At 36.5% G+C, this 60,948-nt stretch overlaps 4 protein-coding genes across 7 annotated transcripts; 1 reads left to right on the forward strand and 3 right to left on the reverse strand.

The window, feature by feature from the left end:
- Positions 1 to 5,897: 5,897 nt before the first annotated feature.
- On the reverse strand, positions 5,898 to 32,276 carry ccar1 (cell division cycle and apoptosis regulator 1). Of its 2 annotated transcripts, XM_079855347.1 has the most exons (26): positions 32,208 to 32,276; positions 30,965 to 31,122; positions 30,514 to 30,686; positions 29,266 to 29,415; positions 27,711 to 27,743; positions 27,353 to 27,549; positions 26,271 to 26,397; positions 26,037 to 26,150; positions 22,414 to 22,600; positions 22,185 to 22,326; positions 21,388 to 21,543; positions 18,400 to 18,625; positions 18,197 to 18,310; positions 16,448 to 16,614; positions 15,515 to 15,725; positions 14,440 to 14,523; positions 13,411 to 13,599; positions 13,134 to 13,325; positions 12,524 to 12,742; positions 12,010 to 12,145; positions 11,837 to 11,925; positions 11,601 to 11,747; positions 10,533 to 10,656; positions 10,243 to 10,428; positions 7,169 to 7,374; positions 5,898 to 7,055 (listed from the first exon to the last, which is right to left on the reverse strand). In XM_079855347.1, exons 2-26 carry the CDS (start codon positions 31,074 to 31,076, stop codon positions 6,999 to 7,001), a joined length of 3,738 nt encoding a protein of 1,245 aa, XP_079711473.1. In that variant the 5' UTR covers positions 31,077 to 31,122; positions 32,208 to 32,276; the 3' UTR covers positions 5,898 to 6,998. The 2 variants fall into 2 exon arrangements, with proteins under 2 accessions (XP_079711473.1, XP_079711474.1); XM_079855348.1 differs by lacking the exon at positions 26,037 to 26,150.
- A 636-nt stretch (positions 32,277 to 32,912) lies between these two features.
- Positions 32,913 to 36,532, reverse strand: LOC307149321 (NFU1 iron-sulfur cluster scaffold homolog, mitochondrial). Its single transcript, XM_079855581.1, has 8 exons — positions 36,248 to 36,532; positions 35,798 to 35,886; positions 35,491 to 35,626; positions 35,240 to 35,306; positions 35,035 to 35,146; positions 34,873 to 34,936; positions 33,983 to 34,157; positions 32,913 to 33,865 (listed from the first exon to the last, which is right to left on the reverse strand). The coding sequence occupies exons 1-8, from the start codon at positions 36,301 to 36,303 to the stop codon at positions 33,794 to 33,796; spliced, it is 771 nt and encodes a 256-aa protein (XP_079711707.1). The 5' UTR covers positions 36,304 to 36,532; the 3' UTR covers positions 32,913 to 33,793.
- Positions 36,533 to 39,196: 2,664 nt separating this feature from the next.
- On the forward strand, positions 39,197 to 50,778 carry LOC307149544 (transmembrane protein 150A). The gene is made up of 8 exons (XM_079855902.1): positions 39,197 to 39,493; positions 39,882 to 40,108; positions 41,201 to 41,248; positions 41,330 to 41,401; positions 41,491 to 41,558; positions 41,877 to 42,007; positions 44,437 to 44,614; positions 46,174 to 50,778. Exons 2-8 carry the CDS (start codon positions 40,044 to 40,046, stop codon positions 46,359 to 46,361), a joined length of 750 nt encoding a protein of 249 aa, XP_079712028.1. The 5' UTR covers positions 39,197 to 39,493; positions 39,882 to 40,043; the 3' UTR covers positions 46,362 to 50,778.
- On the reverse strand, positions 50,582 to 57,046 carry eif4e1c (eukaryotic translation initiation factor 4E family member 1c). Of its 3 annotated transcripts, XM_079855905.1 has the most exons (7): positions 56,956 to 57,046; positions 55,508 to 55,611; positions 53,008 to 53,103; positions 52,838 to 52,901; positions 52,510 to 52,623; positions 52,289 to 52,428; positions 50,582 to 50,999 (listed from the first exon to the last, which is right to left on the reverse strand). In XM_079855905.1, exons 1-7 carry the CDS (start codon positions 56,971 to 56,973, stop codon positions 50,885 to 50,887), a joined length of 651 nt encoding a protein of 216 aa, XP_079712031.1. In that variant the 5' UTR covers positions 56,974 to 57,046; the 3' UTR covers positions 50,582 to 50,884. The 3 variants fall into 3 exon arrangements, with proteins under 3 accessions (XP_079712031.1, XP_079712029.1, XP_079712030.1); XM_079855903.1 differs by having other exon boundaries at positions 52,289 to 52,623; XM_079855904.1 differs by lacking the exon at positions 56,956 to 57,046 and adding an exon at positions 56,904 to 56,949 and having other exon boundaries at positions 52,289 to 52,623.
- Between the last annotated feature and the right edge of the window lie 3,902 nt (positions 57,047 to 60,948).

Below are 60,948 nucleotides of genomic sequence, written 5' to 3' on the forward strand. Positions count from 1 at the left end.
ACAGTATGTGTATATCTAGTTGATGTTGGGGTTTATGTTGTACAAGATGGCTTCCTTCAGACTGTTTAGACTGAGAAATGGTCATGGCGCTCAGAATCAGTCTAGTGACTATAGCAGCAAAGGAATTGTGTTTTCCTGTGTTTGTTTCCATTGTTGCTTGGTGTATAGACTGAAACATGCATGCCGGAAGAGTTACTGTAAATAACACAGGGTGGTTGGTTCCCCACAGTGTGTTTATACAATCCATTTACCATATTAATGCATCAGACCATAATGATAAATATAAAACATACTTAAAATAATAAACCTAAGGACTATTTACTAATGCAGTTACCTGCATAAAGCCATATAGAGAGCAGGGGTGTGGTGTTCCCACTGGGAGATGCCAAAGAGCCAGTCACACACAACCACACAGGTTTCTCACACTGTAACCCAGTATTCCCTTGCCTTAGAGCCAGGAAAAAGGATAATTTCCTCAACAACTGCTCCACTTTGCTTGTCCCTGGGGTTGTCCAGCTGACTAAGAACTGCATATAAGTGCCTCTCAAACACTGCAGAGCCGAGCAGTTGATAATAATGCCACTGGCACAGATGCCCATCAGTGGTCTCTCTCATGTATCACAGACTCAAAGCATCATAAGTGGGTGGTTTTCTTGTTTTTGACTGTTATGTGAAGGAATGACGAGAAGCTGACTCTATGCTGGCGTAGCGGTATTCAAAGGTGTGACAATAGTGGTGCGTTCATGCCACGTCAGAAATATTAAAAAAAAATCTCATATTGTGACTGTCTGTCTACAACTCTGCATAGCCTTTTGGAAAGCACTGATGGTGTGGGATGTCTGCGCGAGCATGCAGGGTGTGCGGAGCGGAGGCATGGAAATACATACGTGGACAGGCAGGTAGGACATCCTATTATTGCAATCGGACCGAATGCAATGATTGGATGAAAATTTTTTGGTCCTGAGACTTCCACAGATGATATATGTACATGTTTAGAAGAGAAGACCACTTCTATTATTGATTGCTATCAGGATGTGAAGAGAGTTTCAACCAGAATAACAAAAAGAATTTATAAAAAATTGCATACCCTACATTTAAGTCAAGTTTGCATTACTTGTATTTACATATTTCTCACATGAGGTTTTATTATAATGCAGAAGTTAAAAAATTTGGGGTCGATAATAATTTTTTAATGTTTTAGATTTTTTTTAAAGTCTCTTATGCTGCATTTATTTGACCATATACACAAATATTAAATTCAAGCATTTATTTAAAATCTTTAGTGTGACTTTTGATTATATAATTTGATGCATCCTTACTGTAAAAGTACTAATTTCTTGCTGACCCCACAGTATTTTACATGTCAGCAAACACTACTCGTATACTTTCTTCTTTCAGAATTTCTGAGGCCACAAAGTCAATTCCATTTCCAAGAAGTCAAGCAAATAACAACAAAAACAGAGAAGCACGACATGTTATGAAAAGCTGTCACGAAGTCTCCAGAGGCCGCATTCCATTGTCATGATAATTACACCTTTGCACAAGTGACTTGTTGAAGGCGGTGAGACTCACAGCAGGAGCAATGAAAAGAGTGATATAGTGTGAGGAGGAGGAGGAGCAGCGGAGGGGCTTGGACAAAGTGTGGGGTCTTCTGAAACAAAGCTATGTGCGAAAACAGGGGGAGGGGATGGCGAATGTAAGCGCAGACACACACAACTCAGACAGAGATGAGGGGATAATGGGTCTGACCCCAGACAAAGGGGAAACATTAGCCTCTATATGCCACCCAGGAACGACAGACAACAGGAGCCTTCCAGAAACAAAAGGAGAAATGGTGAAACACTGAACGATCAACACCTTTGGTGATTGTTTAAAAACTGCAGGACAACATTTGCTGTAAGAAAGTAGCAGGTTTGTCCTGAAATAAGGAAAATGAGAAGGCTTGGCTATTTAGAGTTGATTGTTAGATGAGGGGAGAGTTGTAACATAATCTCCCCTCTAATGCTGCTATAACAGATGCAACCAAACTCTCCACCCAGAAAAGAAAAGAAAAAAACACAGCAGCTTGAATTCAAATAAGCCGACTGTTCGTGGGTTCGGTGTGAGAGTGTTGCCCAGCCCTCTGAAGCAAAGAGAAGCTGATTGTCCCATGGCTCTCTAGTGAATGAGTGTTACCCAGACTGCAGGGGGAAGGTGGGGGGCACAAAGGCCCTCTGTCTTACCTGCAGCGACTCTGATTTCACAACACCACCCGCTCCTCCTGCTGCAGCTGGCCCGCCGAGTGACATCGGGACATAAACAGTGTCTTTTCAATGTTGCAGAGCAAAGCGGAGATCATAAGGAAGATGGAAGCTAAACCTCTGTGACTGGTGCATATGTCCTAATACAGTGGTCTCAAACTGCAGAGTTTAGCTCCAACTCACCTGGGGCCTCATTTATAACTGTTGCGTACGCACAAAGCAAGCCCTAAAAGAGGCGTACGCCACTTCCGACACAGAAGTTGTGATTTATAAAAACAAACTTGATGGTGAAAATGTGCGCACCTGCACGCAAACTCTGACCCATGCGTACGAACATTCTGGAGACGGAGCAGTTTGGCGACACCGATGGTGAGTGAGCTGAACTGACGGTAGACGAAGGAAAACCACTTTAAATCTTCATTATGAGTCCTAATCATAAATACAGTGCATGTTCACAATAACAGTTTAAATAAATAAAAGAATGATTTAACATCTGATATACACATTTAGATTAAATATGCCATTCTCATTAATGGAGTTAAGCACTTAAATTACATCAAATCATTAAGTTACAACATTTTTTATATTATAATAAATAGAAATATTTGTAGTGGATGCGATGCTTTTGAACACTTTTCCTGTGGCATGCTGTGTTTTAATGTTTTAACCACAGCGAGGATTGCTTAGCCATGATAATAGCAGAACTCATGGTCTGAGGAAATATTTTTGTGGAAATAATGATCAATAATGCACAATAAGGCCTATCTGTTTCCATTAAAAATATAAAGAAATAAAAAATACTATTTGGCCAGTGGAAAAGATTGAGAAAAACTTTGATTTATTATTCATAATCAAGGCAAGGATAGGCTACTAAATGATTTTTAGCAATGTAATGTGACAGCACATCCATATCTCATGTTTTCCAGATGTCTTGTACCGTTAAACATGTTATCACGTGGATGAATATGCATATGCAAATGATATGCAGATGAGGATATGCATAGTAAAACTAGGCTTTGTATGCTCCACATATGGTTATTTCGGGGTGGAGACAATCTTTCGCTGACTGGGATTTATAAAGGGAATTTTGCACATGGTTCTGCCATTTTTGGCTTTTGGACACACGTACACTTTTAGATCTTACGCACAGTTTTATAAATGAGACCCCTGCTTGGAAGTTTCTACTGAAGAACTTGATGAAATTAAGTGTGTTTAATTAGTGTTGGAGCTAAACTCTGCAGGGCTGTGGCCCTCCAGGAACTTAGGCCTAATCCACACTAATACGTTTTCATTTGAAAACGCTTCTTTTTCTTTCCGTTTTGGCCTTCCAGCGTTTTTACAGCCTTCCTGATAATGTTCATTCATAATTCATGAATAATTCATTAATTCATATAATGCATCACCTAACCTTATACAGTTATATCAGATCAAATGCACATGATTATCCTTGATTAATGTTATGAACAGCAGCTACGCTAATTATTTTCTATTTGCTTCTGTTTTATCTTGGGATGCCCATCCTGAGGTAACTAGAGAGTATGTCAGCTCCAGTTTGGATCCAGCCTCTTATGAAGACTTCAGATGACCAACACCTATGAAGAGACGGTGCAACCCCCGCAAAGACTTCAGATGACGCAAACTCTGAATCAACATGCACCAATGCTATATTTTCTAAATGTCATAATCATTTGTTAACAAACAAGTATTCATTACTTCAATGAGCTCATTGTATCTGCATTAAATTACTACATTGTTTAAATATTTTTTTTGGCTAACTGTGATTTTGTATTATGTACATTTCTGAAATACATAACTTAGACAGTTACCTGATAACATAACACTCTAAATTGTAATATGGACTCATGCACTTTCTGTAAAGCTGTTTTGAAATTATGTGTATTGCAAAAAAGTGCTATACAAATAAACGTGAATTGAATTGAATTGAACGTGAATTGAAACTCTCTTCCACACTGAGACTGTTTTTGTCCTGCAAAAGCTGAGCGTTTTGAAAACGCTTTCCCAAGTGAATAAATTTGAAAACTCCGTTTTCGCATTGTAGTGTGGACTGTGAAAACAGAGGTATTTGAAAACGATGACGCATATTGAACCAATAGATATGTATGTTTATACCACTATTGTGCCAGTTATGTGCTATTCACTTTCACAGTTGCTAAACATAACAGATGTCATGCGATATGATATTTTAGATCAGGTTTGTTGTTAAATTGTTGGACCCTACATAGAAATCTACGTATACAATCTACGTAGCCGCAGACCAGTCAGAGTGCCCATGATGACCCGTTTACACTGCCGAAAGCACCTACAATGGGGATGTGAGACTCATGGACAACTGGATTATGGAGCAATGGAAGAAGTTGCCTGGTCTGATGAATCACCCTTTCTTTTATATCAGGTGGATGGCCGGGTGCATGCGCATCGTTTACCTGGGGAAGAGATTGCAGCAGGATGCATGGGAAGAAAGCAGGCTGACGGAGGCAGTGTTATGCTCATATTTTGACATGTACCACCTACTTAAAGATTGTTGCAGACCACGTACACCCCTTCATGGCAATGGTGTTCCCTGATGGTGTTCCCGTGGCCTCTTTCAGCAGGACACTGCACCCTGCAAAAATTGTTCAGGAATGGTTTGAGGAACACAACAATAAGTTTAAGCCATGATGTTGCCATGGCCTCCAAATTCCCAGTGGAATATGTAATCAGTTCTATTAAGCATCTATGGGACGTGCTGGACCAACACATCTGATTCATGGAGGCCCCACCTCATAACTTGCAGGACCTGCTGGGGATCTGCTGCTAATGTCTTGGTGCCAGAGGTCTTGTGGAGTCCCTCGGAGAATCAGAGCTGTTTTGGCAGCACAAAGAGGACCTACACCATAGGCATGTGGTTTTAAAGTTGTGGCTCATCAGTGTGTTATGATTTGTTGGGTCTTTTCATTCCCATTCATCTCAATAAATGAACTTGGCAGTCTTTGTTGCAATCTGGAGATGCAGGATAACACCGATTCCTGGCCCTTGAGGTCCTTCTCAGAGTCCACACTTTGGTGCCGTAAAGACATTTAAGTTGTAGTCTGCTTGCTTCTTTTTAGCTTTAAAGAAATGTCTGCTTTTTTTTTTTTCATTCACTTTACTGTGTATCTTGCTTTTAAATGCTGTGTTGACGGCTCCTATAGTGCTTTCTGTCCATATTATATATTTTACAATAATGTTTATGTATAATACATTATTTTATTATAATATTTAACATCATTTGTTTGAATGTCATTTCAAACCCTAACCCTAACCCATTTTGTTGAGCATAAATTCCCTGCTAACAGCAAACCTTATCCCCTTTCAATTCGTTGTTGTTGTTCATTAGCCTCTCTGCTGCCCTCAACAGCTCTGGAGCACCTATGACAATTATGTGATTTCACTGCTGGATGATACAAGCAATTCAGAGACAAACATCCTGCAGTCAACAAACTAAAACAATTTACATATTATCATAATAAAGTATAATTGTAGATTTCCCTCATAAAAAGAGCATGCACGATTCCTCCAGTCCAGATCAAACAAATGTTGCCATCTACTGGGATAAAACGGCATTGCAAAGTTCCCAAAACCCATGCAAATCCAAAACAAATGGAGAAACCCAAAATTCAACAGTGAAATGTTAAAATGAAGCACTTTATTTATTTTCATTTACTGGGACAACCATAAAGTACATCCAGAATAGAAAAATAATATGCACTTGGTTGCTTTGGGCTCATTTCCACTCAGCAGAAACCACCCACTGCAATCATTCTGCTCTTTAGTGGGCCAACAACAGGAAAAACATAAAAAACTAGAGAATTCACCGCCTTCCAAACAATCCCAGATAACACACTACTGGAAAAACACACAGTATCCAACTCACACTATTCTGACACATTACAATCACTCTGATATAAAGTACCCAGGACTTATGGACAGGACCTCAGTCAGTGCATCTTTAACAGGGTAACTGCCTTGGTTTTGTTTGCAACAACAAAGAACATGGCCCCATTCACACAACGCTACCCTGGTAGGATTACACAGAGATCATAGAACGAAGCATCAAGATCAAATCAAATCAAAAAAAAAAAAAAAAAAAAAAAAGTCTGAAAGAATATTATTCAGGAATTAAACTGATATGCATGCGCTAATTTAGATGCATGCGCAGATGAGACCAAAACAAAAAGGTATATTTAACAAAACATATCACTGTTTGTCATGGGAACAATGAAAAGGAATCAAAAAGCAGCTCCTTGTGGATCCCTATAAAATCCTAATTGCAGTTTGATTTAAACATAAATAACACTTTTATTGCTAAATAAACTCTGCTAATAATTCACGTACTGGCACAAGTTATGCATTATTTCAACAAGGAAATATGCTGATAAAGCAAGACATGTTAAAATTACTAGCAACTGTTGAAAAAGGCCAAAAAGCTTAAGTAGATTAACAAGTAACCAAAAACTTTTACATAATTCAAACACATTATTTAAACATAAGCTTGTGAAATGTAATCATTTGATTCTGAACAAATTAACTTGTCAAATAAGTATTTTTAAATACAGAATTATGAGGAAAAGGAGAGTTCACCTCCACTGTCATTAAAACTCTGTACACAAAACCCCCCCCAAAAAAATCTAAATTAAATTAACTTCAGTATTGTGTTAGTTTTAAGCTTATTTACATATTCGAAGGGAGATCATATGTGGATGAGCAGGAGAGGAAAGTTCATTCATCTGAGCCATTAGCTTGAGTTTTTTGGTCGCAGTCTTCTGAAGGGTCACCCTGCATCAAAAAAACAAAACACTTATACATTATTTATTTAAAAATGCAGAACAGTTTCAAAAGTCCTTCTCTCCATTTACTACATTTCCCCATGGTAAATAAAAGGTTCATACGTTTGATAAAACCCCCTGTATCTCCTTCATGAGGGTGTCGAGGCTGGACACTGTGCTGTGGAGCTGCTGTTCAAAGCTGCCTTTCTGCTGGTCTGATGATCTCAGGTTGTTCTCCGTCTCTCTGAGATTGTTCTTCACTTCGTCCAGCTCCCTCTGAAGGCTGCGGTTAGCCGTTTCTAGCTCTGACGTGTGCTTTGAAACCTCCTCTACAAAACAAAAAGTTTCGATTAACACAGGTTACAAAAATGTATTGTTTATCAGTTTATGGAATTAAATCATAGTTGATTAATTTCCACCAAATGTTCTTTTTGTAAAGAAAATAAATGACAAAAACAATACTTTTCAAATAACACTGTGTTGTCAAGTTTACATTGAGGCTATATACAGTGCTATGCATAAGTTTAGACACCCATGCTAAAGTTGACTAAAAAGAGGAATAAAAAATCATCTTTTGGAAATTGAACTTAATGCCTTCATTTAAAAAATTAGGAAAATTCCAACCTTTAAGGACACCAATTTTCTTTGTGAATGAATAATGTATCGTAAATAAATAAATGTTCTTCCTTAAAATACAGGGTGCATAAGTTTGGACACCCCTATGTTAAATTCCCATAGAGGCAGGCAGATTTTTATTTTTAAGTATTTTTATTTTTATTTTTTTTAGGATACTATGCATCCTGATAAAGTTCCCTTGGCCTTTGGAATTAAAATAGCCCCACATCATCACTTAGCCTTCACCATACCTAGAGATTGGCATGGAGTACTTTCCATAAGATCATCTCTCAATGCAAATCAAACTAGCTATTAGGCTAACTGAAATAAAACCATGCCAATCTCTAGGTATGGTGAAGGCTATGTGATGATGTGGGGCTATTTTAATTCCAAAGGCCAAGGGAACTTTATCAGGATGCATAGTATCCTGGATCCATGAAGTAACTGGCCTTTAAAAATAAAAATCTGCCTGCCTCTATGGGAATTTAACATAGGGGTGTCCAAACTTATGCACCCTGTATTTTAAGGAAGAACATTTATTTATTTACGATACATTATTCATTCACAAAGAAAATTGGTGTCCTTAAAGGTTGGATTTTTCCTAATTTTTTAAATTAAGGCATTAAGTTCAGTTTCCAAAAGATGATTTTTTATTCCTCTTTTTAGTCAACTTTAGTATGGGTGTCTAAACTTATGCATAGCACTGTATATATATGGTCAGACACTTGCATGACATTATTATATTAAAGTCCAACTGAAATCAAAATTGACCCTATTTACTTTGTTAGCGCATATTACTAGTCTTGTGGTGAAAAATTAATCCGTGCAAGTTAACACACAGAAAAAAATTGTTTGCCGTCGTAATCTTTAATCGAAGTCTGAAAAGTTACTTCCGGTCTGAAATGGCGTTCCTTCTCTGATGATGTAGGTTTGACGGCTTGGGTTGAGAAACGCTTAACCGCTCCCCTCAAACCGTTAGTCTGCTATGAGTGAGAGATGGAGAGGAGGAGCGCTAGAGTAAAACCCTACCCTCTGTTCAATATTCCTTTTCACTGGGAAATACGTCACAACACTGGAGAAAAGTCGTTTGCAACTTCCGGTTCACGCGGACTTTAACATTATACCCAAATCAAGAGTTTTTTGTCCAATGAATTTCAGACATACGTGTTCTGTCTGTCATTAGAACGGCCGCATCTGAGGCAGTTTTTCGTCAACTTTCAGGTTCTAAAGTTTATTGCAGCTACAAAGGGGCTTAGTTTTGTCTGTCTTTTGGCCAAAATAGCATGTTATTAAAGATGAAGTGCTTCACACAGGCTGTTTAAGACAGTATTGGCTATGACTCAATGACAAATGCTAGACTAAGACACTCTTCTCTGCTGAAAGCTACTTTTAAAAGTAATGCATTACAATACTGCATTAGTCCCTAAAAAGTAACTAATTGCGTAACTAATGTTACTTTTGCGTTACTTTTCTCACCTGGGCTGGGCTTGCTTGATTGTTATTTAATAATAAAAAAGTTATATTTCCGGAAAATGTAAAGGCCATTTCACACCAAAAGTGAAATGATTAAGCCTCAGGCTGAAGGAAACACAAATTCACGCCTGTATAGTAGAGGACATTCGTATGGTTGAACTGGATCGTCAGAGGTCAGCAGCAAAGACATTGGTTAATAAAGTGAGATTAAATACATAAAGTATATTTGTGTTATTTAGCATATTTAATTATTGCAGGTTTGCATTTCATTGTTTTTATTCATTTTGAGGAATACTGAGTCTGTTTTTGTGCAAGTGAGATGAGTAAATGCATGCTCACATTTACTCTAGAACTACAATAATCATCATGTTTTCACAGCGCACACAACGCCTCTGCCTCTTACTCCTGATTTCTCTCAACATGGGGACAGGAGAGCAGTCCGTCAATAAATTGGAATAGAAAGTAACTTACATGACTTATTTTTTAAAAAAAGTAACAGATATTACTTCACTAGTCACTTGAAAAAAGTAATTTGATAAAAGTAATTTCCCCCCGAACATTGTTTATATAGTGTATATATATTCTTGAGTAACAAAAACACTGTACATATTCAAAACCAGTTCTTTATTTATACTTGCATTGCAAACAAACAGAGATCCAAAATGTGTGTGGGTATTAATTCAAGATTGAGGAGGAGTGGAGTTATGAGGTTTTACCCACAGTTTGTGGGTCCAATGAAGTTACGAGGTTTAGTCACAAATTCTCTTAATACTTTCATTGGTTAAATATTTGCAAAACCCACAGACTGGTGTAAAGGGTGACCAATGTAATGATTTATGAAAAAAATTAAAATGGCGAAATATGGATAGGAGGTTTGCGCCCGACAGCAACGAAAAAGTAATTTTAGTGGGAAAAAAGTAAAGAAAACCTAATTAAAAAAAAACGCTAAAAAAAAAACCCGTAAAAGACGTAAAAAACGTGAATTGTAAAAGCACAACTTGAGTTTTGATATTGACTAAAGTCTCAGTGACCCAAATCAACACCTCTTCATAACAATCAGACACACTTTTTAAAACACACAATGAAAACGAGACAAGTGAGATTGTTACCCATTTTAGTGTCCTGCTGCATGAGCTTCTGCTCAATTTCCTCTCGGGTTTTCTCACTCTTCTCCAGCTTTTGCATCATGCTTCCCACGTCCACCATGGCTCCCTTGTAGTCGATCAGGCTACCTGACCCACCACTCTCCTCCGATTCCCGCTTGATCTTCTGACCAGGCAGCAAGATTTGGTTACCTGTGGGTGCACACAGAGGGTTTCAGTCTACAGTAAACTCATGGACATATGCTCTAGTGTTACAAATAAGCTTGTCTGTTCCAGCCATCATCCTCTTTGCACACCTAAAAGGTTGTCTATTTGCACATCAGAGGTCAATGTGGGGCTAGGCTCATCCTTAGGCCTGTCCGTCAGCTTGCGATAATGGCAGGACTCTTTAACCAATGGTTTGTTTAACAATTTCTTCACCTGAAAAAGAATACAAACAAGAAACGTAGTATCAGATTAGTCTGGTGATAAATATTGTATATATATCTTGCAAATACGAAATTGAAGGTCATCATTGCTTACATTATATCTTATTCTCTTACTAATATAATAGTTAAACTGAATAAACAAGAAAATAATAATACTAATAATAGTAAAAATAATAACACTTTACAGTAAGGTTTTATTTGTTAACATTATTTAAAATGAACTAACATGTACAATACTTTGTCATGTAGAATTTATTCATCTCAGCTAAACTCACTAATGTTAACAAACGAGACCTTATTGGAAAGTGTTACCAATGATTAATAACACTTATTTTTATTATTAAAAACAATATTAAAAACAATAATATATTTGTTACATTACATTATTATTATTACTATAATAAAAATGTTACATCGAATAAACAAAATAACAATAAGTGTTATTAATAAGATTAGAATTAATTAACAATATTAAAAACAATAATTAGTTAATATTACTAATATATATATATATATATATATATATATATATATATATATATATATATATATTTATTTATTTATTTATTTATGTATATATATATATATATATATATATATTCAGATTATTATATATTATTATTATTATCCACTATAAATTGAATTTTAAAAAAGCTAAAAGAAGACTGCTGTTAATACAAGCAATTTAGATAAGATATGGAATGTGAAAAAATTCGGTGTTTTTCCAATGAAAACATTCAAATCCACTCAATATTTCTCTTCATTTTCCCCAGGGAAATGAATGAGCAAGTTGGGCAGATTTTAAGAAATATATAAGCATTATAATGAGTTAATAACTGGAACTTTCCAAAGTTCCAAAACTTGGAACTGGAACTTTACAAACTTTCCAAAGTTCCTCCTCAAACCTAAATGTGAAATACTGCACAGAAGCGGCACCTGAGCTCTGGAGAGATGCAAGCCCAGTGTGTACATGATCTCCTCCAAGTCCTTCTCCAGCAGGTAGCCGCAGTGACTCTGGTCGAAGTACACAAAGGCCATCAGCAGATCCTTGTTAAACGTCACCATCTGCTTTTTCTTCTCATCCTACAGACAGAATGAAATATTAAAGCATAGCACTCCTCTCTCTATTAGAAATATTTTGTGCTGTAAAAGGAGATCTGTTGTTAACTCACTTTATCTTTAGATGATCTCTCTTTGGATTTTCGGTCATCCCGACGATCGTCTCTTCTGTCCCTGCCATTGGAGTCTTCGTCATCTTTATCTGAGGAGCACAAAGGATTAGTTTGAATATTTTCATGTCATGAGGATCCAGGTGCATTTGCTTATGAAACAGTGTGACCTTTACCATCGTCATCATAGTCATCTGCTTCTTCTGCCTCCAAGGGGTCATATTCATCAGCGTTGTTGTTGCTGCTGCCATCTTCGTTATCATCGTCATCTTTGGATTCTTCTCTCTTAATACCTCTCTCTTTCTCCTCATCCTTTACCAGGGAGACACAAATTGAGGGGCATAATGATTTATTCATATAATGCTTGAAAATGCAATACATTTGAATAAATCACAACGCCAAAGCGTTTAAGGAACATTTGAATGAATCCCAGAACCAATCCAAACAGGGTCCCCACACTGACAAATCTGTGTGAATTTTTTCCATGTCTTTTCCAGTTGTTCATGATGCCCAAAAAAAAGTATGAAAAAAAGTCTAGGTGATGAAAGAACTTTTGGAGTCAAGTGTAACTGGCTCAATGCTGATCAATATCCACTACAGACATTTTTATTACTTTTTAAGATCTTAATAAATTTACACGACTCTTCCAGGAAACTGCTTTAAAAAAAAATCATGGTCGTTGGAACCCACCTTTCTCTTCTCATCCTCCTCTCTCATTCTCTTTGTGACCGGCTCTCCATTTTCTTCATCCTTCTCCTTCTTTACATCCCTCCGTTCTGCCTCTTTTTTAGCTTTCTCTTTTTTATCTTTCCTCTCATCCTTGCTAGGAAGAGAAGCGAATGCTTTGTAGATCCTATAGCCGAAGTCTCGTTGAAGCATCTCGTTGAACAGTTCAGCAAACAAAGACACCTGAAACAGATGCCAATTATTTATTTTTAGTATCATTGACATTCTATTATACTTTTTTTATATTTTGAATTAGATTTTATTTTTACATTTAGTTAATGTTTTAATCATTTTGCTAGTTGATTTTTATGTTTTTTTTAGTACATCAAGTTAAACTAAATGGCAATGAGAAAATCTGCCTTGGGAACTGTTTATTTTATTTCAAGTTACAATTTTTTAATTTTAGTGTAGTTTTAATTGTGGATGAATATTTTCTGAAGGTTACGTGCCTCCTTTCCCTGATTTACAAAAGCATAGCTGAAAGTCAAGCGAAATGTCCTAAAACCTGTTTGTAGTTTATAGGTAATAATTATTTTAAAGCAATAATATGCAGCAATTACGCAGTGATCCTCACCTCAAAGGAGTGCTCTTTGTTATCCTCCAGTCTGTAGTCCAGGAGCACACTTAAGGACATGATGCTGCAGTCAAATTTGCCATTCTTGGCAGCCCAGTTGGGGTGGACGATAATGGTGGGCTCATCTGGAAGAACATAACGTCTCTCCCTGCGCTGACGTTCCTGCTCCTCCTGACGCTTTCGCTCCTCTTCCTGAAAAGATTTTTTTTTTCATGTTTGCATGCAGTTGATTTAGACAGGCTCTCAATGATAGCAGGATCCTCTGGTCTTCTCTCACCTCTCGGTCATCCTCCAGTCTGCAGGACTCATCCTCCTCCACGCTAGGAGGTTCAGGTTTCTCCGGCTCCTTGGACTCCTCCACCTGCTCCTCCACCTTCAGTTGTTTAGTGAGGCGAGCGATCAGCTGTGACTTCAGCCCTTTAGAGCTCAGTGTACGGCTCTCCAACTCTTTACGCAAGTCATTGACCTGTGTGCAATTAAGTTTCATCATCAAATATCAAATTTTCTTGGTTTATATCAAATATACTACCATTCAAAGTTGAGGTCGCTGAGTTTTTTTTTTATGTTTTCTTTTGTACTCACCAAGGCTGCATTTATTTGATCAAAAATACAGTCAAAACAGTAATATTTAGAAATTGTATTTTACATAAGTGTTTTAAATATTCATTTAAATTTGAAAGATAATTTAAAATTTCATTTATTTCTTTGATGGCAAAACGGACTTTTCGGCATCATTTCAGCATCTTCAGTGTCACATGATCCTTCAAGAAATCATTCTAATATGATGATTTGCAGCTCAAGAAAATTCTTACTATTATCAATGCTGTGTTATTATTATCCAATTTTTTGTGGAAACCATGATACGTTTTTTTAGGATCCTTTGATGAATAGTTCAAAAGAAATAGAAATCTTTTGCAACATTATAAATGCCTTCAGTGTAATTTTTGATTAATTTAATGCATCCTTGTTTGCTAATAAAGTATTAATTTATAAAATGTTCAGACCTCAATCTTTTAAAAAATGTACTGTATATAGTTTGCAGGGGTGTATATATTGTCCAATAAAATGCTCAACCATAAAATGTCCACAACAATTACTTTTGCGGGACTGTGACTAAACGAAAAACTATTGCTTGTTTTAAAAAACAAGCCTTTCTGCTGAAATTTATAAAGAATGTTTTATGGTGTCTGTCTATAAAGTACATAAAGACCCCATGAAATGGAATTTAGAGAATATAGATGTACAAGATGACAAGACGATGAAAAGTTTGGACTGTAGCAGATAAGCTGCTTGTGGAAAATCTCACCTTCATGGATTTCGGATCAAGCTTCGTCCAGTGAGTGGGCGTAGTGACTTCTTTTGAATCATCTTCGTCCTTATCCTCCTCCTCCTATGCACGTTAAGAGAGAGGGAGAGAGAAAGGACAACAGTGTTAACACACCACTCTTGGACAAAGGAGTTTTCTGAAACAAAAGTTGATCCGTGCAAGAAGCAAGGTCACAACTGTCTCTCATTGTCTCCTCCTACTGAGCTCTTGATTGGGTAAAAAAAAATTCCCACTGCTAGGAAGCTCTATAGCTTTCAGAAACAGATCCATATCCCACTCATCAGCCAATCAATGCCAGTTCTGTGGAATACAAAAAGATAATCAATGACAGTGGGTTTGAGAGATGGACATGGGACAGATGCACTCAGAGAAGGTCTCCAAACCCTATGTCTACGTTAATTTGGCCCATATATACTCTTTTTAGCTTGTTTTCTTAAACACCTAACCAGAACTGTCCTCGGGTAAACAATCTCCCTGGAAAAATCACATCCACAAAGGGTCTAGACACAGTCCAATCAGAGAAAAGTGTAAATAAAATTAAAAGAGAGACAGACAAGAGACAGAACTCAGAGAGTTCGGCAGATATCGAATTTCGAACAGGAAACAAAACAATCTAAAAAACACACAAACATCATAAACACAACTGGCTCTCCAGATTCCAGCATTATTTTATCAATTGTTCTCATTGATTAATGTATCAAATTTCAGATCAGATTTGTTTCAAGTTTGTTGGAAGTTTAGAGTCATGTCAATCAGGCCATCAATGGTGTAATCGGCAGAGCTGGAAGCTGTTTTACCAGTTGATGCAGGTGTCATAAAGTAGAATCTAAGCTCTTCCGCTGTGTGTGAGACTGCGTGACAGAGGGAGAGCAGGAGGAAATGGGGTGGAGGGTCAGGGATGAGACAGGGATGAGAGGAAGGGATGGTAAAAGTGGGATCTGTATGATGCCTGTGATACTTGTCTGTTTCTTTCTGTGTTTTTTGAGTGTTTTGTTTGTCTATTCCTGTGCCTGTGAGAAGCGGAAATGAGAAGAGAGGGATTAGCGTTCAGTGCCTGTTCTCCATCAGCCTCCTTCCGTTCAGCCAAGAGTTTCTCTGCCAGCTGCTCCTTGAGTCCACGGGACAGCCCCTCCCACTCTGAGCGGGTAGGAAGACAATGCCAAACATCCGGGAGAAATAAAACCACTGTCTCCACATGTGCGGGGACTGTCCGCCCTTTGTGAGTCTCCTCAGGGCGGTGATAGCGTATCTCTGCAAAACGATACCTGTCGCAAAGGAAGAAGCGCGTTGGAAAGAAACATTCTGTGAGACATCACCCATTTCCCCCAACACACACACACACACAGAAAGCTGCGATCCCCTCGACCCCCCGAATGAGACGCATATGAAAATACAGTCTGCGGAACTCCACGGGGGGTTTCTCAAGATGAACGGCAGCCACGCATCAGGGAGGTCGACAGACAATATCGACAGCTAAACAAAAACTACAATGACCCCTCCTCCCTTGCGGCAGGCCCCTCCCATCGGCACCCGTGAATCTGAACCGGTTGCTCGTGAAAGATAGCTTATGAACCCCCGGGGGTGTGAGAGAAGGACAGATTCAGACACAGTGAAAGCAAGTTAAATATGTAAGATATTTAACACAAGGCAAAGGTCAGAGAGAACAGAAAGTAACGATGGCGGCGACGACTCCTCTGGCTCTGCTCTCGGAGCAAAAGAATCAATGCATTCACCACATATATAGATATAGAGGCAGGACTGCCACACACATTAGCATAAACATTGCAAAACAAAATTTGAGAAATAAAAAAAAAATCAAAATTTATGAACACAAAAGCATCAAACATGTCAGGAGATACACTGCTGTATCAAAACCATGCAGCGTGTCACAGACTTTAGGACGTTGTCTGCTGGGCCTTTTTTTTTTATATTAAAGATGCACACATGGAGATGCGTCGGCACAAATCGAGAAAGGAGCTGTACTTACCACTGGGTACATAAACTCAGATCAATGCCTGTCAGAGCCTTACAACAACGAATGGCTGTCTTTATAAGGACAGAGGCATCTTTTTCCGGGTCGGCCCCGTCCAAAGAGGGAGACCAATGACCCCCGATGGCCATGGCCTCGTCCTTGCCCCGCATCCCCACCAGGAACTGAAAACAGAGGAGTTCAAATGGGTTACGCAAAACTGGGAAGATGCTGAGCGCTCTGAAGGTGGCGCTTGTGGCGGACACAGGGAGAGACAACATCAGATACGCTTATTCCACACAGCAAAGCATTCAGCAATGGAATAGGACAGACATCACAGTCAGCTCCCCAACACCATTTGAAACAGCCAACATCAAACACAGGAATGGACAAACATCTTTCAGTGTCCAGGGGAACAAGAAATTTAATGGATTGCAAGTAAAAATCCCATTCAACATTTGATATTTAGCAAACATTTCAGACAGAGCTAATATGAGCTGAGAGGTCAGTAAATGATGGTATACACACTAATGTTTGAAAATCTGGGGTCAGTTTATTTTTAGATTTTTTTTTTATTCAGCAAGGTTGCTAGTAGAGACATTTAAGTTACAAAAGATTTTTATTTCAAATAAATGCTGCTCATATTACAGCACAACTGTTTTCAACATTGATAAGAAATGTTTATTGAACAGCAAATCAGCATATTAGAATGATCTTAAGTGACACTGAAGACTCCTTGGTGAGCATACGAGACTTCCTTCAAAAACATTTTAAAAATCGTACCAACTCGAAACTTTTGAAGAGTAGTGTATGCAGTCTGTGGCCTTTTATTGTTACTGACACTGAACTTTTTTCAAGAATGTATAAATACTAAATAATACATACCAATGTTTTTATCAATCATTTATTTATACTTATTCTTTCTAATATAATAATTTATTATATAATTAAAAATTATTAGCATTAAAATGCAACTTTAAAATAGTTAAATTGGTAAAAGGAGTGATAAAAGGGGTGTTAAAAGTGGTGTTAAAATTGGTAAAAGGAGCTTTTGCAGTGGTATTAAAATTAAACTATGTACTGAAACTACAAAAATGTTAGTATTATGACAACACGTATGACATGTGCGTCATTATGGACAGAATAAACTGGATGTGTTGAACAATTTCAAATTTCTTTCTTTTTCAGTGCCTGACAATACAGGAAGCTTTAGTGCAAGCAAAGAAATGTAAAGAGATCTTAAACACATATGAACCAGCAGACCTGTCAGGAGTCTTAGTTTCCCTTCTCTTTTGTGCAAAAAAATATGCGATATTGAAATATTATACTATGCATTTCATCATTATGAATCTGCTCCAAATGATAGGAAATGTAGATGTTGCTCATTAACTGGTAAAAAGAGTAGTATCTTCTGGCACTCTTGGTCACTGTTCTTCATCAACACCACACAAAATGTGAACTAAATAAACTATACAGTTAACATTCATAACCTATTATGATCAATAGATATTTGATTATCGGTTTTTGCAAGAGGCTAGATGATGATTTCTGGTACAGATACAGACATAAAAGACAAAGTGATTAAATTACATAATTTGCAGTATTAGAAAAGCTACAGTCCCCGACACTGTAATGATGTCCATCCCTGTGAAATATTACAGTATAAGTGCAAAATAATTTACAATAAATAGCACATAAGTAAGCGATTACATAATGCAAGCTGATTACACAAACCTAGTTTGTTTGTTGCAGTTAGTAATGTAATACCTTGATGAGCCGGGCAGGGTGCTGGAAGGTGTCTCTCAGCTCTGCTGGATCTTCTGCCAGAGCACAGGACTTATGATACAGCTCATCTAGACTAGGGTTGGCCAACAGCATCACCTATAACATCAATATTAATCATGACTGTCAAAAACCACTGAATCAAACCTGGAAAAAAGTATTAAATTATTAAATAAAAGATGCCTTACCTTTGCGCTGTAGGTGTGATTGGCGTCAGGTGGGTCCAGCACGGCCGTGTTCTTCACAAGAGAGTCCACCTCTTTATGCATGATGTGAAAGTTACAGTAGTTTCCAAAGTTGAAAGGTCGTGTTAAGGGGAAGGCATCCACCCAGGTAAACACAGCATCAAAAAAGTCACTGGGGATGTAGAGGCTCTGATACCTCCGCCGTAGCTCCATCACATCACAGTTAAAACTGCAGAGAACAGAAACATGCAGTCACACACCAAACATACACTTACATACTTAAACATTCATCTGAACAACTCATCTCAAACTTCTGTAAAAAACCATGTCACAATAGTTAACTTCTAAAAGAATGTCTCAAGACCTTCCCTATTTTGTTTCAGTCTGTTGTGCTCTGAATGAAAGTTTAGTGTCCATGCAAGACACATTAAACTTTATTTGTACTTTTTTTATTTTTGCTGCTTTTCTAAAAATCTTTCTTTTCGCCATTACCACAAACAAGCTACGTAGCTGCTTGAATCTGATTGCAGGAGCTCTAGGTTACCATAAACGTAAGTGGTGTGCCATTGATTGCTGTTGAACGGCACTGAACATGCACTTTGGCCAAAACAACTTGAAATATATCATTATTCTTAACTTTTCATTAACTTCAGTAGGCTGCAGTGATGCGCGGGTTGATCCAAAATGAGCGGGTGCCTACGGTCACCCGCGGTTACCCGTGGTTACGAGTCATCCAAAAATATTTTAAATGAAATTAGGGTCGCGGTCGGTCGGGTCGTTTGAAATAAAGATGCCAATTAAACCTTTGTAATTTATATAGTACTAGACACAATTTTCATTTATTTTTCATTTATTAATTTTCAATTTTGAAATACATAGGCCTACACTTTATTGGCTGAATAATTGGCGCGAAGATGACGCACAAGCTCAGTCTGCAGGTAGAGATGGAGACGGCAAGAGTAAAGGTGAAGACTGGGGAGTGGAAGCTCCGCAAATACACAAATAGAAAGAGCAAAGTGTGGGAGACATTTGCCGAAATAATGAAAGATGATGACCAAAGTGCTGGGTTTGTCATGTGTACTTCTTGCGATGCTATTTACACATTTGATAACCACAAAACTGGCACGACCAACCAGGCACGGCGCCAGGATTCCAGTTTTGGATGGGCCAGTGGGTGGGCCTTAAATTAAAAACATTAAATTTAAAAAAATGTTATCCAATCACTGCTTAACCTAATAAAAAAATATTGACTAATATAGCCTACTGTTATATTATCTGTGCGTATACATAATATAGATTTTAATAGCTTGATGCTCTTTAAATATTTTGTTGCATTGTTAAAAGTAAATCTGCGATCGCTCTCCATGGTTCTGACCAAAGAAGAGCGCTTTGGAATCTCCATTACTTATCATACCTGGGCTGCATTTTCCGATAACGTTGTCTCTTAGCGAGCTACGAAGACTCTTAAGGTATAACTTAACTAAAGGTATACTACCACTAAAGGTATATCATTGCTAGGCGTCTTCAGGGCTATCATCCACTCGCGAGGCAGAGGCGCTGAAAGGCAGAGGCGCTGGCGCCCTCCTAGCAACGGCGCTGTTTTTGGTAAAACATGATTTTGACCACTTCATTAAGTTTTGTTTTATAGAAAACTCTTTTTAAAAGATTTTCGTTTGTATAAATTGTATCTTAATTTTGATCAATGTTTTATCAATCAATTGCCCGTATTTAATAAATAAGAAGCAAATATATAGCAGACAATGTAATAAGGCGCCGGCACGATCACTTGCATTGCATGTGAACTGGAGGGCGCCGAAACTCAGTTTGTGCCTCACAGATTTGAGAAATATAGGCTATATATTACAGAAAGCTTGAAATGTCTACTTTTAAACGAAAATATTCAAACCAAAATAAATAGGCTATGATTACGTAATCCGAAATGTGCATTTCTCTCTGGCGTTCATGGCGAGTCCGCATCGCCAACTTCATCTTTGCAGCGACACAGAAAACACCAGTTAATTACTAAACAATTAAATGTCTCCTTGCTAATTTAGACACATTCATAATCATTACTTTAACCGGTTCTTTGTGGCAAGCTTTATGCGTGCGGTCATAACGCTTATTATAATGTAGGCTATAGCCTATTTAAGTAATTAAATTAATAGAAAGGGGCGATTTGTCCACGAATGGCTTAAATGAACAACTACTAGTCGACTAGAAAAAAAAAATTAGTCGGAGGCAGCCCTTATTCCACATATTTTCGAACCAGCAGGCCATTCTGGGTTGAGCGAGCGACCCTACGGAATGAGTGAGCGGAGCAGAATATTCAGAAATGCGCTCTCCGCTCACGAGCTCTGATCGGAACAAACCCGAACCTCACTGTCTGCTGAACTTGCGCAGAAACATCAAAATAGACATAGCCAGCTTTTTAAAATTGTTTTTAAAACTAAACATTTAGACTATTTTAGTACAAATTATGAGCTTATTGACGATTTTTTATAATTCTTGACAAAATTAGAATATATTAAGTTATATTAAGACGCTACGATGAGCATTTACTACTTTTAAAAAATGCGGGTCAGGAAGCGGGTCGGGTACAATATTTTCTTTTTTTGCGGTCCGAGTTGCGGGCGGGTTAGTTGAAAACATCGGTCGGGTGCGGTTTGTTTATACATTGACCCGTGCATCACTGGTAGGCTGTACAACAAAGGAATTGTAATTGGCTGATTTTTCTGAATTTTCTGGATTATTGTCTTTGTACTACTTATACTAAATTGCTGATATTTGGTAAAAAAAAAATGACCTTTCTATATATTTTTGACATGGTAACATTAATGTTAAATTATTGCCAGGACCTGTAGAGAAACAATTTCATTCTCCCATGTCTGAGCTGAACTCAAGTGAACAAAACAAAACAAAACTAAATAAATTGTGCCTCATTTGCAACTCAAGATATCTGTCAAGATACTTCCTCTAAAACAATTAACTTACCCATCGAGAGAGAATTTGGAGAACTGCACAGTATATCTTGGGACAACTCTCCGTGGCCGTCTTGGAGAACGTTCTCTGCGAGGAGACCGGTCTCTCGAACGTTTTCTTGTGGGTGAACGTTCTCTTGATCTTCTTCGCTCTCTATCTCTTTCCCGACTACACAAACAGAGGGAAAATAAAGAATGAGCATGTAGAGCAAAAAAAATAAAAATATTAATACCCCTTTTTTTTTGGGTTGCACCTCAGAAAAAGCTATTCTAATCTCAGTAGGGATGTAACAGTGAGGAACTTTTCACACCAGTAAATTGACAACACCGGTATTACAGATAATACCGGGCAAGGTGGGGGGGTTATTGAATTTGTGATCACGTGTTCTCGGTATGGGGAACGGCGGTACTGACTGCACATTTTACACGATTAGATATTTGTCAATGACGCTCAGGATCTGTTCTGCACCAAATCTTCCGCCATCGTCTTATCAGTCATCTCTCCTTACGACATTCACATGATAAGAGAAATCTGTCTCCTGCTGAACTGCACTGTATGGAGCAGAGCTGAAGCTTTCAGTTTATAACTGTAGCGTCCATTGTCCAACTAAATGGTTTTTATTTCTAATTTTATTTCTATTTGACTCGCTTAATCTAGTCCTAACTTGTAAGTCGCTTTGGATAAAAGCGTCTGCTAAATGACTAAATGTAAATGTAAATGTATTTCTATAAAAAGAAGGTGGTTGGCAAGTAATGTAACACAGACTACAGCAGCCAGCCTAACTCTTAGTTGTATGTTTGAGTGCTGACCTGCGGTCGTCCTTTCTCAGGATGAGTTCTGGTCGGTCATTGCGGCTGGGGAAGCGGGGTGAGGGGTCCACGCGCCTCATTTGTTGTGGCTGAGGCATCATCCGCACCGGGGGCTGTAGCAAACCTCCTGAGAACACAGAGTCTACATATGGCAAAAACAGAGAAACGGGAGATCAGATTTGATTCTGTAAAAGCGTGACTCTGCAGAAGGTCGAGGGGGTTGATGTACCTTTAGGTGGTGGCTGGGGAAGCAGTGGCTGTGGTGGGTTCTGCAGCAGTGGGGCCAGAGAGGCAGCTGAGAGCTGGGCCTGCAGAAGAGATGGAGGAGGTCCCTGGGCCGGGACGCTGAACGTGGTGGGCGGGGGTAGAGACTGCATCATGGTGGGACCTGGTTTCATCATGTTCGGCGGCTGGCTCTGAGAAGAAGAGACGGAGCAAAAGAGATGGGTTTGCTGGTATGTATAACCATCAAGATTATAGTGCAGTAAAATCCCAATATCATTTTAATGAACTAGTGCTTGACTAGAGCTGGGCGATACAGTTAAATCTATATCGCGATTTTCCAACATTAACGATATTTTGACCTCAAAAATCATGTATTTAACCTGACATGTCTCAATGTATAATTTAAGGTAGTAAATTTCAACCAAACTGACATTGTTTTTGTAGAAATTAATTACATTTACTAATTTATTAAGATTAAATAAATCGACTAGCTCTAGTTCAGACAACAAATCAACATATCAACGTATATTAATTCATCAAAAAAAACATCAAAATGTTTATGACAGCTTTAAACTCGGGGCTATAAAACAAGCCTTTAAATAAATAACATTAATCCGTCTCCAATACAAAGTTTAGATAACCTGTTTTAAAGGATGAGAGGAAAAGGAGCCTAAATGAGTAAGAAGCACTAAACCCAGTACAAAGAAAATAAATGGTTAGAAATAGCTGGAGACTGAGGAAGTAGAAGCACTGCTGTTACCATTTAACACTTTTGGCCCCTGTTGAAAGAAAAAAAAAAGTTTCTTTCAAGAGAAAATGCAAGGCAAGCATTCTGGGCTTTTCAAAAGAGTCTCAAAATTATTGTTAGTTACATAAAACAAAACAGACAGGAATCTGCATTTGCTTTATTATAATGCACCAGCTCAGTGTGACGTTTGTGTCCAGGTGTAGAGAAGTATAGGTAATTCATGATCATGTTTAAAAATAAATAAATAAAAATAGCAGTAGTAACAATACCAGACTTTGTTTTTTTGTTTTTTTTTTATAAACAGTGTTTGTTTGATAAATATTTGCATGCCATTATTAGGGCCCGAGCACCGATGGTGTGAGGACCCTCTTGGAATTGCTCTGTTTATTATTATTATTATTATTCTTCTCCGCATTGAATTGCATTTTTGAGGGCCTAAACATGCTCGAAAACTCACGAAACTTTGCACACGCGTCAGAACTGGCGAAAATTTACATCTGATATAGGTTTCAGAATTGGGCGGGGCAAAATGGCTCGATAGCGCCACCTATAAAAGTTCAACGGAGTGCGCCTCCCGCAACGTTCCACGTACGTGCACGAAATTCGGTACATACATGTAATGACCTAATACCTACAAAAAAGTCTCTTGGAGCATAGCCCTAAACACAACAGGAAGTCAGCCATTTTGAACTTCCTCTCAGATTTTTGTGCAGTTTTTGCCATTTTCAGGCCTCGTACTTTAACGAACTCCTCCTACAGTTTTAATCTGATCATCTTCAAATTTGGTGAGTGTAATCTTAAGGCCTTTGTGACGTTAAATTGCGAAGATCTTGAGTTTTCGTCAAAGGGCGGGTCCTCGGCGGCCTGACAAATTTCGATGTTTCGCCATGAAACAGGAAGTTGCTGTAACTCAGGCATGGAATGTCCAATCTGCCCCAAACTTCACACGTTTGATAAGAGTTCTGTCCTGAACACATGACCATGCTCATATTCAGTTACAGTCATAGCGCCACCTGCTGGCAACAGGAAGTGACGTTTAACACTGTTCTTGACTCCTAATAACATATAAAAAAATGCCAGTAGGTGCTAAACATCCTACCAACATACTAGAGACATGCTAAAACATGCTAGCAAACTCTTAGCTAAGTGCTAAAGCATGCTATTATTGCAATTAAATAGGAATTTGCTGTAACCCAGGCATGGAATGTCCAATCTGCCCCAAACTTCACACTTTTGATAAGAGTCATGGCCTGAATACATCTACATGAGAATGTTCATTTATAGTAATAGCGCCACCTACTGGCAACAGGAAGTGACATGTTTAACACGTTGATGCCGTTTTAGCAACATGTTAAAAATGCCATTGAGTTCTAAACATGCTAGAAACATGTTAAAACATGCTAACAATGCTTAGCTAAGTGCTAAAGAATGCTAATTCACTGAAACAGGATGTTGTTGTTACTCAAGAAGGCAATGTCCAATCTGCGCCAAACTTCACACTTTTGATAAGCGTTCTGTCCTGAACACATGACCATGCTCATATTCAGTTACAGTCATAGTGCCACCTGCTGGCAACAGGAAGTGACATGTTAAAAACTGTTGTGGACATATAAAAACATATAAAAAAAGTGCCAGCAAGTGCTAAACATGCTAACAACATACTAGAAACATGTTAAAACATGCTAGCAAACACTTAGCTAAGTGCTAAAGCATGCTATTGCTGCAATTAAATTGGAATTTGCTGTAACACAGGCATGGAATGTCCAATCTGCCCCAAACTTCACACGTTTGATAAGAGTCATGGCCTGAACACATCTACATGAGAATATTCAGTTATAGTAATAGCGCCACCTGCTGGCAACAGGAAGTGACATGTTTAACACGTTGATGCCGTTCTAGACGTTCAATGGTTAAAAATGCCATTGAGTTCTAAACATGCTAGAAACATGTTAAAACATGCTAACAATGCTTAGCTAAGTGCTAAAGAATGCTAATTCAATGAAACATGACTTTGTTGTTACTCAAGAAGGCAATTTCCAATTTGCACCAAACTTCACACGTTTGATAAGAGTTCTGTCCTGAACACACATCCATGCTCATATTCAGTTATAGTCATAACGCCACCTACTGGCAACAGAAACTGACATGGTTAACACAGTAATGAAGTACTAACCACATAATTATTGTGTACTAAGCATGCTAGAAACAGACTAAACATGTTAGCAACACTTAGCTGAGTCATGAAGCATGCTATTATCACCATTATACAAAACATTTTGTAACTGACTTTGACATACTCTTACTATATATACCTCCTTAAATGTACATTTCCCAACCATGCTCTGTCTTCCTAAAGCCACCGAGTGTTGATGGCACGGGTGCGAGGGCCCTTTCATCGCTGCTTGCAGCTTTAATTTTAATTAAATTTATTAACATTTAAATATATTTTGTTTTGTAATTAGATTAATTAGGGTAAGTAGTGTTGATCATTATAAAAGGCAAAATTTCACTGTCTGGTATTTTTACAACTAATATTTTGGTATGAAACTCAGTATGAAATTTAAAGAAAAAAAAAATAGATTTAATAATTAGTTTGGGTAACAAAGAAATTACACTAAAAACAGCATCTACTACAGCATCCCCCCATAAATACAAAATTCTTTAAGAGAAAAATGTTTAATTACAAATCCAACAGTTTGACAACAGCTGTGAGCTGTAATACAGGGAAGGGTGAGAAAGCAGCAATAGAAACCCAAGGACATGTGACTAAAGCCTGTTTGTGAGACAGGAGAGTGGAGGAGCGGATCAAGCAGAAGATAGAGGGGAGGAGGAGGACAGATTGGGGATTTGGGGCACAGGGGTCAAGTGGCGTGGGTTACATTTTGTCTTGAATCCACCGCAGAATGCATGTCAGAGTAGCGTGGCATTCCTGCATCAGAGTAAAAGCTGGACAGCTGTGGGGAAACCTGAGGTAAGGGCTGAGGCGGCTGGTGCTACATGGAGATTGAGAACACAGGAATCAACAGCAGCATCATGACATCATGACTGTGGACGCAGAGCCATATCAGATTGTATCTGCCAGGGATCCATTCGGACCACGTGGGTTTGCTTACCGTTTGGTTGTGCAGCTGAGGTAAAGTTTGAATGCGCTGGGCATTCCATTTGAAAGGCATGTTGGGATTGTAGACCGCTTCCACCAGAACACGATCACCGACTTGGGGCGTTTTTCCCTTAACAGCACTACAAAAACACACACAGAAATTACACACCTCATCTTTAGGCTGCGTTTACACAGGCACAAAAGATCCGATTTTTTACTGACGTCTGATACAGATCGGAATTTGTTGCACATGTGTAAACGAAAAAAATCCACAAGACAAGAGATCCATTTTTTGTTTTGTTTTAAATCAGATACATATCCAATATCTGGACATCTGTACTACGTCTAAACCCATATATATCCGACACATTTGGCCAGAAAGATGAAGCAAACATGCCTGTATGTGCACGCACAGCTTTTTTTATTGAGGTGGAAACTTTTTATATATGTAAGAAATGGCACACAGAAACATTCAAGAGCATAGAAACCGGTTCTCATCCTCTGCCCTGTGAATTTTATAAATAAAAAAGCTTCGCAACTGAAAGCTACATTACATTTCTTAGCAACGAAGTGATAACTTTGCTGTTTTTGTATAAACTCACAGCTTCACCATTGCATTAAGTAATTCTCACGTAATTCACAGGTAATTCTCTCTCGTTAATTAATTCGAAATCTTACCACACTAACTCCAGAATTCTAGATCTAACGAACCGTAGATTAAAAAATAACAAACTAATATCTTCTAGTTTATATCCGTTCAGTCAAATTTGCGCTACAAATATAACAGCAAGTAATCATAGTACCACCTGTCGTGAATTGTAAATAAATTATATTGGCTATATAAAGCACGGACATTCAAAACCCAAGGGTCAACCATGTCGCATAGCAAGCGAACACCAACAGACTCATTTTGGGCGGGGATTAATGTAAACACAGATATCGGATAACAGTCGTGTCTGAAGTGCATGCAAATAGGCAAGACATAAAAATTGGATATGGTCAAAAGATCAGATCTGTGCATTAAGACTTGCAGTGTAAACACAGCCTTTAAAAGACTGATTCACAACTCAAACCTGCACATTTACTATAAAGCACCTGAGCTGAAAGAAGACATCCTCATCGACAAAGCCGAAAGTGTCATGTAGCTTGCTGACGACCCCGGTGAAAACACGCTGTTTTTGGGGTTGGGTCTGCTGCTGGTGGCTGGAGCGGGGGGTCGGGTAGGACACGGTTATCTGCGCCGTCTGCTGTGGGTTTGACAGGCTCAGGCTGGTGGGCAAGGCAACAGGGGGCTGCAAAATACACACAGCACCACTGTTAGGACATAAACTCGTCATATCTGGCAATATTAGGGGATCTCTTGCTTCGTTTTACACATTTAAAAATGGAGAGATGGGCTTTTCCAGAAAAATTCAACTGTGATGCAAATGCAGAAGTTGGAAACAAGGTGTACCTGTGATAGCAGGGCTTGTTGGGGCTGTGGAAGCTGTCAGAGATAAAGAAAAATCAATATTCAGAGTCAGTATAGATTTTTTGGTAGCACTTTATTTTACAGCACGTGCACTTACGTGTACTTACCCAAGAAACAACTGGGTAATATAAGGTAATAACATGGGTTAAGTTTAGGTTTAGGAGTAGGTTCAGGGTTAGTATGTAGTTATTACCCAGTTATTGCAATTACTATAATAAGTAAGTACATAATATGTACATGGGGAACAGGACTTTAAAATAAAGTGCTACCGATTTTTAAATGTTTTTGTAAGACGTCCACCAATGCTGCATTTATTTGATCAAGAATGCATTTAAAACTGTAATATTGTGAAATACTATTACAATTTAATAGCTGTTTTCTATATATTTCAAAATGCAATTTATTCTTGTGAAAGTAAAGCTGAATTTTCAGCATTATTATTCCAGTCGTCAGTATCACATGATCCTTCAGAAATCATTCTAATATACTGATTTACTGCTCAAGAAACATTTCTTTAATATTATCAATGTTGAAAACAGTTGTGCTGCATAATGTATATATGTGCAGCAAATACTTTTTTCAGGATTCTTTGATGAATAGAAAATTCAAAAGAATAGCATTTATTTGAAATGGACATCATTATTTATTTGTAAAAAAATCTTACTGATCCCATCAGCTTTTTTAAAACCACAATTAAATGAAGGCACTACAGATCAGAAATAATATGATCTGAAAAGTACATGGTATTTGGATTCACAATCAGAACCGACTACAACTACCAAGAGTGAGACAGGAAGTCAGTCCTGAGAACTAAATGCAGAAAGACACCGCAGCACTTTCTCGATTAAATGCTCTGCTGACTGCAGTCCTTTTAGTTCTTCTGTCATGGTGTATACAAATAATGCACCTGACAGGAGCTTTTATCCAAAGAGACTAACAGTGCATTCAAGCAAATTGAATTTACCAGTACATAAATTCACTGGGAATCAAATCAATGACCTTCTGATTTCACAACGAACAATACTGACAATCTTCATGATAAAACTAGGGCATCAACTAGCTTTAGAAAAGCTAAAAGGTGATGTGAAAGAGGAGGTGTGGATGAGAGTGAGCTAGGGATGCACCGATATGAACATTTTGGCCGACACCGATAATTCTTTATATTTGAAAGCCGATAACCGATATATTGGCCGATAAAGCTTAATCAAAATTTTTATATAATTTTGAGAGCCTGATTACAAAAACAAAAGTCTGTCTCACCATTAAAATCCATGTCCCAAGCACACAATTCTAATGTTCTCATTATAATTTCATGTAGCCTAAGTGATTCCAACCATATTTCAAGCAATTCAAAACCATCATGTTGAACAGTGCGCATCTGAAGTGTCTCAACTGAAGGAAATAATCCATTATTTATCGGCTTTAATATATCGGGCAAATTTTCTTATCAGGCCGATAACATTAAAAATCAACATATATCGGCTGATATCGATATGGTAGCCGATATATCGTGCATCCCTAGAGTGAGCGCGTGTACCTGATGTGGGACGTTGTAAAGGTTTTGAGGTGGAGGTTGTGGCGGGGGGCCTTGAGGTGGCTGCTGCTGCTGCTGCTGTTGTTGCTGCTGCTGCTGATGCTGCTGCTGCTGCTGCTGCTGATACTGCTGCAGGGCTGAATTGATCTGCGACTAAAATAAAACACACCAGTGACTCAAGACCGCTCACTGCAGGCTGGGGGAAGGGCTCAGATTACAGCACTCCAGCACTGAACATGCTAGAAATGCAGATGAGTACATTTCAAAATGGAGGAGGAAGCACTTTATACACTGAAGGAATGAGATAATGTAAGGTTTAGGTGCCACTGTGCGGTATTATGTGCACAGAATATACTGTATAATTAGAAATTACAACTATTTTTGGAAAATAAGTACTATACTAGCTATAATTCCACAGTAAAAGATGTCAGCATTGTTGCTTTAAACAGTAGTATGTTACTGTTGTCACATTTAATAAATAACAGGTACTATACTAGCTATTATTCCACAGTGAATGCTTTAAACAGTAGTATGCTACTCTGTCACATTTTGCATTAAAACCATTATTAAAAAAAAACAGCAAAAGCCACAGTAATTGCTTCCAGTTCATTCATCAAATACTACCATTTTTGGAAATGAATAGGTACTATAGACCTTATGTAGCCCCGCCCCTTTTCAGCGCTGCGCTCGTTGTCTTTTGCTCGTTTAAAATCTTCCCAGTCTACTGACATTTGTTAAGACATCTGCTTTAAACATTACAATCCTCATGATAACTTTCGTTAACTTCACAATAAGTAAATCCACTTCACCAGCTAATTACTCCTCGACAGCGATGCCATAGAAATATACAGAGCGACCGCAAAGGAAGTTCAAAGACAATAATCTAAAGATGGCTGCTCGCTTGTTTCTCTGGCGCATGAGGTCTATACTAGCTATCATTCCACAATAAATGCTTCAAACAGTGGTATGCTACTCTTAATTCCCAAAACAATTAGTCAAAAACCTGTTAAAAGTCAGTGTAATTATTTATAGTTCATTCGTCACACTGGAAATCAAAAGGCAAGCATGTTGCATTGTGGGATACAGTATCACATTCTGCTGATTGTTATCTTGTGGAAATCCGGGATAATTTGCATACTGTTCACATAGTTTACATACTGAAGAAATAAATAGTAAGTCTAACATGTTAGTATGCTATTCCAAACATAGCCAAAGGCTTTATTGTGTAATTTCTCCAGTGGTGGATCTCACCTGCTGTAATGCAGCGGCAGCGGCTGCGGCGGCCTGTTGCTGGAGTGCTGCGGTCTGCTGCGACAGCTGATAGTTGGCAGCTGACTGTGAGTTGAGGGAGGCTGCAGCTAAAGCAGACTGCTGAGAGTACATCGGAGACGCTCCCAAGAGGGACGGCTGCTGTACTCCTAAAGCTATGGGAGAAACATGTGATATTGTAAGGACACTGTAACTGCTATCGATAACATTCAAACAAACACAAGCAAACTTTGACCTGCCAATGTAAACTAAACAAAAACATCTTGAGCTTTGACCTTCACAATTAGAGAGCTAGAGCAACAGAAGCTAGAGAGGAAACTCTCTTTATTCATGCATGTTTAGACTAACAATTAAGATCTTTTTATTGAATGTAAAGTAGTGCCAATAATGTAAATCAAAATACATGTTTATGTAAGTATTTATGATGACTTACAATGTAAACTGTTCAGGTCCAGGGACTGTCCTGAGTGGCCTGGTTGTGATACCGCTGTTGCGGCAAACTGGGCCGCCCATGGAGGGTTCTTCTGCCCCCCGAACTGGGCCATGGAGACCTGCTCACGTTTTCTGCTGGACCAGATGGTGGATTATTTCCTGTGGGGGGGCGTTATTCAAAATTAATAAAATTGCAAGCTCAAAACAGTACAAGCATAAAACTGGATGGACAGGAACTAAGATACAGTAGTTGTTAAATGGGCTGCCTGCCAAAGCGCCAAGAAAACACTTCTGATTACCACAAGACAAACAAAATCAATGGTTACTGATCTTTGTAATTTCAATAGCTCACATTGCCCAAGACTCAAAGGGCCCTCATTTTTAGGTTATATCTTTTATATTGTACTGCTGCTGCAAAGATGCTTGTTTTTAACCTTTCAGAAACAGAGAAATCGACTGTCCTTAGATTAAAATAATAAAGCTTATGATTATTCTCATGATTTTTTTTTTTATCATTCTAAATTAAAGTAGCTGTAAAGAAGATCTGTATAATTTACTGACAAATGAGAGCTGTGTTTGCAAGATTGTTCATTGAATTTAAATAACTTCAAGCTATCTTGAGAGCCAGAGACTCGAAAGGCACATGCTGTCAAGTTAGGGAGTTAACTAGATTGAAACACAGCCAATGCGCCATCTGTCAACTCCAGAACACCAACAGACTGTTTACAACTTCTTTCTGCTTTAAAACCCTGTCTAAGTCCAGATCCAGCAGTGAATAAGCCACATTCATGTCCTCCTCACCAACACTGTTTGAAGACTCAGACAGTCACTTTTAGCCAATCTTTTATCTGCACTAGCTTAGCACACCAACGTATTCTCAATGCAAGCTAAGCAGCTAACGGAGCAACACAACAACACTGCCCTAACAATTTAAATCCCCGTATTATCACCCTAAACAACTATGAAGTGTATTAACTCCAACTAAGCAGCGGTCTCAAGTTGTAGTGTGTAAGTCACAACTGTGCTGACTGCAGTGTTTTGTTTTTCAGCAGTGCTATCTGATTCGGGCCCTCGAATGAGCACACTGTCTAGGTTTCTGTCCGTGCACTTTTTATTCTCATTTACACCTCAGAAATGTATACAGTCTACGCAGCATAACACAGTGCATGACAAAGCAATAATAATATAACAAAACTTTAGTCGATATATGCGCATGCAAACTAGCTGTTATTGTTGCTGCTTACCCGTCGTCCTCTCTTATTCACCGGTTGAGACGTCTGGATGTAGCGCATGCGCAGATCGTTTGAAGTACATCAGCGCATTACTGATCCAGGGTCGGGTGACAATAGATAAGAAAAACCTGACAGTGGCGCACACTGACGTGAAATCAAATAATAGGCCTACATAACACACACAAATGAAAAATAAATAACACACACATAATACATAACAATAACACCAACGGTTTAGTTATATAGCTAGCATATATACCATAATCATTATTATTACTGGATCGTTTTACTTAAAATCATATTTTATCCACTCAAAATGCATTATATGAAATCCAAAAGAATTAGTTGTCAGCGTTTTAGACAAGTTGGGACTTTAGACTGTTTTAGAAATTGCACTTTTTTTCATCATGCTTTGTTGCAAAATATTTCCAAACTATAAAGAAGTAGTAAACAAGCAAGTCTGTAAATGTCCACCGAAAGGTTCATTTTTAGCTTTTAAGTTTCCATTATATTAATCCCTTAAATTCCAAGTGACTTTGAGACTTGAACACTCTGTAAAGTTTTGCTGTTGAACATCAAATAATGCACAGAAAAAATAATCCAAAATTGAAAATTGATGTCCACTAATAGCAAATTTGCATGTGAAGAATTTGTTTCAAAATTCCACCATCTACAGGTGTAAGAACCTGTGCCATGGAATAAAACATTTTAAAAGATAATTGTAACTTGTTTTCTTCTTTTTTTATTCAGTGGCAGAAACAAGCTTCCATTTCATACAGCTATATCACAAGATGATTTAACGTGGCAACTGCTTCTAAAGGACTGTCTCCGGATATTTTTATATCAGATATTCAAATCTCTCATTCTGGAGAAATTAGTGCAAAAACAATTGTTCACAAATGGGTTGACCTTTTTATGCTGAAACGCAGAATAAAAATGGAGGCTTAAATAGAACAAAATGCAGAAAATTACAAACAAGCTCAATCATTTGTTTCAACCCCTAAAGAGAAAAGTTGTAAATGGTATGACAAACATCTAGACCAAGACAATCGCTGATTTATGCACAACTTTATTTCATTATAGGTCCTCCCGAACTGCTGGATGGCAGTAGATGAATACAAACTTTCACAACTGATCTCATTCTGAAAGACTCTTAGAGCTGTGGTAGATCTACAATTACAACTGGCCAATCGAGGTTTAAGAGTGTATCAGGATCACAGCATTGAATTCATGCCAAAATAACCGAATAAAGATTGGAATTTAAAAAGCATTACAACCATCTTCAATTTAACCTTTTCTCTCAGACAAGTAACAAACATCATGAACCTTGCAACTCTAATATCTAAAAAAGCAACAGTCAGAACACATAACGGTAATCAGGAAAGTGCAGAGCTCAGTTTTCTTACTTGCAACCACAATATTGCCCTATTATAGTGGAAACAGAACAACTTACGACTTTAGGCTTGGTTAAATATTACAGTATATTCTAGTTTCTGAACCTTTAATAAGCAGCATCCTTATGGAGTGTCTGAATCCCACAATGATTATAACACATTGATAGCAATTGAAATATGTTGACAGCAGAGCCGGGTCTCATGCTATGAGTCTTGCAGTTTCTTCTCCAGTTCTGTAAACACCTTTGCGTTGACCTCATCCACTTCATCCTCCACCTTATTAAATACAAAGATATACATAGTCATGTGAATAGTGAAAGTCATGATCACTGTAGGTAAAATATGCATAATAAAAAAAGCATAATAATCTTTTAATGGATTTATATCTCTCACCTGTTCTACAAGGTCTACCTCGGGTATATAAAACTGCAGCATGTTCTGGATGCCATTTTTTAGGGTAACTGTGGAGCTGGGACAGCCAGTACAGGAGCCAATCAGCTTCAACTTCACAGTGCCATCCTCAAAGCCTTTGAATATGACATCTCCACCATCCTCCTGAACCGTGGGTCTTAAGGAAAGCAGACACAGCATTGAGCTCTGGTGGACATCTAAAAACCTTCATTACATATCTAGCTAATAATCTGAAGGCCCTGTCCACATAAACAGCCATTTTATTGTGTTATGCTAAAAGGTTTTCACTCGAGTGGCTAGTATTTATATTCTTAAAATCTAAAATGTATGATTATTTAATCATTACTAATTCAAAAAGAAATATATAAATATAGATTTAATGTTTTTTACATTTTTTTTGGAATGTATAAAATACCATTAAAAAGTTTGTTAAACTCTCTTACACTCACTAAGGCGGACAGTTAAAACAGTGGAATATTGTGGAATATTATTACAATTTAAAATAACTATTTTCTAATTTAATATATTTTAAAATCTGATGGTAAAGCTGAATTTTCAGCATCATTACTCCAATATTCAGTGTCACATGATTCTTCAGAAATCATTCTAATATGCTGATGTGCAGCTCAAGAGACATTTCTTATCATCATCATTTTTTCAGGATTCTTTGATAATTCTTTAAAATAACAGCATATATCTGAAATAGAAATCTTTTGTAACATTATAAATGTCTTTATTGTCACTTTTGATCAGTTTAATGCATCCTTCCTAAATAAAAAGTATAAATTTCATTAAAAAAAAATAAAAAAAAATTTGACCTCACCCCCACTTTTGAAAGGTAGTGTATATGGAATCGAAACAACAAAACATACCTGATCCGTGTGTCTAACAGCTCTTTGATCATTGAGACAATTTCATCATCATCCTCTGTAACACCTGAAGAATAAAGACGCATTAAAATGATCAGACCAGTTCAAATACAGTACATAATGTACCATAATTTATTTAGTCAATCTGTGCAATGTTTGGCTCACTGCTCTCAGCATGTGTTGCTCCCATTGCGATGGCCTCTCCACTCTCAAAGAACTTAGCGATTACCTCAGTCGCATGTCGTTTAATGTCTGTCCATTCAACATCATCATCTGTCTTTAATAAGTAACAATTTATTCATGAATTTAAAAGTAGTACTTCAGAACACAGGCTAACAATCAAACAGAATGTCTAATTGCCGGACCCTACCTTAGTCAGTGTGATAAAATCGGGGCCATAAAAGACACTTTTTATGCCTTCAATTTGGAAAAGATCCCTGTTGGATGATTACAATGATTAAAACACAGCAAAGCTATGCACGCCTTTTGAAGGATGCAAGAACAACTGAATACCTCAAACTGACAGATAATAAATGCAGAAGAATTAATGATACATTCAAATCACTATTTGCAAAAGGACACTATGATTTGAAAGTAGTCAATAAAGCCGAAACTGTTTACCTGGCTAAAGGGGAACTCTCTGCTGAGTTTGATGTTGGGAAATCATGAGTCCCTGTCCCCAACACAGGCTTACCAGGAAGAAACTTTAGACTTCTGGGGTTTGGTGTGTCTTGAGTTGAAATTGAAATCTTCCGTACTAAAAAAACAAACAAATAAACAAAAAAAAAACAACAACAACAGCTAATAAGTCCTCAGAAGGACTACAGGACTGTACAATATAAAATTCAGCAGCATTACAATCTTTCAATCATCAAAAGTAATCTGTAATGGAATAAAGAGGATATCTGGTAAAAGTAAAATACTTCACCTGAGAATGCTTTGCATTCATACTGTTGAGAATGTATTCTGTGGGAAGCCCACATTGAATAGCACTGATTTCGGTCATTTACAGGCAATCTAAAAGAGAATAAAAATGATTACATTCCCCACGCACACACACACTAATATATATATATATATATATACGCCAAAATACGACCATAATAAATAACATAACAGTAAATAAATAAAACATATAATACTTTGAGGATCAAATGAATACATAGAATTTCACTCAAACAATATGAATTATTTAAATGTATTTTTATGATAGTGGAAGTCACTGTAGTGACTACCAAGGTAATCGTAAGACTAGTACTTTGGTTGAAATTACGGTTACCATTGTAACCTAGAACTATCGTCATTTGACAATATATTATGTAACAATACACATATTGGTTTTTAAATGCTGTGAAAGATGCTGTACATCATTTCCAACCTAAAACGATGTGTCCGTATGAGTCGCAATAGACTCCATCTTATAGACGCCGCCATTTCGATTGTTTTGAAATTTAGGACCCCGAAGCAGGCAATAACGCTCCTGTTCAAAAAATCGACTTTGTGTGTTTAATGCATGTTGTGTGTGATTTTAAATAGATAAAGTTCTTATAAAAAATGTTTGCGCGAAAAGAGTATAAAATCAGAGTGAATGACGGCAAAACAACTGAACTGCATTGCACCTGGCATGCCAGGCGCAAGTGGTCTAATGCTCGCTTCATTTCTTAAAGGGATAGTTCACCCCCAAATGTGTTTTTTTTTTTTTTTTTTTTTTTTTTTAAATCGTAATTTATCTAGTCACCCGTATTCTAAATCTATGACTTTAGTTTTCTCTTTTTATTTTACACAAAAGCAGTTGTGACAGTCAAATATTAGACAGAATGACAGTTCCAGTCACCATTCACCTTTTCTATGGGGGAAAAAACATGCAATAAAAGTTGAGGCAGTCAGTCTCTCACACTCTGTCTAACATTATTGTATTCTGAAATTCAGTCATGTAGGCCTATACAAATTTAACATATTTTTTGTGACTAATGTATGCAGGATGCAGGATGTTGACATTGTTTGCATGTGATCCGATCAAATTATAGTCGGCATCAACCAGAAGTTGTGATAGTCTTTTTTTCTTGAATGAGAAAAAAAAATGTAGGGCGGGATTTTGTCCATCATGAATTGATATGGTTGTGAGTTGCTATTCCTGTGATCTCATGTGTGACAGGTTGTCACACCTCCTCGTGCCAGTAAATACGTCATAAGTAAATATGTGTCACTGTAAGAGGGAGGGGAAGTTATTTTGAACAAAAGGGCACATGAGGGCCCTTGTCTTAAAAAAAATTCCATAAAAAATAAGAAATGTCAATAGCCATTTCTAATTTCCATCGCACCTAACATTAAAGTTTTTTTTATTTTTTTTATATTGAAATAATTTCACATTTAATCTCCAAATTAGTGTAGTGTAATCTCCAAATTAAATATTTGTTTAAATATCGCATCACCGATACCAATACTGCAACCTATGTCTCTATGAAAATAATAGGCATTCAGCATTACAGTATAATTCAAAGATACATTTGAACATTTATAAGGCTTTAAGAATAACAATTTTTATTTTAAGTGAACTTAAAACAATCTTCACATAAACATATTATAATAAATGTCAATATATTAGGGCTCAATTTTTTCTATTGGCCCAGTCAGACCAGTTTAGATTTTTTACTTGCCCTGTCAAAACGCACAATTTTTTTTTTTTTCGTTGCTTTTGACCCATGTAACCTTGTAAACAGTGCATTAAGATTTGTATGTAGGTCTAAAGGCCTCATTATACTTCTGCGTCGGACATACGCCGGAGCCTATACGCCGTAGGCAACGTGTTGGTTTTAATTTATACTTCTGCGTCATTGTCCGCGTTGACGCGCACTTAGGGAGCATGTGAAACCCAGAGGGAGGGGTTCTGGCAGACCAATCACAGCGCTTGCACAAATTATAAATTAGGCAACGTATAGATTAATCCTTATTAAAGCTACAAAAGTTATTCAGTAAAGAGCAGCGAGTGATTTCTATTTTTATTTTTATTTTGTTCTTTGATTATCTTCAATGACATCACAGCAGCAGGTTTATTTATTAGGCTGCTGTCACTTTAAGAACTGCCGCGGATCTGATGCATCACATTTTCTCACAACTCTTTACGTTCATCAAAACGCGCATTTTGGCATAATTTGTGTATTTTGTCAGTTCAAGCGCTGTCTGAAGCTGTGCGCTTGAAGACCAATTTATACTTCTGTGTCGAACTCATGCCGTAGCTCCATAGCATGCGTAGCCGACGACATAGAGCTCTCTAAAAATGTAACAAAAGTCAATTCTACGTGTAAATCCAAAAATTGTATATCAATCACTGGACTAATCTTCTTACAGAATACATCACATTAGAAAAAATAACATACACAAGAATATTATATCTACATTTCTTGATATCTGGAAACCATTCCTAACTCATCTTCATATAAATCAGTCACCTGGGACCGGACCCACGCACTCTACCAACCACATGTTCACAAACATATCTCTAAGTATACATCATTCTACAATTTAGATGTCTTTTAGGCTATATAATGTTCGATAAGCTATACTTCTTTTCATTTATTATCTAACGTTATATATATAAAATCTGCATATTAGGGTGAATTAAGGGTGACTGGGACGTTTGAGTTGCCGTAGTGTGGTGTAGTTCTCAAGCAGTGATGGGTAATGTAGTCTTCCATTGAGCGCCGGCGGTAACAAACCCTTTAAGGCCCGTTCACACCAAGCACGATAACTATAAAGATAACGATAAAGATAACTATTAATGCGTCCACACCAGCGACCGATAACGGTCTTTTTATTTTAAGCACGCGCGCGCCCGGATGATCCAGATCCATTTTAAATGCGCGAGACCTTTAAATTAGAATGGATTCTGATTGGCTGTCGGTGTTTTATCGTTCGACAGCTGGAAAAAAATCGTTCTGAAAGTGATCCCAACGATATCGTTCCTCATATCTTTATCGTTATAGTTGTGGTGTGAACTCTGTTATTCTTTATTATGGAGAACGATTTTTAGAATTATATCTTTATCGTTATCTTTATAGTTATCGTCCTTGGTGTGAACGGGCCTTAAAGGTGAATAAACCTTTTACAGTCTATGGTATAAACAAGCGTTAAAGTAAACAACACAAAGAACATCATTCCCGTTTGTGATAAGGCGATAACGCATCTCGACTAAAAAAACCGATCTATTCTGTGTAAATGAGTCGGACAGGGCCATAAAATGCGTGTAAGTTAGTCCATATGTAACTTAAATGAACTTGCATGGTTTAATTGATTGCTTTTCAATTTAAGTGACACGAAGATTATCACAAGGTAAGACTTTGCTATAGGCCTAACACTGTTACTGCCCTCAGATGCGTCACGCGCAAATAACGCTGGCTTGGTGTGTTTGCTGCAACACATAATGATAGGGAATGAATGAATTAAGATAAAATGTTGTGTTTCATGTTGACATGTGGGATAGTAAAGAGAGAACGTAATCGGAAATGCCATACCAAAATGACCCGATCCTGCATGTCTTCAAGTCCAAGTCATCGATCGCTGTGTTTTTAGAGGCTATCTTGTATGCTCTTTCCACAGATCTACAAAAGGGCAAATCAAGGCACTGGTGAGGCTTTTACAGCAGCATGATTTATTTGACCTACAGGAATATTGATATCAGTCGAAATAAGGCAGAATGTATGTTGCACACAGTCCAATTGCATTCAAAGAGAGTAAATTTGCCTAATGCTAAAAAATTTCGAGGGAGCATTGTCCTGACTTGGTGGGTATCTACAGTAGATGTTTTGATTTGAGTTGGAGAACCTCTGCTCTAAACTAACATGCTCTCAGGACAACTATGAGTAAGAGCATAAGTAAACACTGCAAGACTGAGTTGACTCAACCCAAGTTGTCTTATGGCTGTTATATTTTCTTGTAACAGGTGATTACCATTAAGGAGTGGCTGAATGTGGTGGCATGTCTCAAAGCTTTTTTTTTTTTTTTTTGCATGTAAGAATGTAGCTCGTCTGGTAGAGGAGATAGTAGACTGGTAAGGGCAGGAGGAAAAGCGAAAGATGTTAAAGGACGTGTTTAGCTTTTCAAGACCTTCGTGGAAGTATTACTTCTGAGATTGTCAGCACTTTACTTTCATCTTGAAGCAACTGTCTCCAAGAAACATGGCTGTTTGGGTTATTTTACCCATTGTTCTGTGTGCTGTCTCATTCTTCGGGTGCTGGACAGTGTGAGTTGACCAAATTATTTGTTGTTCCTCTCAATTTAAATGACCTATTACAAATACATGCTGCTTCTCAAGGTCAGCTAAAACTCTAAAGTTTGTTACAGGTTAAGATGCTTTTATTAGAGTCTATTACCTTTAAATGTTTTTGCTTTGACAGACAGATAGACTAGTTTCAATCGTAATTTATGATGTTTCAATCATAATGTATTAATATCTACATTATGACATTGGTGATGACGTGTAAAAGATGGTTGCATAACTAGCTTAACATCAATAAGAGGCAAGTCATTTAAACTCAGTAACCGAACATGAGTCAGGATCAGAAAAACTCAAAGACAAGTAAAGGCTGGTCTTTCTACTCTTTGGGAATCTAATCAGGGGAGTCTGATCTGAGACATTTTCATGTGCATTGTTAGATGTTCATAATTTTCTGTGTAACTGAGTCATGCTCTATCAACAGGCTCTGGGTTACTTATTAAACAACCCTTATGTATCTTTACCGGTGTTGGGTGTAATTAATTACTTAGTAATCTGATTACTGTAATTTCATTTATTTTCCCTTGAAAAAGTAAGGAATACTGTATAGACTAGAACAATTCTATAAAACAATAGTGAATTTAACATCAAATTTGAATGTGAAAATGTATGTTTTTAATGTAACCTTCTCCCTTTAAATACTTTGGTCAGCTCAAGAATAATGTAGCCTATGCAATTTTATATTATTTACTTGAAATAATCAATAGAGCAGTTTCATGTCGTTCCTTGTATTGTTCAATGGTGGAGGTTGATATGGGATTTAGAAAGTAATTAGTAAGGAATAAGTAATCCAATACTTTTTTAGAGATACAGTAATCTAATTACACCGTTGAAGATGTAATTAGTAGCTAATTAATTACTTTTTTAGAGTAACTCACCCAACACTGATCTTTACTAGCACAATATTAAATACTGAACAGAATGAATACAGAAACAACAAAAGATGCTACTCCCATAGCAAAATATTTGAACTATTTTGGCTCTGATTTTAGGATTAGTATTTTTCTCCTAACTTAAAATGACATTTGTTTTAAAGGGTTCTCTTGTCTTTTTCTACAGATATGGACTTGCATTAAGTTTCAACCATGTCTGCTCACTTACTAACTGGTAAAGTGATGAATTCAACCTGCATTATTTAATGTTTCTTTCATTTATGCTATTTAAAAACATTGTTGGGTTTCTTAACAGGGAATACAGAAACTCATGTCAAACAAATGAAACGGGGAATTGCTGCACCCTGGATAATGTCCCTACCATAAGGTTTGAATAACACATTGACCTTTAAAACACCTGCTATTTTCAACTTCATAATACAAAGGAATGACAGGCATTTTCTGCTTATTTTGCAGCACAAGTGGAGCGAATTTTCCAGAAAACTCCCTATTCACAGCAACAATCAATGCTGGTTCATTTTTGTGTGGGTGTATTTGACTTTCAGATAATAGGCCTATATTTCACATCTGTGTATGGGGGATGCACTACATAATTCACATAATTTATAATTTAATTTGTGTACCAGTTTATATCTGAGATACTTTAATACATTTCACAATATCATATTATTAATTCCATAATTGAGTAGATGCATATTGAGTAGGCATGTCCAAACATTTGACTGGAAGTGCACAGAATGTCCATAAGACTCTCTTTATCACTTACAGTGAACTGAATTGTGATTTGAACACATTGCAGAGAAAATCTGTGTAATATATCTTCTCTTTTCTTGTCCCCACAGTTCTGATTTTCTGCATTTTCCACCATGCGCACATCCTGGACAGGAACAATGTTCATTCTCTTCTCAGTAAGATTGCTATGATCTTAGGCTGTGTGGTGTCTATGGGTGCTTTCATGGCTGGAAACTGCAATGTAAGTACAGATGAATACCCTTCACTAATTTCACTTCTTGCTCACGCATAGCTAATAAAGGATTCAGTGCTGATGTGATGAAAAAAATTCTCAGGTGACAAGAGCTTTAACAAGAGAGTCTAACAACACTTACGCTTAACAAACACACAATAATCAAGCTCCTTAACCATGTATTTTACAAGATAATAGGTAGCATAAGGCATTTATGTCAAGTTGATCATAGGTGGAGTCACAAAGCAAACTCTTCTTAGGCTTGTTTCCTGTAGGCGTACTCTGTGTAAATATAATAAACATGCATGATGTTATGCACATTACACATGACATAACTAGTTTCCACTTCATATTAATTAGGGTACAATGGGGCTAAAGACAAACTCTTAAGAAAAATGTGCTTTTCACTACTGCCGTAGTATGATTTCAGAAAAAATATATGTTTGTATTGAACATTGATGGAGCAACAGATTTTGTGTGAAAATAAATCATAAAAGTTGCTTCTGTTTAAAAATCTTATAAATGTATGAGGTGGCAAGGTGGGGCAAAAGGCACAAAGTATAGTTACAAATACTTAAGCTTAATACTTGTTCAAAACAATCACTTTAGCAAAGTTTGTACTATTTTCTGTTTAAAATATTAATAATAATATAATATTTTTTTTGTTCAATAAATATAGTCATTAAAATATGTTAATAAACACATATATATATATATATATATATATATATATATATATATATTAGGGCTGTGAAAAGATTAATCGCGATTTATCGCATCCAAAATAAAAGTTTGTGTTTACATATTAAATGTGTGTGTACTGTGTATAATTATTTTGTATATATAAATACACACACTTGCATGTATATATTTAAGAAAAATGTGTTATTATATATACAAATATTTATATATAATATAAATTATATTTAAATATATACAGTATATACATGCAAATATTTCTTAAATAAATACATGCATGTGTGTGTATTTATATATACAAAATAATGATACACAGTACACACACATTTATTATGTAAACACAAACTTTTATTTTGGATGCGGTATATATATATCTATATCTATATGTATATATATATCTCAATTTTTTTTTAATTTTTTTTTTTAAATACAGAAACAAAATTATTTTAATAAAGATTCTGAAAGCATTGAAGGAAATCCCATAATAATTTAATACAGATTAACCGTAGTAATAATAAATTATATTTTATTATATATAATTGCAGGGGCGCCTTTTACCCCAAATACCATACTTTTACATATTCTTCTGTTATAGAAAAATAGTTGCTTTAATTAGCTTGAACAAAACTGAAAATCATTAAGAAGACCTTTGTTTCCAAATATATTCAATAATTTTAGCGATTCTCATTTGCTATTTAAATCTACATTTTAAAAAACATCATACTGGATCAAATTAAAATCTGCTGCCTGCGATCGCGTCGGGTTAGCCAAATTTCCACGTGCATCTTGAAAAGTGGATGTTTTGGAAAGTGCAAGTAGTGGTCATTTAGTGAATAAAATAAAATCAAAGGCGCCTTTTTTCCCGGTGCGTACCCAATCTTCAACTACTATGTATTAACTTAAATGCATCATTTGATACAGTGCACTTAATGTGTGTACATACATGTTTTACATTGTACTCAGTGGCGTAGCGTCTGGGTATGCAGGTTATGCACGTGCATGTGGCCCCGGGCAGATTGGGGGCCCGCAGCGAGGGAACAGAGGAAATTACAGCTGTAATTATTTACATCTATAATTACAATGTTGACGCTTCCCTCACACCTTAACCTAGCCTCAATCCTACACTCTTAGTAAAAATGGCTCAGTTTGGTTCAATATAGAACCCTATAAGTGTTCTTGACTCAACTGACTTTTGCCAAAATGTTGCCGATTGCATAATACTTTGATGTTTATCAGGTTATGATTTTCTTCCTACTGATAAAGTATGTTTACATGCTGTTTAACTTATAAACTTTTATTACAATTAAAAATGAATAAAAAACAATATTAATTCAGACTAAACCCGTAAAATAATCCCATGACAGGAACCTCTAAAAGGTTCTATATATGAAGCTCCTGACAGAACCCTTTAAGCTTCTATGTAGCCTAGAGCCTTTTCTTCTAAGAGTGATACATATATACCATTTCAATGGGAGCAAGTGTTTTGCAATACAACAAAATAAGTACATTACCTATCAATAATTTTGAAGTACACCTAGGTGTACTTAGGTGTTAAAGACACCTAAAGTGATACTGAAAACTTTAATCTTCAATTTTTAAAAACAAATTTCATTTGAATTACTCCTCTATCTCAAACTTGTGATTCCATAGTCATGTTTATCTAAAGCAGAATGAACTGACACATTATCTCCTATAGTGAAACAACCAAATAGATGTTGTTTCCTGTGTTTTTCTTGCAGCCAATCGAGCTGATGTTGCTCCATTACCTGGGTGCTGCCCTGAGCTTTGTGTGTGTGTGTCTGTACATGACCATCTTGACCTTCCTCACTAGTAAATGTGTGATGACGGGGTGTGAATGGGTTCTCCACCCACTACGCAGCATCTCCACAACTATCCAGGTTTCTGCCACCATCCTCTGTATCCTTGTATGCTCAAAATATTTTGATTGTAATGCATTGTAATGCTATTTTTTTAGAATAAATTATTGTTCAGTATTTCTATGCTTACAAAAAGCCTAAGAAAGTATGAAGTGCAGGTGAAAATGAAGACCTATACTAAACACGTCACCGCTGTTTGCAAATACCCAAATTGTCTAGGCTATTTGGACACTGAAGAAAAGCTTTAAATGTATGAATGTCATTGCATTATGTAACACAATACCAAATCAAGGGATGTGTGTTTTATAGAAATAAAGCCTTGACACACATCCAGGAAAACATTTCATAAAAATAGGTTTAATGGGATTCACATTATAAATCAATAGACATAGGCCTACAGTTCAAAATGAAGATAAAAATGTATTTGAATACTTTATGGTTGTCAAGCATTGTAAATGTGACTGTCAGTTGTCTTCATACATCCACCAAAAAGTGACACCTGCTGTTTCAAAAAGTACATAATGCAATGCAAAAGTTTGTAACAGAGTGTCTATTTACACCAAGTGCAACTATTTACACTAACTCCGCCCACCAATGTCTGGTTGGGCTAGACAAAAACGGCTGTAATTTGTCAGCCGTAGGGAGTAAGTCGTGTAGAAGATACCTTTGACACGAGTTCAAACCAGCCTTTTGCCGAACTCGTTCTGCTGCCTTTATCCCATCGCATATCAGATTGGAAAGGCATTTATTTGCAATAAATATGAAGAAAATATGTGAAAGTAGAATTAAAGTGCCTAACGGTTATTTAATAATAAAGCGTTTATCGGGTAGGGTTAGGGTAAGTGTAAGGAGGACTTTATTGTCCTAATAAGGCGGCATTTATTTAATAAATATAATCATTTACACTCAATGTTATTACTGCATACTGATTTATAATGTACTAAAATACTGTGGTGCAAATAGTATCTAACTACTATTTACACTTGTTGCAAATAAATTACTGCTATTTTTACAAATAGAATCTTATCGATATTTTCACTTAGTGCAAATAGCTGCTGCCTTTTTTTTATGCTTTTGAAAGTCTTGCATAAAGTCTTATATACTTCACAATAAGGTTCATTGCATTAACTACCAATGAGCAATAAATCTGTTACAGTATTTATTAATCTTTCTTAATGTTAGTTAAACTATTCATTGTTAGTTTATGTCAGCTCAGGTCCATTAAATAATATTAACCTTTTTGAAAAGTGTTTCCAAAGTCTGTTGTGATCACTAAGGCTGCATTTATTTGATTAAAAATACAGTAAAAACAGTAATATTATTACAATTAAAAATAACCGTTTTCTAATTTAATTTATTTTAAAATGTAATTTATTCCTGTGATCAAAGCTGAATTTTCAGCATCCAGTGGCACATGATCCTTCAGAAATCATTCTAATATGCTGAAACCTTTCTTATTCAGGATTCTCTGATTAAAAAACCTTCTGGGGCAACCATAGATGTTTAAAGTTTTATCAAATATTACCATTATTAAATGGTTATTTAGTAATGAAATGTTTTGAAACAGTTTTTTCTCCATGACTTCTCTTCTCTTATCAGACGGCATCTTCTTCATCCAGGAGGATTACTTCTATAAGCACATCTCTGCTGTGTTTGAATGGTTGCTGGCTATCAATCTGCAGCTCTATGAACTCAGCTACTCCGTAGAGTTCTACTTTTTCTCCTCGTCAATGCTTTCAGTGCTTTTAGCAAAGAAAGAAGAGGAGAAATGTCTCATTTTGTCTTAATGTCGAAAAAATCCTTCAGAAGATAGATAGTTTTCTTAATTTTTCCATCATGGATTCATAATAGATGGCATGTTGTAACCTCATTCAAACAGTGGGTCTGTTCAGGAGACATTTGAAGACCTTTTTTTGAAGTGGCAATAGAATTATGAGGTTGCAAGCACTGGATTTACTTTGGAGCAGGATCCTCTGAATTTTCTCAGAGTGGAGCAACAGGCACTTTGAACTTCTCAGTTTTTTCCAAAGCACTTTTACTTTCAAAATACTATAGCATTTAACTGAGAAAAACACCTTACAAATACAATATTTGATCTCATATCTAGATTTCCTGTGAGCAAGAGTAACTTGGTTGGTGCATTCAGCTTAAATGATTGTTCAGTGTTTACCTCACACTTTTAATCTAATCATTCCATCCCAGGAAATGTGGAATCAGCTGCTGGCAGGAAGTCAGAACTGAAAATGTCATAAGGTATATATAGAAAAAGATAAGAATAACCCATTAATAGTCACAGGTTTATCTCAAATTAAGTTAGTTTCCATTATCCCTTATTATTGTGTCAGAACTTCCATTCAGAGACTCTAGATATAAGGGGAATTCAAGTAAACAGAGAACAATATAGATGGATAAGTGGTTCAATTTACCTTAAATTACCCAAAATATTTATTTGAAAAGGTCTAATTTTATAGACAAGATCATTGTCAAGTTTGATCCCTGATATTTTTTAACACAAAGAATTTCAATTAAAAACTTTATTTTACAAAACAAGCAACAAAGGGCTTATTGCCTCTGTATGATAGTTTGTTGATATTTCTAGATGTATGTAGTATTCAAAGCTAGTTTTCAGTGTTGAGATGCAATTATGACAAGCCTAAAAACAGACTTTACGGGTTAGAGGCACATTCACACCAAGAATGATAACTATAACGATAAAGATATAGTTTACAAAATCGTTATAATCACAAAAGAATTGCAGAGTCCAAACGGCACAGAAACAATATCGTTGGAATCACTTCCAGAACAACTTTTTCCAGTTGACGAACGTTAAAAACTTTGGCAATCAGAATCCATTCTGCATTCTCCAAACTTTCTAACCGGCATGCACTGCTTCAAGTCGGCCGCCGATCGGTCTGTGCAGCGCTGCATAAAGTCGAACAAGCCTAAAACTGCAGCGTACGATTATGTGCTGCGTTCATGGCATGTCGTAATTACTGTAAATAAAGCTGTGCGCTTTCGAATCGCTCTCGCAGTTCTTTGATGTCATACACCGATCAGTCTGCGCAGCGCCTCTTCAAGTCGAACAGACCTGTTCACACCTTAAATCAGCAGTGGTGGTCAGGTGGTACAGCAGCCACGTGGTACAAGTCGTAGCTCTCAGAAAAGTAAGAGTTCACACATTGTACAGTTCAACAAGCACATGAAGGCTTTTTACAGTTCAGAATCGTTACGGTAATTATCACTTGGCGTGAACACACCTATAATAGAGCGATATCGTCCACTGGTGTGGACGCTAATACAGTTATGGTTCTTGGTGTGAACGAGCCTTGAGTTTGAATGCAACAACTTACATGAACCAATTTTACTTAAAAATAAAGGTTCTTTACTGGCATTGATGTTCCATAAAGAACCTTTAACATCCATGGAAACTTTCCATTGCACAAATGGTTCTTTATAGTGGAAAAATGTTGTTTAGCTTAATAATGTTCTTTATACTAAGAAAGTTCTCTACTAAGACAGTACACTAAGAAAACTGCTCACTGAAAGGGTTGTTGGGTAACCCCCTTTTGAAACCTTTATTTTTAAGGGTGTATGCTGAAATCCAGTCTTGTTTTTAAAAGGGCAGATGTGTTTAATAATGTGTTGCTTAAAATAATCTAGAGATGTAACTCTTGCCTGTTGCCAAATGTCACATTGAATGTTTGACTGGAATGCAAATGGTTTCATAACATAATGGCCAGGGTATTAAACACACAATGGTATAAAAAGTCATGTGTGGTATACAACAATGCAATGGACGCACAAGTCGTTCAACACCTGCTCTCTGTAATTCTGACACACCCCATATTGTTTAACTAAGAAAACCATTCTTGCATGTAGTAGTTCACCTGCCCAGGTGAAGATTATATCGCTGTTTTTCTATTAAAATTTTATTTGACAGGTCAGGTTTAATGGGGTAATCATCTAAAAAATAGTCCCCTTGTTTGCATTTTCATTATTAAACAATGTAGTCTGTATATATGTATCAACCATGAAGACTTTAAATTGTATATATGTATCAACCATGAAGACTTTAAATTGTTTTGAGAACCAAATAATCTGACATGCATTAATTTATAGTCTACTTTGTAGCAACTATACAATCTTAACTACTTCATCATTTAGAATGGCAAAGAAACTTCCAGGACAGGGAGGAGAGTTACAGGACAGCTTGTTCAATTTTGAACCTCACATTCACAGTCAGGCTGAAGGAGTGACTTTGTTTGGAGAGGTTATGTACACACATTAAGAAAGACACTGATGCAGTTTAGGACTTTGGACCTTTGCTAAAGAATACAGCAGCTGTGAACAGAGCTTTGCAGAAATAAGCCCTAAAACCTGGAAATTAGTTGAACAATGAACAAGCATATTTGCACTTCGGTTTCATCATGCCGAAGTCGATGGGTTTTTGTTTAAATGCCTAAAATAAGGTCTGTGGTTAACACAAGCAAAAGATATATTCATATTTTATTTTATGAAATTAAATACCCCACTTGTAAGATTTTACTTGTTTTGGATAAGGTGGTTGCTAACAAGCGGCTAAATGGGACAGAGATACTTACTAATTCATTTATACTCGTGTTCTTGTAAACTATTCTATCTCAAACTTTCCAACTTGTAGAATTTAAATAAAGATTGAAAGTTGTCAGATTAGATGTGGTGCTGTTGAAGTTGTGTGACCGTGGTGTAGTAAATACTACCTTTAGCTTTTTACTATACTTCCGACTAGATTTAGGCTTCGAAAACGAATATAAATGGTGTTCATTTTTGGTTGGCCTACAAAAATACATCATCTCTGCATCCAAAATCGAATACTTCCCTACTGTATAGTATGCAAAAAAAAAAAAAATAGTGTGTCTGAATACTTATGTCATAAGTGAAAAGTCCCCGGATGACCTACTACTTCCAGCGAAGTTCTTGACACTTTACTATCCCTTGAGGCCACGGGAGAGGATTTATGAATGGCAGAGAAGTAACGCAACTGTCGTTAGTTAAGTAGATCACGTGACAGTAACAACATTCATACTATAAGTAAATCCAAATTCAATTGTAGTACCTACTCAGACAGTTCGTGATTTCGGATGCAGCGTATTCGTTTATCGTGAGTGGTGCCTCGTCAAGTGCCTGTTTAAAAGATTAGTTTGTGCTAATGACATTAATTACACAACACAACTGTTTAACTATAAGGAAGTGAGCAAACCTTTTGTATTTATGCGTTAACGTTTTTTTTGTGTGAACTCTGATAAAAGAGTCAAGAGAATGAAGAAATGGAAAAGGATTCAATTGTTAATGCAAAGCACATAACCTTTACTTTGAAAGAAGGTAATATACATCCTGGAATTACAGATAATAAAGATACATTATGAGCAAAATAAATTCACAATGGATATCCTCTCTTCTTTCACTGATCCAAAGAGTGGGGCAAACTAGAAAATGTCTACAGTATCAATGAGGGAAAAGGTGGAAGCAAACTTAAAAAGCATGTATGTCCAGGCATTCACTGAATACACTGTATAAAAAAAAGAAAAACAGCAAGCAGTAGTCCACATTGCTAAGAACCTCAAAAAACAACTGAAAGAAAAGAAAGGAGCTTGATTTTCATGGTGTTCCTCTCACTACATAGTTCAACAACTGCAACGCAAATATCATAAATAGATGGAGGGGAGAAACAAGCAAGATGCCACAATTCCAGCATAGCTGAAACAATAAATGACCACTCCAAATTCCAAACTTGGAGCATGACCAAAAGTAATCCTTTACAAACCTTTAAGATAGTCAGTCTGCAGGCGCCTCTGCAATCACTTCTCATGCCAAACACCTCTAACCAAAGCATGTTAAAACAGTTTGGGCCCTTAAAACGTCCGTGTGGATTAAGTTGTGGGTTCATTTGTTCATTCATGACGTGACGCGTGAGAACGAAAGGTTAAAGCAAAGAATGGCATGTCTCTTATCTAAGCCTTAGAACCTCTTCAGCTAGGTAAGTCTCGATTAGTCCTTTAAACTCTCTCAAATCACTAAAAATGATATCAGTAACATCTAGCTTAACTGCTATAGTTTTTCTCTCAGGTCTAAACAAGCAGACATCCCCTGATCCACACGATAACGGTGCTGATCATTTCAGGCTGGAGAGAGCACTACATTTACATATTTGATTTTTGTTTTCTTTTCTTAAAAAGGAAGGGCACTACAGTAGTTGACTCAAACTCAAAAGTATTAATGTGATGCAAATTTGAAATTTTATAAACCTACAATGAGTTGAAATTAGTTTTCTTCAAACTGAGTACATGTTCTTTGTTGTAGAGCCACTTTTGCTAGAGGTGTCGTCATGTGACTGGTATCCGATGAGGGTTTTGCTTGGGATACTCAAACGCTCTTTGTATTGTTGCCTAAAGGGGAAGAACAACAGATATCACAATGAATAAATGAGTCAAAGAGAAATCTGTTAGATATCAGCATATTTACATCAAATATCATCTAAACACATTCCACATTTCGGTGGAATTAGGGTTATTTATTTTATTCAGCAAGGACGCATTTCATTGATCGAACATGACAGTAAAGACATTTATAACGTCACAACATAAAATTCTATTCTAAACTTTTATTTCTATTCTATTATCTTGTATCCTGAAAAAATATATATATATATAATGGTTTCCACAAAAATATTAAGCAGCACACCTGTTTTCAACATTGAAGAAATGTTTCTTGAAATGCAAAAATATGCATATTTAGAATGATTTCTGAAGGATCATGTGACACTGAAGACTGGAGTAATGATGCTGAAAATTCAGCTTCGCCATCACAAGAATAAAAAAACATTTGAACAAACATTAAAATAAAAAAGTTCTTTTAAATTCTAAAATTCTAGGTATTTCACAATACTACTCTTTCACTACATTTTTGCTCAAATAAATGCACCTTTGGAAAACGTGTTCTTAAAAAAAAAAAAAAAGGCTGTGGAATGTGACTAAACGGTTGTATTTTGAATAAAACGTCACAACCTTTTTTTCTAGCCTATTTATCAGCTCGGCTCAAAAGACTTGTGAATGCATGCAGTGAATGCATGTACATGCTGACGTCTGGATCACGCAAGTGACGCGACCACTAAACTGCAGTGAGATCCAGTGAGAAGCACTCGAGTTTATATCTGATGCTAAACGAGTTCAACAACAAAACAGGAGAAACATTGTGCCACAACGATCTAGTTAAAATACTTTTCAATCCACAAGTCCCCAACATTTAGCATGGATTTGTAATGTAATTGTGAATATTAAATATATTAAAGGAGTAATGGAATATACTTACCATACAGTATTTTTGTTAAGCTACAGCAGTTTTTGTGCATCTGTATTTATACTAAATGTATTTAGGCTACTGTTTTTACTGTAGAATAGTTATTTTTTACCAAGGTAATGAGGTGCTATTCTTTTTTTTTTTTATCTGTGGTTATCATGATCTACAAATGTATGATGCTATCAAAGCGCAATGGTTCATTTGAATATTTCAAAGTCTCCCTAAAAAAATTAGGTTGTTAAAAGTTTACAGATATTGTTTTTGTTATTGAAAATAAATGTACATCCGCATCCCAACTCAAGCTACTGCTACTGTCAAACGTGCATTTCCAAGAGACAAAACATGTAGTAATATTAATAATTATTAATTAGCAACGCACCCTATCGTCATGATAGCGTCCCTGTTTTGGCAGTTGCCCGTCCAGATGGCTATTTTATCCCCCTTTGGCCTGACATTGACCACAGCTCCACACACGTCTTCACTGGCCTCATCAAAGGACTCTCCGATTAAACATAACAGCTGCAAAACACATGCACAGTATGAAGTTATGCAAAGCACACTGAGCCATCCACAAAACCACGAAAAAAGAAGAACTCTTACTGTCTCCATCCAGTAGCGGTCAAGGTCATTGTGTCGTTGCTGTTTGCTGAGGGTCATTAACCACCTTCCTCCGAGTTTATTCCTGTCATCCTCCCACATGGGTTTAATACCATCCTGAGACATACACAATCTGGACATCAGTGTTTTCTCATTTTTGCCAAGCGCTAATATTCATCCCTTTATTAGCATGCAGATAATTAAATCTGCAGTCACATGGTCAGAGTGATACCCACAGAAACTCAGAAATGCACCTGCTTTGCAATGAAATGTTTAGTTAATAATCAGCCACACATTTCAGTTCGGCCATATACACACTTCCTCATCTTACCTTAAATAAGCAGTAGTCACAGCCAAAACCAAGCTTACTGGGCTGCTGTATGTGATTGTATAATCTGAGGAGTGAACAGAAATCAAATCCATCATGATTTGCCACTCACATTTTCTTTAAGAAAAAAAGGGCAGTAGTGTCACAATACACGATAAAGGAAAAACACTTACGCCCAGAAATCTTCCACTGTGTCAAACTTGGAGATGAGACGCAGATTTTCTGTCCAACTTTTGCTCTTGTCATTTTTGAAATACCAGAGAGCCCATCTGCAGGGAGGCAAATAAGGACAGTGAGCACGAGAGTCTCCTTGTGTCACTCATATAATATTCATGTAGAAGCTCTCACAGAGCTGCTTCATCCAAGAGACGGCTCTTACTGTCCTGTTAACCAATGGAAAACCACGGCCACTAGGCAAAAATGAATAAAATTAAAATTGAATTGAATTAAAAAAATAGTACAGGTTATAGTATCATTATTAAATATAAATTGATCGTGTTACTCTGAACAGATGGCCAGATGTCCTTCTGCTGCTGAAGCTCAAGAAGATCTTTAGATCATCTCAAATCATGCTGGAGAACATGATCATCAGATATCACACAAACAGCGAGTGTTGCTTTCATTAAAGCCAATTCTTAGACATTCTTAAATTCATGTTACTTTTTCAATTACATTATTCTACTAATAACTACTGATAATATTTAATTCGTAATGGAAAAAAAGACAGTTTGATGCGTTTGTGAAAACATTTTCACAGTGGACTCAAGACTTTTGAACCCCATTGTAAACACTTTTTAAATACATGAATCATTTTATTCAGCAGGGACACATTAAACTGATCAAAAGTGACCTTTTTTTTAATAATGTTACAAAGGATTTCTAACTCAAATAAATGCGGTTCTTGTGATCCTTCTATTTATCAAATAATCAGTAATTTTGTAATATTTAGTCATGTTTCTTGAGCACCAAATCATTATATTAGAAAGATTTCTGAAGGATCATGTGACACTGAAGACTAGAGAAATTTTCACAAGAATAAATGACATTTTATAAGATTAAAATAGAAAATACTTTAAATCATAATATTTCACAATTTTACTGCAGCCATGGTGAGCATAAACATAAAAAAAAGAAAAAAGAAATTGTCTATGAGAACAAAAGTGAATTTTCACCTTTGACAATGTTTCATTCTAACCAGCTGCATAAAAGCAAAAGGACAGAGGAAATAATGCAGCTCCACTAAACACAAAGAGCTATATTAACAGTCATAATAAAGGCTGCTGTCATTCTAGAAACCAGCAGTAAGAGCTGAGTACATGACAGATGCACCCTGTCACTGATCCTAGAGTTATCTGTTGCAGCCCTGACCTGTGGTGAACTTTAAACTATCTATAACAGACCAGAAAGAAAAAAAAAGCACAACGAAAATTCTAAAAATGACTGTCATTAAACAAAACTTAAACGTTACATCTTGCAATTGCAACACAAACTGAAATGTGAATGCTGTACTTGAGTGAGATCTAAACACCCCAGGAATAAGCCACGGGCCGTGAAAGGGCTGGAATGAGACAGCTCAACATGTAAGCTCAGCACTTCCTGCAGCACGCTGGCGGACTGCAACCTCATCACTCATATGACTTTTGAGCTCGGTCACACCAAACACTACTGCCACAAAAAATGTGACAACGTCATGCAAGACTAGTTTTGAAAATGTCACAAAGATGTCAATGTCAAGTAGTACTTTATTTTCTCTGTTTTTGAAGAAGTCTCTTATGCTCAAAACAGTAATACCATGAAATATTGTTACAATTTAAAATAACTTTTCTATTGTCTTATATTTTAAATGTAATTTATTCTTGTGAAGACAAAGCTGAGTCACATGATCCTTCAGAAATCATTCTAATATACTGAATTTGGTGCTCACTGCTCAAGAAACATTTATATTTATTATCGATGTTGAAAACAGTTGTGCTGTTTAATATTTGTGTGGAAGCTCTAATCATTTTCAGGATTCTTTGATACACAGAAAGTTCAAAAGAACAACATTTATAATATTACAAAAGATTTATATTTTAAATAATGTCTTTACCATTCTTAAATAAATGTCTTTACATTGTCTGCCACTTTTCATAAATTTAACGCGGAAAAATGTACAGTCACACTTTAGATTAGAGTCTAATTCTCACTACAAACTTTTGCCTCAAACTCCTAACTACTGCTTATTAATAGTAAGGTAGTTGTTAAGTTTAGTTATTGGGTAGAGTAAGGGATGTAGAATATGGTCATGCAGAATAAGTAACTAACTAATAAACAGCCAATATCCTAGTGATATGCATTCTAATAGTGAGAATTGGGCCCTAAACTAAAGTGTTACTAAATATAAATTTCTTTGCAAAAAAATATATTTTACTGCCCAAAAAAATGTAAACGGTAGTTTATGGCTAGTTTTAGATTATCAACATTGGCTAAAAAATGCACTCTAATTTCTGAGATTTTGAATAAATATTGTCTAAAAAAAGTATTCAGTTCATTTCAGTGATTATGTGCTCTATTCACTTTAACCCCTAATGCACTAGGACTGATTTATGCTATCTGCTTAGTGTGGCATATGCTACACAGGTGATGTATATAGAACTTCAGATATAAATACACACAGAAATGCATGACATTTACCTGTTTTGCAAAGGGTGTTTGATGTACTGTTCAGGACTTGTCACAAGACTTGCCACAGGAGCCGTAGGACTTTCAGCACGGACTTCTTCATTTTCAGTTCCTCGCTACATAAATGCAAAATGACTTAATGAAAATGGGTTCATGAATTTCCCTGACCTTTTTTCAGTCACAGGAATTTTTATTCTACAAGAAGTGATTTCTATCTGATTAAATGTTTTAGAGCAGAGAAATTTCCATGACTATTCCCATTTTAAAATTCCTAGATATCCCCAGGTTTTTCCATGATGGTGGGGAAACTGATTACAAAAAAGTTCAGGGTCATTCATAGAGAAATACTGACAATCACCTCATTGAACAAGTCATGATCCTCAACCTGAAACTGACCTACAGCACATTCTGTGCAGCTGTCAGCCTGTCTTCACTGCTAAAGAGGCTCTTGGACTATCTGAGATCTTTCTTTGGGAAAATAGCAAGAAATACTAAATGGAAACAGATGTTTCAATTGCAAACTATTGGCTCAATGCTTCGAAAACTCAAGATAACGTTACCTGGGGCTGGTTGCAAGACTAGTCTTGAAAGTTAGTCATCAACAATTTCTCTTATAACTTTTTAAGTCAGTTTCATCAAAACGTAAATTGGCCTAATTTGATACCAAAAAATAAGACTGACTGCTCCTTGACTAACTGCGAGTGGGTCATGCTAGATCTTAAAGACACTGTCTTAACATAATACCTATGTGTGTGCAACTGGCCCCTGTGGTCAAACTTACCAGATATAATATGCGTGCTTGTTACCAAGACAACTAGCTAGATTACAGCATGTACTTAATGCAGTGTAGAGCAGATCACACACTATTGAGTCAGTAAGTGTAATTTCCAGTTCAATTTGGAGTCATACACCCTCTACTGTCCGCTAAGGTACAAGCTTCTCTAAACACATGCTGACTTATTTCAGCGATCAATGACTTTGGTGTTATTTACGTAATCAGACTACACGTAAATTCTTTAGTGCACATTGAAACGTCAGATTTAGTTGATATAGTGAATTATAAAACGTATTAAGCAGCCACGACTGAACACGCTAGCCGAACACAGTTAGCCATGCACACACGTGTCCAGATGTCTGGAGATATGATCTCTTCACGTGGAGACGAGAGAAAACCCGACACCATCCGCCCTCAAAGCGTTATGGTATCATTAGGCCGCTCTGAAATGACCCGGTAACGGGTGTGAGGACTGGTGAATTGTCGTTGCCCGGACCCTCCCTGTCTCTAAAGTCACCAGCAGCATTGCCGCCCCGAAACCATACTGAACCCCAAAACGACACCTCCAACTTTTAACACTACTGCTCACTGTTTAAACATGTCCCGCAGACAACACAATAGACGCTGGTTTACCATTGTTGGTCGCGGAGAAGCCCTAAATGAAAAAAAGCCCGCTCCCTCTTACCGGCTCCGAAGTCGCCATCTTGCCTGTAAAAATTCTTCTGACCGTTGGACGCTGCTGCGTCACGCACGCGCTCGAGAATCTACGGAAGCTGGTAGGGCTCTCGCATGCGGGAGACTGAAACGCTATTTTTATTTTAATTTTTAAATTTTTAAAAAAATTTTACATGTTTTTTTGTTATACATACAAACAAAACAAAAAAGAGAAATCATGAAATCTTAAAATTTAGTGTGAAAATTATTTATATATATATATATTTTCTTTTTTTCAATACACATTTTATTAAGAAAAGGTTACATTGAAACATGGTTGATAACAGACAAGTAACATGTGAACTTCAGGTAAGTTTACTAGCTATATACTTCTAGCTGAATTTTCAGTTGATGAAAGTATACACTCCTTTTTTTCCAGTGCATACTCAGTGTAAAAATAAAATAGTAAACTATGTATGATTTTAAGTTCACTTATACAAGTTCAAGAAAACTATTAGTTCACTGAGAGTAAAAATGTATTGGAAGTTAACAATGCCTATTTTACTTGTAGTATAGTTGCTATATAACGTTAAACTAAAACCATTAAACATTAAAGTAAAAACTAGTTTTGTACTCAGATTTTACTACTGTTACACTTAAAGTACACTTTTATTTTCTAAAAAGTAGGTCAGCTTACCCCCAATAAGTATTGAAATACACATAGTGCACTGATATGAGTATACTTAGTACATAAAGTATGGTTGGAAAATATACACTTAACTTTGCTTAAGTTTATTTAATAAACTGAACTTTGTAAATGAAGCAATTTCACCTAAAAACTGACTTATTACTATAAATATATAAGTTTATAAGATATGTAAACAGAGTGCCACATCAAAGAAGCCAATATGTATGACAAAAGTATTTAATAGGCTACTCTATCAAAAAAACGATATACTTTCTAATTGTATCTTAAGTATATTTTGATCAAAAGATTAAGTATAGGCCACAAATACTTAATCTGAATTGTTATATTATATAGCCTACTAGAATGCAACTTTTACCATATTTTCCTGTGGTAGAAATAGCGGGATTATGTTTTTTAATTCAGCATTACACTTTTGTATACGCATATACTTGTCAGTATAATCCAAGCATACTTAAGTATAATTTTATTAAGTATATCACTGATTAGCACATAAAATTTATTTAGTTAATATTCACAAAATTGGGTGAGTATTGGAAGTTTGATTCTTGAGTTTGTTTTGCAGATACATGTCAATGGAATTTTTGGACATTAACCAGCATAACATAAAAACTTCACAAAACTTGTGCACTAGAGTCATCTGAGGATGCACACCAAAGTTAATCAAATTCTGCCCATAGAGGGCACTAAAACTGTTTGTTGATGTTATTATTGTCAAGAGTTCTGGTGCACTGGTGGAGCACATGCTTGTGACATACTGCAAGAGCCATGCAAGTGCAAGTACAACTGAATAAATACATAATTAGGTCAAACAAATTTCCTGTCAGGAAAAAGTACCTTTTTTTCTATGGCAATTTCATTTAAATTTCCATGCAGTGTATCATCACTCTTTATAGTAAAATATTAGGGAATTTTTATTTGTCAGATTAGAGCCCAAGACAAAAAATGTCTTTGGTTCTAATCTGACAAATACAGATTCCCTAATATTTTAAATTGATTTTTGAAAATATCATGACTATTATGGTCCATGTTGACTAATATTCATGATATTTTCAAAAATCAATTTAAAATATCTGATATTCAAGATATTTTATCTTTGGTACTTTCATCAAAATGTATGATAGAAAAGCAAAATAAATGCTCATATGCTTGATGAACTATTGCTAATTTATCTTTATTTCTCATACACTGAAAAAAAAAAAAAGTTGCTGCCTTAAATTTTTAAGTACAATCAACTTGGTTGTTTAAGTCATTTCAACTTAATTTACATTAAACTGACTTAAAATGTGCTTTTTAAAGCAATGTAAAAACAAAATGTTGTCATAACTTATATAATTTTTTTTCTAGTGTACTTTGTTACTATGTCTTGTAGGATAGATTTCAATGTGTTTGGGTTGTGCAAAACTTCTTTTTTAAAACAGTTTTTAGTACTTTTTATAGACTTTGCATTAATTATAAGGATTTAAAACTCATTTAAAAATGTGCAAATGGAAAAGCCTCACGCTTCACATGTACTGTACAACTACTGTGCATTTTATTTTCTAAAAGAAAAATCTCAAAAGCTGGTGTTTTCTTTCCTTGACAAACCATTTCAAGTCACATAAACAAGTCTTCAAGTCATAACTTGTTCTTGTTTGTTTTGAAGGTATAAGAGGTTTAAAATGTCCACATTGTACAACAGTCCATATGAAGGCTTACATTCATACTTGAAGTTGAAGTGTGTAATTTTTTCAATGCTAAAATAAGTTTAATGTGCAACAAATAAATGAAACATGAATGAAAAAATGAAACATCCGAATCTTTGTGCTTTATGAACACATTACTCTGCTGTTTGAGCACCTCAACCAGTCAAACACAACAACTTTGGATCAATCAAACTATCTGGGAGACCGTTGGGAAACCTGTTTGAAAACAGTGATTATTCATGCATTTCTGTTTGGTGACACTAGTGGTGCAGAAATTACACACTTCAGCAGCATACACAGAAGAGAATTGTCAAACTGATAATATACATGAACAGGTTTTAAGGGGAACCACTTTTCCATTTCACAAAATATAAACAAACATTTCGGAGAATTCAGTTGGAAGACAATGCGAGAGTCCTAGAAGCTTATGTCCAAAGATACACACAAAGACCTGAGAAAAGGGAAAAAATACAACAAAGAAGGAGAACAAAAACATGCAAAAGACGTCTAACGTGAATATATTAACTTGAAAAGGAATGTAACAAAATGAATTGACTAAAGTTTTACTGTAGACTGTTGCTATGAGGGTCATGTTCAATCATCTGAACTCAAACCTAAAAAATGTCAGATAAAATGCAGGTTTTGAACAGCAACATGAAAACCAACCCATCATTGATGTAAATCAAAAGCTTGGAAATATGCATAAAATCAGTGAGCTTTGAATCGAATTGCATTGGTAATTCCCTTAGGCTATTTGATGTTCATAGTACTGACATTTCAAAGTCAGTCAATTACCATCAGGGGACTGTGAGGTCATAGTATTATTCGTGCCACATAAAGTCAAGAAGAAAAACACTCAATAACATAGCATGATCTAATGATGTTCAAGCAGAGTAAAACTTTCAGCATCCCCAAAATGAAAGATCCAACTAGTGCAGCACCTACATGTGATTTGTCAATGCCAAGGGACTCTGGTACTATGAATAAGCACCACTGAATGAGCACTAAAAGCCTTTCCCTGAGCTACAAACCCAGGCTTTTTTTCTTCCACATGATGGTTTTACACAAAAACAACAGTTTCATTGTTCAGCAAAAATATATTTAATTGAAGAGACAGTAGCGTGAACGTACAAATGCCACTCTGTGACTTCAAGTTCCCCAAAACATTGGGTTATTGTTGAGCTTTTCTATCTTTGTTGCAGCTAGAGTACTAGTTAAAACAGGTTTTCAGAGATAAAGTGTAAAATTTCTCACAACCTATATGAAAAGATGTTGTTTCAAGTGCTGAAATGAGAACAGCATTTTGGGTGCACAATGGTTTTGAACACTGACATACACTCTTTAGCACCTTGAACAAGAAATTAAAATGAATTTTGTGTAGCCGTATATTCACTTTAAAACTCGTGTAAGAGTAATGTAAACCTTTTGATTAAGCCAGTATCTTGACTAGGCCTCTGGATACATATGCAATTACGAAGTAATTCCTCCTTTTAAAGTTGATCTTCTCATTCAAAGCACCTAAATAAAACCGAACAAACTTTTATGTGTACAAAAATGCACAGACACTGATCCACCCCACCCTCCGCACCAAAAACGTGATTGATTTCAAAATAAAAAATGCACCATGTAGCAA

The sequence above is a fragment of the Squalius cephalus genome (assembly GCF_949319135.1).
Source record: "Squalius cephalus genome assembly, chromosome: 21".
Classification (NCBI taxonomy): Eukaryota; Metazoa; Chordata; class Actinopteri; order Cypriniformes; family Leuciscidae; genus Squalius; species Squalius cephalus.

Coding starts and splice junctions, on each gene's coding strand:
- ccar1 (XM_079855347.1), bottom strand. CDS start 31,076: ATGGCCCAGTTCGGGGGGCAGAAGAACCCTCCATGGGCGGCCCAGTTT. Junction 29,416..30,513: donor CTGCCGCTGCATTACAGCAG/GTGAGATCCACC, acceptor GTTTTATTTTAG/TCGCAGATCAATTCAGCCCT. Junction 11,926..12,009: donor AGATGACTATGATGACGATG/GTAAAGGTCACA, acceptor TGTGCTCCTCAG/ATAAAGATGACGAAGACTCC.
- LOC307149321 (XM_079855581.1), bottom strand. CDS start 36,303: ATGGCGGCGTCTATAAGATGGAGTCTATTGCGACTCATACGGACACAT. Junction 35,307..35,490: donor GAGAGTTCCCCTTTAGCCAG/GTAAACAGTTTC, acceptor ATCATCCAACAG/GGATCTTTTCCAAATTGAAG. Junction 34,158..34,872: donor CTGTTAGACACACGGATCAG/GTATGTTTTGTT, acceptor GCTTTCCTTAAG/ACCCACGGTTCAGGAGGATG.
- LOC307149544 (XM_079855902.1), top strand. CDS start 40,044: ATGGCTGTTTGGGTTATTTTACCCATTGTTCTGTGTGCTGTCTCATTC. Junction 41,249..41,329: donor GTCTGCTCACTTACTAACTG/GTAAAGTGATGA, acceptor GTTTCTTAACAG/GGAATACAGAAACTCATGTC. Junction 44,615..46,173: donor GGTTTCTGCCACCATCCTCT/GTATCCTTGTAT, acceptor TTCTCTTATCAG/ACGGCATCTTCTTCATCCAG.
- eif4e1c (XM_079855903.1), bottom strand. Junction 52,624..52,837: donor GTGACTACTGCTTATTTAAG/GTAAGATGAGGA, acceptor TGTATGTCTCAG/GATGGTATTAAACCCATGTG. Junction 51,000..52,288: donor GACGCTATCATGACGATAGG/GTGCGTTGCTAA, acceptor CTTCCCCTTTAG/GCAACAATACAAAGAGCGTT.